The following is a 72,089-nucleotide window of genomic DNA, read 5'->3' on the forward strand; positions in this document are numbered from 1 at the left end:
GGCTCCACTCACCTTCCCTGTGACAGGGAAAGTACTGACAAGAAGTTACGGTAAATCAGTAAGGAGACCAGCTCCTTGCCACAGACTGAGCTCTGAAAGGAAAGGTGAAATTTCGTTCTCATTTACACACGTGAAACCCCACAAGCTGAAATGGACCCGTGAAACTGCACGCGGAATGCATAGCCATCTACATAACTATCATTATATGCACATGACGATGAAAGAGCTCCAAGATACAGGTATTTCTAATACATGTTACTAGAACTAGTAGATGTGGTTTAGGTAAAAAATCCCAGATTTTGCCTTTGTGCAGTGTAGTGACGTGTCTACGACACCCTCCCCGGTAAGTGCATTGCTGCATGAAGACTTCTTTTTGCAGGTCTCTTTTTAAAACCTACTGGATGCATCACTGTTTCTTCTTTGCATGTCCTTGTAATTCTAGCTTGCCTTTTTTTTTCTCCTGTGTAACCACCAAATTAAAAGTTTGATAATGCCCCTTTCTGTCTCACTTGAATAATTAGATTTTGCTTCTTATTACAGTTAAATATCTACCACATCAGATTCAATTACTTCCCCCATATTTTTTTTTTCAGACCCATTTTTTTTTTACCACACACTTCCCTCCCAAAGCCCCAATGTATTTTCTTTTTCACCTGACTCCCAGCTACATTAAGGCTAGCGTTAGTGGTACCACTGGCTTGTTTTTTAAATAGCCTCTCTTGACAAATAAGTGAAACCGCAGGTGCCCTCTCCCATCGCCACCAGGATGTGGCCCTGGAGAACATTACTTTCTAGACAAAAACACTGAAGAGAGGAAACTCAGCTTGGTTGGGTTGCAGCAAGTCAGTCAGGAAACACACAGTTCCCGAGAAACCTTCATACAGACTATATACACTTTCTAATGCCCGGGAACCAGCCTTAAATTCTTCCGTAAATAAGAACTCTGCAAACCTAAGAGAAAAAAAAAAAGTTTGTTATTATTTGATGTCGCTCTATGTCTACTTACGTGTTGTTTGAAAGCATCATTTTAATAACATTCAACGCTTAAAAAAAGTAGAATGTTCATTGTTTAACCTTATCTGCAAATTTTACACTATCCTATTTCCACATGAAACTGAGGCCCATTAGACCTAGAAGAGACAAACCTTTGCAATATGTATGTGCGTTATGCTTCTTTAAGAGCTATACATTTTTTTCTGATTTCTGTAAGACATATTAAACATACTTTTATCTTGGCTGTTATTTCATCAGGATGCAAGCAATGTTTCACATCAATGCAATAAATTCTGTAATGCTGAAATAACTACACAAATAAAATGTTCTCACTTCAAAGCAAATGGCTGAAAATAAGTCACTGTAATTACTGTACCACTTCCCCTCATTATTCTATGCTGTAAGGAAAACAGTAACAAACATTGAATACTGTCTTTTTCAACATGTACAGTAAATTACAGAAATAGAATTAAAGATAATTGCAGCACTGTGACAGAATTTTCAGTGGACCACACTTGGCTTGCATCAGGTCAAAACGGAATTAACCCCACGAGCTAAGCTGAACAGCACAATGTCAAACTGGCTAAAGCTGGGAATGATAAATTAAAAAACTAAAATAACAGCAAGGCAGGTCCTATATTAATTTTCCACTTCTAGGAGGAAGGGATAGCCTTAAATGTTCTGAAAATCAGAACAAATCACATTTTACGCTGCTCCTGGACTCGGGTATGCAGCTCAGCTGGTTTCCGACCTCATGTCAGGATGAGACCTGGATGTGCACCGCTCCTCCCCATCCACCCCGGGGCCCCTCCGAAGGAGCGCAAGCTCATGGGCAGGGAGGGAGGAAGCCCGGGAGAACCCGATGGTTCTCCTGCCGCAGGCAGCCTGAAAGCAGGACTGCAGGGCTCCGCGCAGAACGTGCCTGCCCCACAGCTTACAGGTAGGACTGCACCTGAGGCTCAAGCACTCAGGTTACATCTGAGGGTGGTGATCACAGACTCTGAGCAGCTTTATAAACGTTCCTGAAACTTTCCAGTATTACCCTGAATCCAGAATGCTAACCTCTGTGCCCTGTATATGTATTTTGAGTTTCCGGTGAGCCTGTACAGCAGGAGGAACACATAAGCACTACCAGCCACTCCATGGCATATTCCAGGTCCCTTCTTCAACAGGCCCTTCTGCCAGGTGAGCTCCCCGCAGCGGATACAAGTGTCCAGATACTGAGGCTTCTTGGAAACCAGGTAAGCTTTGGCGAACAGATATGCAATGCCTAGGAAAATAGCAGTGAGATTGTCTTCTGGAATAAGTAGGCCAAGGGTTTCATAGAACGCATAAGAAAAATACACTAAAAAACTGCAGTCTCGTGCTCTACCTGTGTCAGCGTGAAATATCTATATGCTATATATGGAGGGGAGAGTATCTGGTATGCTAAAAAGCATACAGTAAGATGCACTTATCCACTCCCTGTGACAACGCCACTTTCAGTCTTTTCAATACATTACTGAATTCCGGGGTTTAATCTAACATCTCTAAAATTTCAAGTCCTTCAGCAATTTAAAACAGTAGTCACATTTTTTTGCCTTTAAACCAGTACACTCTTAGTACTGTCTTCTACCAGTTTCAAATCCCCATTCCCCTCACCTACTCACATTTACAGAAACTCAAGGATGGGCAAGATAATTTCTTACATTGGCAACAGATACAATTTTTTACTGAATGAGAAAAGGAAACTTGCTTTCTTTTTTCAGTGGGGCCCATGCCGTTTTATTCTAGTTGTAAACAGTCATGCATACTAACTTCTGTTAAAAAAAAAAAAAAAAAAAAAAGGACAGGTATTTAGCTTATTTTTAGGGGGGATTCAAATGAATTAATCATAATCTTCAATAGAGCACTGCACAGCTCGGTTCACGGTAACTTTAAAAGAATGCATATGACACATAACCAAATCAAGGGCCTAAGGAAATGTTTAGAGTAGCTCACTTGTGGTCTGAATATAATGTACACTGAAGTAGCTGAGAAGTGTTCTTGTAAGCTACATGTGCGCTATTACCCAAGAACAGTGTCGGGATACAGGATTTTCTGGGAAAGAACAACAGCAATTAATGAATTTGCATGTCTCTAAATGTCTCCTAAAGTAACTTCTTTACAGCTTTTGGGATTTTAACGCTTTGGTCGAGTCTCACTGCATCTGTCTCCACTAACATTTAAACCCAAATCAAAGGCCACTCTCAAGATCCTGAAACAAAAAGGGCATCTTCCCTGCAGGTTTGATCACTAGGCCAGCCATGCTGTAGAAGTAACTTTTTCCTCTTAAAAATAAAAAAGGTTGGTAAGCAAAAGCTTTTTTTACTTCACTTCATTAGAGTGCGAGAGCAAGAAGCTTGTTCCTCAATCATACCAACAAAAAGGTAATGCATCAGTAGAAAGCACATTTAAGGGATGTTAATTATAATGTATTTTTTGTAATTTAAATAGAACACCTTTAAAAGCAATGCATCAATGCTCATGGACATTCTTTAATAAAAGTAAGTTTTTCTGTAACCTTCTAGGTTCATATTACCAAGCCAATGACTCGTTAGCAATAAGATTCTGCCTGGTGGTAAAAAAGCAATTTCAATATACAGCATTACTTGCCAAAATTGCTAAGGTACATGATTAGATTCTGAACTGACAGACATCAGCCTGTCAGACATCATGAACCCAAGCTAAGGATTGATTCTCTTTTTCTCTGAAAAGCAGTTTTATATGAGTGACTTTTAGAAAAAATGTCTCTTGCTAGTACAAACTCCCCTTCACATGAAAATACTTTGGACAAATTTATGCATTATCTATCCATGTAATAAGTGCAGCTTAAACTTTTATTCTGATGAGGGGGCAAAAAGCTATTATGAAGGCCTTCCGAAAATTCACACGTGTCTGTATCTGTGTTCTTTTGCATACTATTTCTCTGTCCAGCCATATGCTGTCTTTTGACTCAGCTGTACCATTCTTGAAGGTCTTGTCATGAAAGGGAGCAAGAGTGGAAAACATACAGTTCAGGATCACCAGAATTCTTTCAGCTGTGATCAGCTATCCTTTTAAGGCAGAAAATACACCTATCCTTCCAGCTACTTCAGCAATAAATAAAACACTCTCAACTGGAAGAAAAAGCCTAAAGAGTTTACCTGCATCTCACAAAACATCAAAATTGGTCTAATTTAACCTGAGATTGTATCTTCTACACGGAATCACCTAACATGGAAAAGCAATGTGACCAGCATCTGGCTATTCATAGCATCAATGGGAAAAGAACCTGGAGCTCCATGACACCAGTGTACAAGCTCATTTTCCCGCTCGATTGTCTCTCCCAGCTCAGGAGGCCAGTTGCTGTTCTGTTCTTGGTCCATAAGAAAATCAACGCTCTGCCACACAAGCTCCTGATCTGCTGGCTGCAGATACTCATAATAGGAAAGCAACATCTGAAGGATTGATGAAAGCCCATGTGCTGCACCTGAAAAGAACAGAAACAGTCAAATCAGAGCATAGGTTTAGGCCCTACCTCCACCTCACAGCAACTTTCCTTTGGGACTGATTTCCTTCTCTAGTGCATGATTGTTCCATCTTCTTTATGCATATTGCAACAGTGCTTGGAATAAAAGCTTTCTAGGTGCATGACACTATGACCTGTTACTACTTCTGTCATTTCCAGTTCCCCTAGCTATGCAAAAATATGTATGAGGTTTTTTCTGCTCTCTCTCTGATATGACCAAAACTCAGTGTGTGAAGTTAAACTGAACTTAAACTGAACACTGTTTCAAGATATTATTCTTCTTGACATCCTACTGAATCTGGACGATGATTTCGATTTCTTTGTTGAACCCAAATTGAAACTGAACCATGAATAATATTCCCAGTTACTGATTGACAGTATCAATCAGCTAAAACCTAAATTTCAGTGCAAGAATTGTCTGTACCTGCCAGGGTCTGTGGAGCAGCACCGCTCAGTGACTTCTCCCTCTGCTCCCCTGCCAGAGAACTCACTAACATCTGCAGACCAATCTCACGCTTTCTGCAGGGTGATATTGTGCCTTGAGGACCCCATTAGGGACCGGCTCGATGACCCTTACCCACTGCTTCAGACGAGCTCCGACTGCTCGTGATGGGTAGGAGCCGACCATATGCTTGAGTTGCACGGCTACGGCCAAAACTGCTCCGCAAGTCCCTGCGTGGCAACAGCAACTTACAAATAACATCCCCTGACAGTCCTCTCTGGTACCATTCTCCACACAGACATGGGCACCACACCTCTCGCTGCCTCCATCTGGCAAGGGTGGGTTTACCAGGGCAGAAAGGAGAAGAGGGAATGAGGCTGCTGCTTGCTGCTCCTCTCGTGCAGAGCAGGCAGCTCTTGCGTTCCGCAGCGCTGGGCAGCATCAGTCCTTCCCTCCAGCTCCCCAGTCCCGCTTAGCAGTTTTAGGAGGTTGGATGGTCCCAACTCAGTCAGGAGAAACCCCACACTGTAGGTTTTATATATTTTATTTCTGAAGTGTCTACTGGCTCAGCATCTGCACACAGCATCACTTGCAAAGTATTTGGTGTGTTTTGCTCACCAAGATATTCTGTTCCGTAGTAGGAATACATGAGTGGGAACGGTTTCCTCTTCTTCGCTGCATACTGCTTTCCTGATTCTAATATGGCCAGGCAAATTGATTTTATTTGTGCTGGGGTCAGCACCTAAACAGAAACATCAAAACAAACATCAAGCTATTATAATAATTTTATTTTTAAGACATTTTTCAAGGCTCTGCTTTTTTGCTGGTGCACAAGACAAAGTACTACCTTTAATCTTACGAGCATGCCATAACGTACATCATTATTTAGAGTTCCTTACATAAAACAACAAATTTACATACTCTTTCTCAAAAACGGGGTTTCATCCTGTCTCAGGAAAGCAAATGTCAAATTTTTAGCTGCACAGACGAAGTGAAAAGAGGCCCACTAAGAGCCCCTGCCTTTCCTTCCCAGAGCTCCATCAGTCTGATGGAAGCTGACAACAAGCACCAAGCAAGCGGCAGAACAACAGCCTCCAGACTGGAGGAAAAGACATTAGGAGAAGAGAAAGGAAAACAGACCCAAAGAAGAAGTAAATGTTATAGCCTTTAGTGGGACACACTAAGCTAGACAGATTTTTCTCAGACAGTATAAAAGAGGAAGCAAGGAAGGGGGTACTAAACTTTACCGAAAATCAGTACTACATATGTGGGTTCAGAAACATTTTAGTAAAAGAATCAAGCTCTTTTACTACAAAAAATGCTAAGAAAATTTAAGTGCAAGATAGGTTTCTATGAAGAGAGGCTAGCTGTGTTTATGGGATTTTATCGTCATGAACAGGTCAACACTGCCTTTCACGCAGTCCTAAGAAATGACTAATGCCTTACTCTTAGTGGGGCCAAAAGTAAGTAAGATTGACAAACCACGTATTGCATCAGACATGAACTTTTCCAAGTTACTGACCTAAAGCATTCAGTGAGGAATAGTTTTTACAAGTTTTAACTTAAGTTCTAATGCTATGCAATTCACTGCAATCACTGACCTTCTCCTCTGTGTCAGCCAAATCAGTACATTACTGACCCATACCTAGGTCATTAAAATAATTTAGTTTCAGTAGTGTTTTGGCTTTCAGGGAAAGCCTGTATGGCAGCTGTACTTTGCAAAAATATGAACTTATGAAAAGAGAACTGGAAAAGAAAAAAGGCAAAACGAGGCAGAAAAAAGAAAAAGGCTGCAGAAATAGCATAGACAAGCATAGACTAACTGGACTATCAAGATAATGTCTTTAAAATGTTTCTAAAGACAATTGGTTTTGCTATAATTTGTATTATCATAGGACTTACAATTACTTCTTCAAGGTTAAAAAATACTGTTAACATTAAGTATGGAGGTAACATCTGTTATTAACTATATACATGTAAACTATAAACATGCAAAAGATGCTATGGACAATTCATGTCACTTAGAACTTGACTGAAAACTAATGGCTGAAAAATCTTATTTGTCTATCTCGCCTTGCTCCCTGATAACAAGGCATTTTATTACAGCTGCTCCAAATGACTATGATATTCATACAACCTGGAGAACAACTTACTTCTGATCTTGGTTAGTGTTCTTTAATGTTACTGCAGCAGAAGTAAATAAGCCGTTAACATCTGGAGACTTCAATCATTTCCAGTCATTTTTAAATGAATTGTTTTAGCTTCACTGAATTTAAAGAAGCGGTTTAAATCCTAAGCAAATGAGGAGATCAGAGACATGGTGAGACACTGCATTTTCTCCAGAGCTCTCATTTTACCGTCCTGCAGTTTGGGACGTAGTTCTCCAAATCCTATACTTTGTAAAAGGATTAGTAAGGTAACCCTTTAAAAATAAATGTGAAGGATAAGATCTCCTAATTGGAATTCTGGAAGGCAAAGGCATACTGATTAGAAAAATCATATCAGTTCATTTTCTGTATGCAACGGTTCTTTACTTAATAAATGAACTGGCTTTCAATACAAACCATGTTTTGCTAAGCTTTTTATGTTCAGTGCATTTAATTTTTAAATTGAATTAATGAATATTTTACAATGCTGATTGTGTATTTTAAATGGATTTAAACTTCTACCCAAATCCAGCCTTGCACAATGCTGCGTAAAGAAGTATCAGCTAGCAAGAAATGCATTGTTCACCATTTTTTAATGTAAAGTCAGTTCAAAAAGTCAAACACTTAAGCACTATGATTACTGATTAATTGTATACATAGTATACCCTTTTGGCTGGCATAAGGAAATATCATCTCTTTTTCAGAATACTTAAAAAGCCCACGTGCAAAGCCAGATGAAAAAATTAGTTAAAATCATGATTAGCCTGGATGATAGAAATCAACCCATCCTGACCCACTTCCATCTTATCAAAGAAAGTGGAAAAGAAAATAACCTGTATGTCTTGAAAGCAACCTTCTCTCTGACCGCTTGGACTGACCTGTACGCTTAAGGCAGGTAAGAGATGTGTCCTAACTAATAGCTAAATAAGCAAATTTTTGTGCTGATTCCAAATATCTCTTACCAAGTGCCTCAATCCACAGTTGTTGTAGCGCTGCTGCCTGTTTTCCAAAACACTTAAATATGAAGGATTTGTTTCTGCTCCTTATTCTAGGAAATGGCTGGCTGGAACAGACACACTCACTTACCATCATTACTAGTGGCCTTCCAAAGGTTGAAATGATCAGAGATCACATTTAGGATCTCCATAGGCTTGCTACATTTTATTTCAACCAAATCTGTGTTAAAACCTCCTCAGACTTCTTTCACCTTGCCAAGAAATAAAGTCTGTGGCTAGTTTCTATACAGTCCCTCACATTATCTTTAATAAACCAGCTAAAAACTTAATGATCAAAACAACAATCATAGAATACATTAATCATAACCACAGACGGTGTAGCTGTGGTTCTACAAACTGCATTTTCATTTCACTGTAGTCGCAATGCCTCCTTGCCCCTGGGAATTACTGAAGCAATATGTTTAATTAGGGATGGCAAAGAAACAGAGTGATCATCCCAAAGGCTTTGAAAGGATAAATTGCATATTGATATCACGTCTTCTGGTGAAAGCTGTCAGATGCTCTGATGAAGAATAAAGCCAATATGAAAATATGCTACCCAGAAAAAAAAAAATTCATGCTTGAGATGATAGCTACGTTTTTTAAGAAACTTCTGGAATGTCATTTAATATGAGCTGGCTACACAGTAGGTAAAATTATTCTTTATTATGTCAGTGCTTATCCAAAAGACTCCTGACAGTAAGAGATATATTGCTGGTAGTTTAATATTTCAGCTAACTTTTTTATATTTTTAAAGACATCAAAACCTATCCTGTCACATTAGAAGTGTTCACTTTAGTCTCCTCACAAGACCAAAGTTTGGAATACATGTATTCCCCATTTCCCCTGCAACTTCTGTATCAATTGGTTGGTTGAGTTCTTCATTTTCTCTTTTAAATCATTGCGCAGTGATGCTGTGTGCTGTTAAATAACTGTTCCACTGGTGATAGCTGCGTTCCCATATACCTCCTACTTTAAGCACAAAGCTTAAGCAGCCCTAGAATACTTAGTATTTGTACTACTGCCTGTGCCTTGGAGCCCTACTTACAGTAAAAAGACCACTGTGATTGTTTCTAAAGTCTCTCCACTTTTCTCCTGGGCCACTGCAGAAAATACACCTTCTCCCATTAAGGCACTCCACAAATTCGTGAATTATTTAAGGCAGGTACTTTATTCAGTAAATCCCTGTAAAAAAGTCAGCAAGGAAGTGCTATGTCTACAGCAATGGCAGAACACCGTCTTTTTTTGTTGCTAGCAGTCTTTCTCAACCTAAGATTGTTTAGTTGGAAGTAAATAATTTCCCAACCCCTTTTAATCTTCTAAACCAGATTTTGTAATACATTGGTTATGACAATGCTAGGCCCTAGATATGCGTTTCAAAAACTGTAGACAGAAATCTTGACCTTGAGGATTAGGCAGAAAGAAACAGAACTAGCTCTTCTTTGCTTCTAATTACAATAACATTTTCAGCACTTCATCATTCCTCTTAATGTTTGCTACAAGCCCCATGGCTTATGATTTGCCTTTTGAAAACCACTGCTACTGTAAAACTGCATACCGTATTAAGGATATTTGAGGACTATAAGCTTTTAATTCTTTTAGAAGATCTGTATTTATTTTTTTTAGAGCCCTCTCCCATATGTAAATAACAGAAAGCATTAATGAATGCGAAGTATCACTATCTTTATAGACGCATCAGTACATTTAGGAGGTAACAGCTACACTTACATAATTGTGGAAGAGCCTTATTCTATGCATGTAAAAAAAATTTAATATGCATCTCACCACATCAAACCTCTGTCTGTCACACTTCTAAAAATCCATTTACATGAATTTGATCATATACTTTTTCTGATGCTGTAGAAAGAGTCAAAATAAGCTGAAAAAAATGGTACACTACAAATAACCCATCAGAAGCTTTGCCATGAGTCTCCTACGCTGGAAGTCCAGCAGAGGGAGCTTGTGAATTAGTTATAATGCACAAAAGTGCTATAAAAAAAGATATACCTGTCTGTGTTCAGCAGCACAGCTGGCTCAAGCAGAAAGACGCTGGAGCCAACTTGGTAATTTAATGATACCTTACTGCACTGCGTGATGTTTAAGTTCACTACTTAAGCTTGATCTTTTTCTACCAAAGGCAGGGGCTGGGATTGTTCAGGGACCTTTCTGTGCAATGTCATGGCCAGGTTTTTTTTTTTCTTTCTGATGCTGCTGACACCTGAAGCCATGGAAGAGTAGCAGGAACAAAGACAGAGGGGTCTGCCTCCCCCTGATGTTATTCCAGTTTGACTGATGTACCTCTCCTGCAGCACAGTGGGAAACCCAGCTCCAAGTGCACTGCTGTCTGCTTCCCTTACAAGGAGTGTGAAGTACACCCTTCTTTAAAAAAACAACACAAAAAAAACCCTGTCAAATCTCCTGAAAACTTTGTTCAAGGAATCAGATTAGTTCCTGAGGTACTACCGATACAGTTGCTAATGCAGTATATCTCATGCTGTAACGGCACCATGAATAGTATTTTCTAGAGAGCATACTTTCCTAAATTTCTCATATTAACCCACCTACATGACAGCATATGTAGACTCAGCACAATTACTGATATGATTGTTTCAGTTCATTGGAAAAAGGTACTTAGCTGCAATCTTGAGTAAAACAGACCACTATAGATCCCATTGGTATTGCTTGTTTTTAACATGTAAATTTGGGAGGTTTTGAGGCTCAAAGGTGTTCAAGGCCAGGCTGGATGGGACTTTGAGCAACCTGGTCTAGTGGGAGGTATCCCTGCCCATGGCAGGGGGGTTGGAACTAGATAGTCTAAGGTCCCTTCAAACTCCAACCATTCTGTGATTCTTTGCCTCAGCAGCATGGAAACAGCAATGTCAGTCCTGTTCTGTTTTACGGGTCGCTAATCATGAGTCCAATCAGAACCTGAAGGCTGCATTTATTCCTGATGAATCAGATTACTGATACAGAAGACAATACAGCACTTCTGTTATTCCTAACTGAGTACAAAATTTCCACAGGTCTCACTTGCCAGGACTGTGTAGCACTAAACCCATCAAATTCTGCTGTGAAGCCTGTCCTTCAGAAGCGGAAAAATTTCAGACATGGCTGCAAATGAAGTGTTGCAGAAAAGGATGGAGCACAACTGTTAACTGTAGCTAGGAGGCTGCCTGAGAGCAGCTGGTGCCACTACACAGTCAGTCAAACGCAATCAGCATCTCCATTGATTGTGTCTCAACTTAAACACTGGAGAGTTTCAAGGAAAAAACAAAAAACAGCTCCCCCTATCCTGGGTCAAGGAAGAGAGAGCGAAAACATGAGCTTCTCCAGTTACACTCTGTTCCTCTTTCCTACCTATCTCCCCCCCAATTAAGGTCCCAACATCTCTCATTCAGCTGCACCAGAGTCTGGCTGGATACAGCTACCTAGTTTATTAATATAGTGGCTCTCCTAGGTCTTGAGAAGGAAACAAGAGGTCCCCGTCACCCTCTTTACTAGAATAAAGTAGGGTATCACAACCCCTTGCTCTCTGCTGACGGAAAACTGAAGCACGAAGAATGTCAAGGAACAGCTCTAAGAGCAGAGCAGTTCAGATAACGAACATGATTGAGGAAGCATCGGTCTGCCGCTTGAGAGCTTAGGTGCTTTTCAGCCAAAAGTGGCTGGTCAACAGCAAAGGCAAGAGAGAATTGCTCAGGAGGCCAAGTCCCATCACAGAAGTGAGGTACCCTGGAACGCACTCCCGTGTTATGGCTTTCAAATGGCAGCTGTCTGCACCCCAGCCGTGTGTTCTCTTCTGCCTAGCAGAGGGTAGACTTACCACAGAGCACAGAGAGCCAACAACTTAATTTCAAAAATCTCTCCCTAGAATCGCACCCAAATTCAAGAGCACGAATTGAAAAGCATGTTTAAAAACAGTAAAAATATGATTTGCAAATTAACTTGGAAACAAACCCAGCATTGCTTGGAGAGGCTTGTTTCTACACTGCAGAATTCTACCCCAACTTTTTTCAACAAATGGGTAAAATTCTTCTTTTTTCCTTTATTATCATTATTCACCAGCCTCATAATGCACAGCTGAGCCATTCTCGGGGCACAGATCCTGGGAACTGGCCAAAATGGAAGTATCAGTGATCACTTTTCTGTGATCCAAATTCTTGTTTGGAGCTCCTGTGTGTCAACCACTCCTCCACCAGACATCAAAGCAGTTTATGACAGCTGAAAATGAGTCAGAGATTAGTGCTACACGGATACTGCTTTCCTTCCACCTATGGTGCCTGCACAGGTAGGAGGAAGATTATTCATGTAAAAACTTCATCAGTGGGAAGTCCTTTGACTCTGTTTAGTCTCAGTCAAAAAGTACAACAGCACATGAGTCCTGTCGTTAGCTTATGCCAAAACCGCAGTGCGGAGCTGTCATTTCCTGTTGGGAGATGTATCCTTCTGCACTCTAGATACATGTCCCTGGCAACTCTGCATTATGATGATAAACATCTTCCAAGCTGGGCACCTTGCACTCTGGTTGGAGTAACAGGCAGCCCAGTGTGTTGTAGCTGTGCTGCCCCAGGATCCCATCCCGTTTTTTACACTGGTAAGCAAGGAACATCTGCTCTGCCCGTGTATTTTGGATCAGCTTACTTCCCCTTAACAGCGGGTCTGCTGGTTCACTGGAAGTCAATCCATGCCTTCATCTGTTCCACAGACACTTCTTCTCGTAGAAAAGCTGCCCTGGTGCTTGAACTGGTTGATGCGTACAACCCATGCAGAGGCATAAAAAGTACTATCCATTCTTCCAGCTCCAGAGCAGCGGGAAACAGGATTCATGAAACAGCCTTTGCAAAAGATAAAAACTTGTAACACGGATGAGAGAGCCTCTCCAAACATTGCAGTAATGATGGCAGTGCCTTTAGTCTGAACTCAAAAATGATGCAAGTCCAGTTTAACTGGGCACCACCATTTGCTGCCAGGAACTTAGGCAGACCGCTCCTTGGAAAAATGAATTTATTAGTGCTTGTATACCTCTGCAGGTCAACATGAGATGGGCAGAACTTGACCTCGCGTCAATCAGTATTTTTCACAGGGAAGCTGACCTAGGCTTAGAGTTCTACAAATGAAAATGGCGACCATATCTAAAAACCAAAGAAAGTTGATAAGCCATCTTTTAAGATGTCCTGAAGGTCTCCAGAAAGAACTGGATACGTCCATTCCTTCATTCTTTTACTTCATCTGGAAAGAAGAGCACTCAGCATCTGACAGGGCACCGATCTAATAAAATGTAATGTGTTTATTTCTGAGGAGTACAGATGTGCTAAGAGAAATGATCATGCTAGGACCTCTTAAGATTATGAATTGTACTGCTGCCAATTTCATGAAGACATAGCTAATTTTGAAGGTGCCTCTAAATATAGAAGTAAAATCAGACACTGGAAAGCACTGTTGCAAGGGGTAAGAGGAAACCAGGACATCTCTGGTTCAACTCCAAAATTTAAGCTCTGAGAAACTTAGCCTAGTTTTCTACGGGAAACTGATAAAGTTGCTTCAAACTGATGTTTGGTTAAGAAAGGCAAAGGTACAAGAGCATTGTGTATACACCAGACTTAACAAAACCTTACTGCTGGAGAGATGTCTCCTGGTAGAGGCTATGTGCTTGGTGGCCGGCTAGCTCTTGTATTCCCCATCTGGGCTGGGAAGGGCCAGCTGGGTGCTACATTGCAAAAGGTGCCACAAGACAGAGATGGGTTGGCATCGCTGGCCCTGGGAGAGAGGGAAAGGGGGTGAAGAGAGAGGGAGGGAGATATAAAAGACTGAAAGAGCTTCTGGGCCCCATAGGCTATGTTAACTACCTGTGTCTGAAGAGAATGGTCTACATCCAAGTTCAGTATGGTACTGGCCTGGAGAAAACAGCAGTTTGCATATAGCATATTTGGATGATTAAATGCTTTTCTACAGCACCCTTTGCCGAGGCATCTCTCTGACCAAATTACTGCACAGAACCTGTATGGTGGCACAACCTTTTATCAATTTCCAGCTTATAGTTTTTCATGCTGCAATTGTATATGACATTAAAGCTTCACTAGTTTCAGCAACAGTAATTATGTTGCTCATGTGAAATCACCAAAAAACCTGAATAAAAATAAAAGATCACACTGAAAGCAGCTACATAATCGCTAAAAAGCATAGCATGGGTATAGAGAAAGATTGATTGCTAGTTCCTTGACAATATCTCTAAGGATGTTCATAGTTCAATTCATCTTAAGTAATACCGTCATCTTAATCACTCAGAGTGATGGAAAAGGAAAAGAGCCTTTTCAGTCTCATACAGTATTTAGTTTTTTCAATTTGTCAAAGTCATTTCACCCATTAGATCATTCATACTGCTTTTAATATCAAAGTCCTCATTGACCTGAACGGGTCTTGACTTGGGGGGTGTTACTCCTGGCAAGTATTCTATAAGAAACGCTGGAAGTTTTACCAGTTGGCATAATATCTAACACAGACATAAAAATGGAGTAATTTCATGACCCCCAGGAATGGAGTCCAATAATTCAGTTAGTAACTAGATCGATAAACCAGGGTTTCTATGCCATGTAATTATTCTTGTAAATTCTTGTTATTCCATGTCGTGCCAGAAACAAACACCATGGTGCTGGCTCAGTCTGTTGAGACTGACAATAATTTTGTCTGAGGTAGTAGACTTTAAAGATTGAGCCTACAGGAATATGGCTTACTTGACAGAATAAAATACTGACCTTGCTTGCAAAAGCTGAGTAGTGAAACATAACAGATACAGCTGAGCAAACATCTAACTCTTCAAGGATTGATCCTACTCTCATTTTGGTGAGTTTGGTGGGAAGTGACTAGCAGATGCATTCTCGTTCATTGCTCTACACCAATGTGGAGTACATGACTTATATACAATAAAAATATTTGGGTTTTTTCATCGCTTTGTCAAGGCTGCGTACACTCTATGCCTCTATTGAATAAAGCTGCATTTATATGCAATAGCTCCCCCTGGAACTTGTAGAAGAACTCCGCTTCATGTCAACAAATATTCTCCAGGAGATTGTTTCTTGTGACGAACTGGGCAATGTACTGTTTTCCATACCTAAATGAAAAAGGATTAAAACTTTCAGTCGAGGCATGAGTCACCACTACCCTGAAGCTAGAATTCCAAATAATGGTTTATGTTTTGTGTTGAGGCAGAGCTTTACACTCTTGCTGTAAAGCTGCTTTGCTACTGCAAATACATTGTTTGAGGAACTAAAAACCTAGCGATAAAAAGAAAGATTGCAGTTTGTACACCCAGCATCAAAATGTGCTGGACAGAAGTACCTGATCTCTCTTGATTTTCAGTTTAACAGGAATTCATTTGCCTTTCAAGCTGTTATGCTAGGTCATGGTTCACAGATGCAGCTGTGATTGTAAGACGCAGGTCAAATTTCCACTGTTTTCCAGGAGGAATATTTTTCTGCCAGGACTACAGGTTTGGGCCTGGAAGACACCTGCCAATAACATTTTATCACTTATCAACTAATCAAATATTACAATGTAAGCAATTGCACAGCCATTTACTTATAAACATGAAGTGGGTTGCTGAGTATCATAAGTTATTTGCTCCTCCTTTTTTTGGCTTCCTCAGTGTTTTGGTTAGCATTGTTCACATGGCTGCAACTCACAAAATATGCCGGATACATCTGAAACACAGGAAGACAAGAGACTTCATTCTATAGATCATTCAGCAGCCTTATGTTTTATTCCTCTGTATGTTAAAGATACAGAATTCTTCATCTTTCATCATCATCCAGTCCTCTAACTTTCCCATGCAACAATTCCCAGTCTACCTCCAATGCCTTTAGGCTTGTTTTCCAAGTGTTTAGACCTCCTCCCTCTATCCAATAAGCATACTTCATTCACAGGCTTTGCGAACTAAATAAGAAAAAAAAAGATATGACCCCTCAAAGACTCATGGCAGAAGTGTCAGAACCCCCAAAAAAATGATGGGGGAGGAGAGTGGCTGAGCAGAGAGGCCCAGGCAGAGCATCCATCTTATGCTCTTCTACCCAAACCCAAAGACCATCTATTTTGCTCATGACTCAAAACCTATTGTACCAATTGCTAATGAATTCTGCTACAGAAAGTAGCATTTGGAAAACTATCCATAAAAGACTATAGCTTGTCACGGTGCTAAACTTGCAGAGATAAACTACAGAAGCACAGAAAACCAACATATTATTCTTCATCTGTTTCAAACTAAGGTTCAAGAAAGAGAACATGGTTGCTGCCAGTATTAGAGGATCCCAACCACAACGTTTTCAGTTGTGTTTTTTTTCCCCATTTAAAACCAATAAAAGCTTGGGTTTACATACTAAGATGCCACATAGGGATGCACAGAATGCCCTGACAGTGGCTGTATTATACATGCCCAGTTGTAACAGATCAGTACCTTAGAGGATTCCTTGACCTTCTCAAAATCTTACACTCATGGAAGAGAAGGACCTAAACTATATGTGACAATTTGCATAGTGCTGCAAACAGCTCAGTGAAAATCTCTGCTTAGTGTATTGCAGCACTGCAGAAAGCAAACAAAAAGTGTTAGGATGCATGAGAATAATACTGAAATTGTCATTAAAAAGCTACTTAAGCAGTTATTGCTTTGTTCTTTCTTCTGATATTTCTCCAGGTCTGTTCTCCCATCATCAAAATAAAACAAAATAAAAAAAAATCAAGCAGAAACAAATATTTTAGAGATAAGTAAGAGATTCTCCTAAGAAGTGAAGCTAAAAAGACTGCAACCTTTATTTTCTGGACAGGAGGTAATTAATATGATAAAGAACACAAAAAGTCATTTTAGCTTGTAAGAAAAAAATGACAGCATATGAAAAGGAGCAAGTTTAAAGACAAAACATCTCTCCGCTCACCCAAGACTCAAGCAAGCTAGGGAGCTTATTTCTGCAAAATGTAGCTGAGTCCATTTGCACTGTGGAATTTTAAAAAACCAACTGAACTTCTCCATAATTAAGGTGAGAATTTTTTAAAAAGATTTTTAGGTTAACTGCCAGAAGTGTCGTACCACTCCAATGGAATTAAATTACAATTCTTCAGAGCATGTCTTGTTTAAATAAATATTTTATCACCTTTCAACTTATCAGATATTACAATGTAAGAATATATTTATTCCTGACAGATGTTGCAAGGCCAAGTCATACAATCAACTCTCAGAACTCATCCCACCAATTCTGGAAAAAGGTAAACTCTTGTGCTTCCAAGCATAAAGCCGTCCTTAAAAAGTGCTGGTTAGGCACGTTACAGACAACACATTTCAAAATTACCTTCCACAGACATCCGTGCAGCTACTCTGAGTCACCTAGTACTGGTACAAGATATTAAACCAGATGGAGCATTGGAAAGAAATCCTGAAGAATAAAGGTTTGTTTGTACACTACTGTGCTCCTCGCTGCAAGCAAGTGGAAGCGTTTAACTGTTTGGACAACGTTCATGTTGTGCTCTATGTAGCACAGCTTGAAAACTGTTACTCAAAGCTGTTCTGCAGTTAGTGTGTCTCTGCCATGCAGGAACAGTTTCTTTCCATGCTTACACTTGGACAAAGAAACAGAGTGACTTTGGAGCCTGGAGTTTGGGGTGCTTCCCCTCCAGGCCCTGCTCTGAAGAACATTTGAGTATTTTATATAAGTGATTTCAATCAGAGCTGCAATAAGAGAGACTTGCTCTAGCCATCAGCACACTGGGCTTAGAGGCATCAGCTTAAATTCTTGCACTGTGTCAGAAAAAGAAGGGATGTGAATTTGTATTACCAGGTTAGTGATGAAATCTCAAGGTTATTGCATATAAAAAGGAAGAGACTATGGCTCCTACTTGGACTGTAATTTGCTCAGAGCCCAATTTGCTTTTAAAACCTGTAAGGGTGACAAGAGGTGGACACATCCTGCTCTTGCTAGTGGGAAAAGACATGATGCTTAGTTCGCTTTTACACCACCCCTGCCTGGGGTTCTGTGGGAAAAGCACCTCCAGCAAACTGGAAGAGACTGCAACAGGGAGAGAGGAGCTAGGTGGGATGTGGTCCCCAGCTCCAGCTTTACAACCTCCTTTGGAGGAGGTAGAGAAGGGTCAGAGCAGATGAGACTGAGTGATAACTGCCACTACTGTGGGAGGGCAACTTGAAGGAGTTGCATAAATGCCATGGAGAAAAGAGGCCACTATAAATCTGCCCCAGAGCTCCACGGATTGTAAGTGATGCAGTCATTGGCTTATGAATTCCAGCGTGGCTTATGCGCCCCACAACACAGCACTCTCAGGATTTGCATGCCTATCAAAAGATGCCCAGAAGACTTCAACGCCATAAACTAGGTGCCTTGGACACTTAGGCACATCCAACCTTAGTCAGCAGCAGGGGAAAGTTTTGATTACAAAACTTTTGGGTCTTGGCATCCAGAGTGGGTTCTAAGCAATGCAAAGGCCTGAAGAATCATAGGGAGTGAATACATAATGTCTCTTTTGGGTGGTACATCTGCGTAGGCAGTCCAAAATTTCACTGACCTTCTTCATGCCATGTTGTGTTAACCTCTATGAGGACTGGTTATGACTTTTCATTTATATTAACTGTTCATTCCCATGCAGAATGAACACAAAGAAATGTAACATCAATTTACATTAAAGTAAGCATAGAACTCTCATGTGCTATCAATGTTACATCTAGATCTACAAGCAATGGGGCAGCTCACGTGCAGACAACACGCTAACACTCCTGTGAACTGACTACATGAATAACTCAAGCCCTGCCACATTCAGCTTACTTGAATCTCAGTTTCTTCCTAGCATAGAGATTTCTTCCTAGCATTAGAGATAATTCTCCCCAGATACATGTGGTTGTACTGCTAAAAATAAACCTTATTTTAGCTCATTTTTTAATCTCTTGAGCTGTTTTCATACTTTCCCTCTGCCTGTGTATGGTATTTGGCACTTGTCTCAGTTTAAAAGCCAAAGTAATTCTTATCCAGTGAGCCACCTCTTCTGGATCATTAATGAAGATAATAAATAAGGCCAGTTTCTACAGCAGTCCTTTATTAGTATTTACAATTAGCTTTGCTTGTGGTCTTTCAGCCAATTCCAAATCCACAATGCCCCCACCCAAGCCAGCATTAATTAAGTTTTCAAGGATGATTACATTTGACACTGCATCAAAAGATTTATTCAAATGTAAACAGGGTATTGGCTAGTGCTCTTTCATCAGCCAGTAATTATATAATTCTGTTATTTACAGCAAGTGATCTTGTTTGTCTCAGAAGACTTTATTCTTCTAAGTCATGCTGCTTTATATGTATTGTTCTATTATGCAGATATTTATGAGGCATGTGACTTCTGGAAGTATGTCTAAATATTTGCTGCTAAGGAACAATGTGGTTACCTGTGAAATTAGTTAAATGAGGTAAACGACAAAACAGCGTAATTCACAGGCTAACAGAAGCATAGATTAATCACTTTAAAACAGCACCAGCACTGCTTTCAAGCAAAGGTAATTCTAGAGAACTCCATGCTGGCATCATGCCACTTTCACTTTGCGTGACGATCTGCAATTTGTGCCATGCCAATAAGCCGCTGAATGAAATATCAACTTAAGCTACAAGAAGAATGCTGACAACATAATGCAGGAAAACCAGATGAAGGTGATCGAGTCCTCTGAGTCATCTGAATTTTACCCTACTCTTAGGCTATGGTAGCAGTCTGATGTACTAAAAATCCTGATGATCTGTATGTGGCTCCTAGATCCTCCCAGGCACATCGACAAAGACAGTTCTGAAGCAAAATACATTAACAAAAGAGTTTCCAGTGGCATACAGTGCATTAGCATTGCCTGGAAATATGGCCACAACTCCAAATACAATTCAAGTCATACTTCAGATACAGACAGTCACTTATAATTCAATATTGCCATATTTCAAGGGCAGAGTAGGAGTCATGGGATTAATTTGAGGAAGTGTGGGCTACTGTGCTCTTTAAAACGTAGCTTACTTGGTAAGTATTGGGATCACCATCTGTACTTCTCTCCTGGATAAAAGATTGCCATTTGGTACTGTAATAAAATTGGGAAAGTGTTATCAATCTTCCCTTTGTGCAACTTATTCTCAGTTGTGACTGTGTATAAACCAAACATGCTTTGAGAAAAAGAGACTGTTGTGCTAGAAGATGCAGTTCAGATTACTCTTTTAGAGTTCAAACCTCACCCAGAAAGGAGGAAAAGGAGTAAGAGCCATGGGACAAATCATACCACCACCAACAGTAATAAGCAAATATTCACTGCACTTACCCATTACCTTGCATTTGAAGATCTCATAGTGCTGTACAAATAACTAAGAGGAATTACTATTACCTCATGCTACAGATTACATTGAGTTGCCGCTGCCCTGGGAGCACTCAATGCCATGCTTTTCTTGCTGTCAAAATTTGTCATTTTACATGACTACTCTCTGTGGCCCTACTGAAGGAACTGTGTACAGTGAGACAGGAGGGCTTGGCCAGTTATTTCTGGACCTACAGGTGACAAAATGTGTTCAAACTACATATATTTAAAATTCTTTGCCAGATACTGATCCTACCTATTCTGTGTGCTTAATATTCTGATGCCCTTGGAGTAAAGCAGCTTCACTTCAAGGGCACAGAGACATGGAAGTCCTCTGGTGTCTGTCTTGCAAAATTTGAAAAAGATCGCATAGAAAAACATGAGAAAAGATCCCCCCCCCCCCCCCCCGCCTCCATACTTGAGGGTTGTCCTGGCTATCTGCAGATCTGCAGACACCAGGAAGAATGTTTTATCACCTCTGGCCTGTACCTCAGCTTTCAGAAAAGGTCTTGCCTTCTTTCCCTGATGCATCCTTGGCTCCTCACACATTATGTGGGACAAGGAACTCCACTCCTCCACTGGCAAACAGCAATCTCAGGTGTTTGATTAACATGGGGTCTTAGGAAATAACCTTTCCATAGCTCAGGGGGACAGGTACATTTAGAGTATTTCTTGTATTTCTTTTACTGTGGGGCATGATCCACCTTTTAGGATCGTGTAGACATTTTCACTAACAAACGTTCAGTGCTGCAGGGGTGCAAGGCACTGAAGAAGCCCTTGGGCCGCAGTAAGATTGTTTTGTTTTTTAAAAAAAAAATCTTTACACTAAAGCTCTTCAGATCCAGAACTTTCCCAATAGCCTGCAAGAGCCAGCAATAATTCTATCAACCTTAACACTTTGCTATTGGGGGAAGATTTTGCCCTTCCTTGATACAGCAAAGATGGACAAGGAGAGATGCAACTGGTGTTCAGGGCTCTGTGGCAGAGCATGGCGCAGAATGGCTCCTTTCGACCCTTCTGGACTTCAGGCTCTTCCCTGCTTGCAACAGCGGGGGACTGCACATGACTGAAAAACCTACGATCCTTTGCCCGTCCAAGGTACTAGGCAAAGTCAGAAGAGGTGGAATAGCATTGTGAACCTGGTATTGGCGAAAGAGGGAAAAGCAGGAGGAATGATTACAATTTATGGGAGTCATTTAATATTTCTGTCCCTCCATGGGTGCTTTCCATGTTATCAACTCAGCGATTATTCAGTGTGGAGAAGCAAAGGCTCAGAGGAGATTTTATCAATGTATATAAACCCCTGATGGGAGGGAACAGATAGGACGGAGCCAGGCTCTTCTCAGCAGTGCCCAGAGACAAAAAATTCTACTTAAATATAAAGAGAATGCTTTTTTACTATGAGGGTAGTCAAACACAGGAATACGTTTCCCAGGAAGGTCGTGAAATAGAGATATTCAAAACCAAGACATGGCCCTGAGAGACCTGCTCTCATGGACCCTGCTCTGAGCAGGGGTCTGGACCAGAAGATCTTCAGAGATGCCTTCCAGCCTTGGCCATGCTTTGACTCTACAACTGAGCCAAATCCAAATGTAAGTGAGTATGCTGATACACTGTTCAGCCAGATGGTATGGATTTTACTCCCCTAGAGATCTTCTGATTCAGCTCTGAGTTGGACTCAGCTTATCTGTGTAGTCTTTTAAAAAATTCACCTCGCAATATTTGTTTTACCAAAATCAGCCAGCAGTCCCACAGTGCTTAGAGAACAAAACCAAAATGGGACAAACACATTCCTACTATAACTCTGTCTACATTTTGTCTTCTGGATATGCAGCAGTTATATAAGCATTACTCCCAGGTATTTTTGCCGACATAATAAAAAATGTGTGTGTATGAAAATGGCAGCCTGGCATACAAAAGCTCATGATTGATTCAGCTCTGCAAGACCAAGAGCAAACAAATCAATATTTATTTAAAGAGCCTGAAGAAGTTTGTTTTCCTGTTGTACTACTAAAAATTTTCCCTGAGTTCATATTTGACCAACTTATGTCTGATAAAACTTAAACAGCCACGTGTGGAATGTTTATCTTGGGGTTCATTGCTATTATAACTGTAATTTTGACTAATTAATCGCTGGCTTAGCCTTAGGAAATTAAAACAATTAAGTACAATATTAGGCATTTCACAGACGGCAAGTAGAAGTATCGAGAGATCAGGAGTTAGCTTTACAAAGGGATGAAGAACCTTAGTGAAAATGGCATGCTCGAAGTCCTATGAACTGGTGGTCCCACATCACCCTATGGCATGGGTGACGCTTCCAACCCCTGCCTACAGGTATTACTTTACTACAAGACAAACTGCTTTTGTTAGGACAGTTCTAGTAAGCTAAAAAAACACATTTGGTGATGCTGGATGAAGCTATAAGAAACGTTCATAAAAATAAAAGCATAGATTTCCACTGACTCATGCTGCTCGTGAATCGAAGAATATATAAAATGGCCCTCATTGAAGATGACAGAACTAAGGAGAGAGACAACACTCAGCTTTATCTTTACATTAGCAACAGAAGTAAATCACAAGAACAGACTAAGTTTAACCTCCAGACACTTCTTCAGATGTCACTAATCCCTTGATTTCTAATGTGGACAAAATAATTGGCTTAATACAGTCCTCTCAAATATATTGTTCCAACTATACTTCCACAAAGGAACCCTATCACTTCACAGATGTCCCCTGAATATATAATGGCATATCTGGTGTTACAACATAAAATAACATATTCCCAGTTTTATCCAGGGAACAAAGTAAAGGAGATTCTCTAGTTGGCATTAATGAAACAAAGCTCCTTCAGTTGAAGAAGCTTCTCATTTTGCGTATCACAGCACAGCTTCTGCGGTTCAATGATTCCCTGGCTTTACATGACCCCTACCTACTTCACCTATTCAGTGGCTTTTACTAATGAATACCTGACCATGTAGCATCAGCCCATTAAAAGACTGCTGGATAATAGCAGGTCACGAGCTAGATGTGAGTCAGTGTCACACTGGTATGAGATACAAACACCTTACTGAGCTGTATAAATAGAAACAAGACCTGGAAGAAACACAAAGTTATCTCGCTGCTCAATTAGAAAGGCTTGTGCCAGAACTACTTGTCCAACTGCTGGCACTCTTCAAGAAAGACTGGAGGGAGCCTGATGGAGTGCAATGGGAATGATTAACAGTGTAGAAAACATGACACACATGGGAAGATTGGAAGAATGAGGATTGTTTGTTTAGGGAAGATTAAGGGTAGGAAATATAAGAGTTTTGAAATATACAAAGAGCTTTTGTAAAGAGGAACAGAATTCCTCACTATTTCTCAATGGACAGGACAAGAAATATCAGGATTAAATTACAGCAAGATTTAGATCAGTCATAAGGCTAGACTTTCTAATGGGGAAACTAACAACACAGTGTCTCAGACAGCCAAGGCAGACTGCAGATCCTCCATCGCTGGGGGGGTATGAAGAGCAGGTTAGAGAGAGGCTGCCCGGGACAACACAAGCACAGGTACACCCGCCTAGGGGCTAGATAGCAGCCTGAATGACCTCTCAAGGTCCCTACCAGTTCTCTCATTCTGCTAGGGATATCATTTGGTTGTCAGGACCGAGTAAACAAACTGCAGAACACTGCCAGTGTGGAATATGCAATACCCACCATTTTCCAATTCTACTGACCCACCAGCTGAGAGCTGCTTTGTCCTGTGCTGCTTCCAGTCCCAGGCACACGCACTGTGAAGAGCAGCTTCCCTTTCCTTGGCACTGAAACCTAAATTTGACCAGCACACCTCCGATTTATAATCCTCAATTATGTTAACATTGTACCTATGACGGAATAGCATTATTCTGTGGAGAAAAAGATTAGCCACACAAAATAACTAACTGCCTTGGACAGCTAGAAGGTGTACTTATCTGTCACTTTTCTTTTTTCACTGGGTCATTCAGTGCTATCTGACATCCATTCCACCTCGCTCATGATCCACTGCTCTTCAACAAGAGATATTAAGCCATTAAAATTAGGAATTCAGGAATTCTGATCTGCCACAAAAATAGATTTATGGTTCTGCTCTTAGACATCAAAATATACCAAGCTGAGAAACACCAAATGACTCAGCAACAGCTTGGACTGCTATTAAAATACTTCTTGATCATGTTTGCCTGAAATGAAATAGCTATTTCAATTATTTTGCCTTGCTACTCCCTAGAAAAATTAATCAGCTCACTAACTATCACTTGGAAATAATCCTACAACATAGATAAGAAATAATTGTTTTTGACAGGGTATTTTCGTTGAGCTTTGTTGTAATGAAGTGGACAGAAGGTTACGCAACATCATTCGGTGCTTAATCTCATGCTTGTCAATGGTCAAAGAACTGCATGACAGACAAAAAGGCATTTTGACAGACTGTCTTATCAAAAGTGGTTACCTGACTGCACATATTGAATTCTGATTTTCTAAAAAGGGGGTGGAATAGAGAAGTTGGCTGACAAACAAAACCCCCATTTTTAGCAAATGCCTTACACCACCCTTTGCTGGGATGCTCCTGAGGCATCAGCAGAGGAGGACCACAGGGCTTGCCCATTTTAATTGCCTGCCAGATCCTCTACAGAGCTCCTCTACTGCTTGGAGGTGAGGCTGAAGGCAGCATTTTACTGGCTGAGTAAACTGCCCCGCTGTCTTTATACAACCTGTCAATACGGTGGTGGTTGGTTTTAAGACTGTCTGGCTGAATTAACAGAGAGAATTAGGGTCTATGGATTTAATGGAGAAGAAAGAAGAGGGTGGGTTTCTGTATTAGGGCCCTGCCACTTGTGGTGCACAGCTATGCTACGAGTTACGTACAATCTAATGTTCTAACGATGTGCATTAAATGACTACAGAGAATCTTGAGGCTTAATTTTAACCCTCCATTTCAGTGCTGTAAAGTGCTGAGGATGTTATGCTTTCATTGGCATTTGTTGTTAGCCTTGTGCTCTTTTCTTCCTCTTAGGAGCAGCTCAGCCTTTCACATTTCTGCTTCTTTAGCCTGGTACCAAAGTAAGTTTTACTAACAGCATTACCATTTAGGTTACGTACTAATTTATACTAGTACATGCATGTAACACGAAAATGTCAGTGTCAGATGCATCACAGCAATTTTCATGAAAATGCCCATATTTGCTTCCAGACATCAAGTAGTTATCGCAGTTATTCCTTAGAGAAAGAAAATATGAAATATAAGACATAACATTGCGCTCTGAATTTGCAAGCACCGAATGCGACGACAGCTATTTTTGTAAGTGTATGAGCCTATGCAAAAAGAATATGGTGACAGAAGAGTGACAAACAAAAACCAGCAGACAAAAATAGTAATTTTTCTCAACAAAATGTAGTTTATTCCTCTGCCCGCTCCCTAACCTGTTTTCTCCCTGCCTCTACTCTTCTGTCGAACTTTTATCTTCTTCTAAATCAAGTACATTAGCTATCATATCTACACCAGTTTGGCAGAGAACCTGATTTTAGTTTCAAATCTCCCCTGCTCCAGGGTCTATGTTATTTCTTGCCTTTTCCCCTTCATCTTTGAATTCTGCTACCCCTCTGCAGCCTTCCATTTTTATATTTTGCCAGTAACTTATTCTTTTGCTTTTTTATCATTTTTTATTGGCTCTTTCTCTCTCCTCTCTGTTCAGTCTCTAACAAATGTCTTTTTTCCCCATGCCTGCCTGTTTCTCTGCTTTCACACACTCTACCATATATGCATGCTCTACACATGCACTCTTTCTTTCTGCTATGTCATTCAGTGTTAACTGTGAGTTAACACCATTAACTCTGGCTTTTGGTCCTTTGGGAGAACTATGCCAAAAAAAACACTATTAGCCTTTGTCACGGAGGAAAACATAAATGTCAAATATGTCTGTAGAAACACAGTATTGTAACGAAGTTCTTTGACATATGTATAAAATACAACATACAAAAATCTGAAAACCTAAGGCAACAGATTTAAGAACTTCCTGCACTGTGCTACCAACCTGACCCCAAGTAACTAATGCTGTGTTAGAACAGTAGCTTCCACCCAAGCCCTGCCCCTCTCTGCTGGAGAGATCCCCTGCTTCTCTGCCTCAAATGCTCTGACGGCTCTGGATGCTTCCAGAGACTCAGTCACCAGATACATTCCATGGGTCCAAAGAACTGCTCAGCACCTTTTCTGCAAAAACGCCCTTGTTCCAACTCCTGCGCTTTGTTCTGCAGATCTCATCTTCGAGTCACAGGCGGCACTCTCTGCTCTGCAGAGGACAAAGGCACTGCGTTCAACATCTCTGCTTCTAGCAGGCTAAGGAGCGGTACCAGCAAACTCCAAAGGGAGACCTAGAAGTTCTCCATGGTGATGATGAGGAAGATGACTGAACTGACAAAGTTTAAGAGTTAACTTCCAGTATGTGAAATGTAAAGGAGTTAGAAAAAGGATGGGAAAGTACAGATCTATTTTGGATATAGGAGATGCCTCCAGATAAATATATTTCTTTTTCATTAAAAACTGCTATTATAACATCAGTACTACTGCTTGGGCTGCTTTTTCAGCAAAAAGATGATGCTACATAGGCAAACATTCCAACAGGACAAAGCAGTACAGAGATATGACAGTGCTTTTGTACAAAACTGTCTTTTAAGAAGACGATGGCAAATTAATACCACTCTTCCGCTATAAGCAGTTGAAATCTGTATTTCTGCAACAGAATATACAACGTATGTAGCTAAACTTGTGTCAATCAAACCTCCAATCCTGGCAAGATTCACACCAAAACCTCTGTACAACAGTGTTTTTTCAACTTCAAATTTTCAACTTTATCTCTACAACTGGATATTCAGTATTGAACTGAATCCAGGCAGCCATTATCAAGGTGTCTCCATCTCAGAATTTGAAGGCTGTTTAAAATAAAAAAAAAGATTCATGTTGCCCTGCTGAAGAAAAACAGAGGAATTCTGAAATGTAGACCCAAACTATTTCAGAATGCTTTCTAAAAAATCCAGATGTAAATAATTCCCTTTGTTTCACCGTTTACTTTAGAAAATTCCTATTTTCAACTCCTAGGTTAAATTCATCAATTTAAGCAAATTAATGCAAAATCTAGCCCCTGTGTGGTTTGGGAAACCACGGCTAGAAGAATGTACATTTAAAAGAGGCAGGCTAGGATCAAAAGCTTTTCTTCTTTAGTGGTATCTCATTTTAATCCTCCGTGGCAACAAACGGCATCCTGGCTGTGTAGTGGCCTGTGTAAAATGAAATCAGTAAAGCTCCAGCTAGCACCATGATATTTGACATTTCAAACACCACATTTCAGATAAAATGGCAAATTCGTCCACAGAGAGAAAGGACTTAAATGAGCAGAGAGAAGGAATGAAATCTCACCTCAAAGGACAGCCCTTCCCTTCCAGGCATAGGTGAGATTAAAAGCCCGACATGGGAACCCTGCACTACAGCACTCGGAGGTGCATCTCTTCTGTGGGTATTCTGCAGATCTCCCTTTCTAAGATCAATCCATCGAGTGTCTTTCATAAACACGATGTTCAGCATGAATACATTTACATCCCATTTTAAAGAGCTGCAAATGATCATGTTCTAGGCAGGATTCAGAAAGCTCCTTCCTATCACACTTTCAAAATTTTTTTCTGAGAGATTGAAATAAAAACAAACCCAACAAAAAATGTGGAGCAAAGTAACCTACGATAGTCTTTAAACACTAGCTGGAGGGAAGACTCTGAGGAACAGGTAATATCATCTAGAGTTGTCTGAGGAGTTGAAAGAAAATAATTTTCACTCATTTATATCTTCTCTCCCAGAATATTATGAAATGCACTGGCTGGACCTGTCAGGTCCCGTGCACTGCACATCAGTCTGTTCCACTGCCTCTTACAGCCAGTCCTGCCTCACACCTCCCTTGCTGTGGCACCCAGACCTCACACAGCAGTGCTATTTCTGTTTTCCACATAACAGGTGAAGTTGGTTAGCTTGATTTGCAATCTTGTGAGGTCCAAGAGAAAAGAAGCTCTGGTGATAGACAGCAACCAAGGTAAGTATGTTTTTTTAGCAGGACCCAACACTCAAGAGAGTCCTACTAGAAAGACCATTGCCCTCTCTGGGCATCCCATAACAGAGTAACATCAGAATTACACCCTCTCTGTGGCAGGACAACAACCTCAGAAACACATGCCAAATCATGGTATCGTATTTGTCGGAAAAGGAAATTGAGGTGCCCCTCTGCCATAGAGACAGAAAGCTTAACCATGTAACGGCACGGAAGAGCCCAAGGTCCCTGCAGGCTCTCAAGTCTCACCCCAGTGGATCAGAGCCCAAGGGAACTGGTTTGGCTGTGTTTATGGCAGAGTGTACTGGCTCAGCTTGTCACCACTGCAGCTGCAGGCAAGGGTCTCTTACGGGGTGGTGTCCCCAATGTCTTTCAGAAGCACAGTCTCTAATGAAACCATAGCATCGGGCAGTCACGCACAGTGCTGCCCTGCCTGCTATGTGGTACACTGCTATCTGTCGCTGTCTTTTCTGCTGCAACCCAGAGCTAGTGGAAGTCAGTCAAGCCCATCAGTTCAGCCAGTTATTAAAAGAAAACCTGAGCTGTGCTAGAAGGTGGTAACATCTAAGCAGATGGCAATGCAAGAAGCCACTTGAACTTCTGTACCTTTTCCTCCGTCATCTGACAGTTACATTGCCAGAAGGAAGTGGAACTACTGAGACACACCACGCTCCATCAACCACAAAATGGGACAGAAACGTCACTGACAAAAAGTGAGAAGAGGATAAAATACCATCTGAACAGGGGGATGGGACAACCATTTTAATGGTGTCTTACTACTGTTTGCACAAGCAAATAGAGACTGAGTGAAGAGAATTAAAACCAGGACTGACAGATTTCCCCAAGAACACACAATGAACCAACCATGAGAAAAAGAAGTACCCGAAGAAGACAGGACAGACAGAAAATTTGCCCTGAATAGTGAAAACACAGCAGTTAAGGGCAGCTAAAGTACATGCACCTCATTTATATGTACCTTATGCAAATGACTTACTTTTTCTCCCAAAACAATATTTTACCCATCTCTGCCTGTGAAGCACCAACTACAATGTAATGGAAATTAAAGAAGGGATGAAAACAAACATCTTTCCTAATGCATAGCGCATCATGAAAGTCAGATCCTGTTAAGCCTTGACTGTTGAAGTAATCCTTACTCATGCAAAAACTCCCAATTAATTCATCAGGGGAAAATGCTGTATTAGCCTAAAACTCTGAAAAACAGCTGAATGTAAATGCCTTCTTCACAAGAGGTCAATGTTGTTCAACAGACTGGATCCTTCAGGACAGTCCATTAACTTTCTGAAGAACATGTGAAGCTTTAAAACACGGAGACTCTCTAGCAAGAAACTAATGCATCAGAGCACAGCAGCTGAGCTAAACTGGCGTTTACTGAAATACAACAGTCTCCTTCCTTCCCTGACTGGAAAAAAACAAAAACCAAATGCACAACATAAATTGTAAAATTTATTCAAAAAACCTTTCTTCAAGGGCAAGCAATTTCTTGTATATAGGTCACCATTTGATTTCTTCAGAGGATGAAAACAACTGTAGAGGCAGCAGCAGCTGTATTTCAGTGTAAGGAATGGATTTCACTTTGTGCTAGAAATGTTTGCACAGCGTCCTCAAAAAAATAGAACGTGGGAAACAAGAAAACATGCTGCAATGAGCCATGTGAGACTGTGCACAATCAAATTACAGGAGGTAGCATTTTCCAGTGGTTTGAATCACAAGACGTTGCTTCTATTCTGGGATGTACCTGACTTACCATTTGACCTTGGGTAATAAACGACATGCACTCCCTCTGGGCATCCCTTTCTTCATTTGTAAAAAGATGCAGGGTCTGGTCTGCCAATGTACTGATTAAAATAATTCTGTATTAGGATGGGAACATTTATCAGTGGACCCAAATTCTGCTCAAGCATGAGTACATATAGACTACCGATCATTATCATTTTCCTCATTAAGGTGCAAAATATTTTAATTAAAAGCTTTAATTTTTGTTAAAATTAAAAATTAAAGTTGGTTTTATTAATACTTAAAAGTTTAGATTATTTTGATTTATTTCTTGCACTATACATTTAAAATTACAATGTGGTGACAGAATAAATAATACTACGGAAGGATGTTAGCTTACCGATTAAAACATCAGCAAGGAGACACGGAATATGGTTTATTGTCAAAATAAACCTCTCTATGACTTTACTTAACCCACCTGCTAAATGGATTCCACAATAAGTGCATACCCTTGCTCATATGTGGGGATGTTTAACTCTTTACAGTTGCATAAAGTATAATTTTTAAGCAAGCAAGCAAGCAAAGAGGACAGCTTTCCCCTTCCTTGTACTGCCTGTCAGAGGAGATTGCACCTACTCGCCAAACTGTTCAATGATTGCTCTGAAGGACGTAAAACAAACAGATGAAGAAATTAAATGAAGCGGTAGATTCCAGGATGCTACCTCATTCAGCTGGTAAGTCACGACACCTTCATAAGCACTGACATGGGTACTAGACACACTCCCCCAGTGCAAACTGAGCTAATAGGGATGGTGTGTTCCTCTGTGAGGAGCCGTCCCCTCAGGCTGGCACTGCTGCACACTCCATGTAGGATTGTGATACGTCTACAAAACTTTCCTTGTAGAAAATGCTGTCAGAATGAAAAGTTTGGTTGTGTTACGGTTACAACTAACATAACCTTTTTTATGGTTATGATTGTCAGACAACCCTATACAAGGAAAAAGTTAGCACATATGGTATGCTACTTTAAACATTTAGTGCTGGAAGAATTTTTGTTCAAAACTATCAGAACATTCAACTGACATAACATTCTTCTAGCCGTCTCTGGATACCCTGGAGTCTCCTGAGTCCTCCATTAAATGAATTTCCTTGGACTCTGATTGCAGTGACTGGTATTGGATGGGGCAGAGCCACTTGTTTTTACATCATTTATTTACTTGTAATACTTGCCTCCTCTCCCAGGAGGAAAGAAAGCCAGAAGCATATGAACTTGCAAATCAGTGATTAACAGAGGAAACGCAGATTGGACCTGACAAGAGCACAGGAACAAAAAATCTAACAAATGCTTGCTCAGATACAGCACTGACCACTTAGTAACAAACACCACAGCAGAGTCAGTTGCATTAATTATTATGCTGTAGTCAGTGGAAGATCTGAATTTCAGCAATGACAATGACAATTTCCCAGGGTAAAGTCCTAACTACTGAAACCAACAGCACGTTGACCTATAATCACATCTCACAGAAAAAAGCAGCTCTCATTCATGAAAAGCACCGAAATACATAGCCAAATTTCCACAAGACTACCAGCTCCTGTATGCTGGGGTTAGTAGGACCAAGTGCCTCTGAAAATCTGGTTCCTTCCTTGCAAATCATCGCACAGCACCACTTATTATTGACAAGGTTCCTCACTCTGTTTCACCCAACACTATTCCTTTTCTCACCCACTTCATTTTACAGAAATACTCTTGAAAACCCCGGGGTTGCTCCTGCCCAATAATTCACCACCTGGCAACCGAGAGAGGATGCTCTTGGCGTGCCTGGGCAGCATGGTACAGTGGGGTCCATGCAGCAGGGTGCATGCATTGGGGTGCAGCGGGGTGCATGCGGCGGGATGCCCCCAGAGCCCTGTCCCTGCAGCGGGACTGCATCCCGCACGCCCTGTGCCCCCCACTCCCTCTTGCAAAAGCCGTATCTTTTATTTTCGCGGAGGAGCAGCTGCTGAGAAAGACACCCCCACACCACACCCACACCCCCACCCCCCCGAAGCTCTTCCTGCAGCGCGCCCCCAAAGTGCGAGCTTGGAAAAGGCGCTTTTTTCCCCCCCTTTTTTGAGGTGAGAGCCCCAGTACCGATGCATCCCGCTCCACCGCGGAGCAGAGACGCGGGGCGGCGGGCCGGGCTGCCAGCCCCAGGCACCGCCGCCGGCTCCCAGGCGACCCGGCGAGAGCCCCGACGGCGGGGCCCGTCCCCCTAGCGGGAGTGACCCGCCGCCCCTGGCCCTTACCTCCATGCCCAGGCGCTGCTTCAGCACCAGGGCGGCGCACAGGTACCCGGCGCGGCCGACGAAGAGCTCGTCGGAGCCGCACTCGAGGAAGGAGAGCGGGGCGCAGACCTCGCTCAGCTCCCGGAACTTGCCCAGCGGCCGGGCGAAGTCGGGCAGCCCCAAGGCGCGGTAGACCAGCGCCGCCACCGCGTACACCCCGGCGCCGCCCAGCAGGAAGGCGGCACGGGTGTCGGCGTCGGCCTCGCCGCCGCCCTCCTGGTAGCGCAGGCAGGCGTCCACGACGCGGCGGGCCGCCCGCAGGTAGGCCTCCCGCGACGGCGCGAAGAGCGGGCACTGCGCGACGTGGTAGAGCATGTAGGCCACGCCGGCCACGCCGCCGTACAGCCCGCCCGGGCAGCCGCGGGGGCCGCCCAGGGGCGGCAGCTCCCGTAGGATGCGCTCGATGGTGGCCGTCACCAGCGGCACCGCCGCCTCCTTGTCCGGCGCCGCCGCCGGGCTGCCCGGGTAGTCATCGAAGCGGTTGGCGAAGCAGCGTTGGCTCTCCATGCCCCCACCGGCGCGGCGCTCTGCGCAGCGGGGAGCGGCGAGAGGCAGCGAGCGGGAGAGGGGCGGGGGAGCGGGGAGGAGGGAGCACGGGGGAGGCGGGAGGGAGCGGGAGAGGCGGGAAAGGGGCGCTCCCACAGACGCCCGGCGGCCGTTGGGGCGGGTGGCAGTGCCCGTGAGGGACGGCGGTGCCCGTGAGGGGCGGCAGGCGAGGCGACCGCTGCCGAGCCGCCGAGAGCGGAGGTGGGGGCCAGACCGGCCGGTGGCCTCGGCCGTGCCGGGGACAGGTCTGCCACAGGGCGGCTGCCGCCTCCCCACGCCCCGGGGCGGAGCGGCCGCCGCCGCTGCAACACCCCCTCCCCCCGCCCCCCCTATTTCCTCAGCGCCCCTCGGCCGCCGCCCCACCTGCGCTCAGCGGGGAGAGGTGGCCGTAACTGACCTGGACTTCCAGAGCGCTGAGCCGAGCCGGGGGGGAGGCCGGTTCTGGCGTCCCCCTCACTCCGCCGGGCTCTTCGTCCTTCCCGCATGGACGGCCCTGCTGCTCCTTCGCCCGACCCATCTGCAGATCCTCCAGGAAAAGGGGTTTATTGGTTTTTTTTTATCCTCTCCCGCCTCCCTGCCGCTGGAAGATTTGGCTCAGGGAGGTGTGCTGGGCCTGCAGGAGAGGTCCAGGGGCGGGAAGGGTGGCCAGAGGGCTGCGGAATTATTCCTGGCTGTGGAACAGCCCCTCGGGGCTGCTGTAAGCCGGAGCAGAGGGATGCAGCCACATCCAAATGAGGGCAGCCCGAGGCCAATTCACGTGGAAAGCTAAGCAAAGTCCCCAGCAGACCAGCAATGGCACAAAGCCATCTTTGGCCCCTTTCCTTCGTGCGCGAGCCAAGCAGAGCTTATGAGGAACAGAAAATTGAGGCCACTTGAATAGATTCCCTAGTTAAAAAAAAAGGAAAAAATAAGAAGGAAAATCTTGAAGCAGATACTACGAGTAGTTCTTACATGATGCAAATACACGGTTGTCCCATCTTCCCCTGGCGATGTGAAGTGGTGCAGCATAAGTGAATTTATCATCAAAGATCCATGACTTATGGTCACCAGGTGGTACTTCCTCTGGAGATGCAGCCTCCGTAACTGAGGGCCTCCCAAAAGGAGGGTGGAAGGAGCAGCTTGCTGGAGGCTCCAGCCAGTAGCCAGCAGCTGGAACAGCAGTGGCACGAGCCAAAGCACTGTCCTTTGGATAGTGAAAGACCTTTCTAGAGAGGTGGCTGGCTTCTTTCTGCTTCGTGCTGGCTGCTTGTTTCTGCCCTCTTCCTGCCTCCTTCTCAAAGCACTTTCAACTCCATGCAGCTCCTGGCTTGCACTTTCACACTCTTTTTATTTCAACTCACCTGTCCTTTCCTTCACAGTATCACAGTATCACAGTATGCTAGGGATTGGAAGGGACCTCAAAAGATCATCTAGTCCAATCCCCCTGTCGGAGCAGGGACACCTAGATGAGGTTGCACAGGAAGGCGTCCAGGCGAGTTTTGAATGTCTCCAGAGAAGGAGACTCCACAACCTCCCTGGGCAGCCTGTTCCAGTGCTCTGTCACCCTCACTGAGAAGAAGTTTCTTCTCAGATTTAAGTGGAACCTCTTGTGTTCCAGCTTGAATCCATTACCCCTTGTCCTATCATTGGTTGCTACTGAGAAGAGCCTGGCTCCATCCTCATGACATTCCCCCTTTATATATTTATAAACGCTAATAAGATCACCCCTCAGTCTCCTCTTCTCCAAACTAAAGAGACCCAGCTCCCTCAGTCTTTCCTCATAAGGGAGATGCTCCACTCCCTTAATCATCTTAGTTGCCCTACGCTGGACTCTCTCCAGCAGCTCTCTGTCCTTCTTGAACTGAGGGGCCCAGAACTGGACACAATATTCCAGATGCGGTCTCACCAGGGCAGAGTAGAGGGGAAGGAGGACCTCTCTCGATCTGCTAACCACCCCCCTTCTAATACAGCCCAGGATGCCATTGGCCTTCTTGGCCACAAGGGCACAGTGCTGGCTCATAGTCATCCTGCTGTCCACCAGGACCCCCCGGTCCCTTTCCTCTACACTGCTCTCTAACAGGTAGCTCCCCATCCTATACTGGAACCTGGGGTTGTTTCTGCCCAGATGTAGGACCCTACACTTTCCCTTGTTGTACTTCATTAAGTTATTCCCTGCCCAAATCTCCAGCCTGTCCAAGTCTTCCTTCCTTTTTTTTAGGTTTATGAGCTGCTCAGAGATGATTGCTGCCACCCCCAGATTTTGATTTCTACACTTTCCTTCAGTGCATTTTTGCCATGTTTATGTACATTCCAGGTACCACCTATTTGTGTTTGTACAGTGTTCCTTAAAGCCGCATTTTCTTTGGCTTATTCACATATGTACTATATGGAGTTACTACTGCACAGATCATGGTGATCTAGAGCACAGAAAATGTGAAAATGCCCTGCCAACGGATAGCACATCCCATTCAGTTACTATTTTCTGTCATGAACTGTCTTCTCTTGGTCCATTGGTAGGGTTCAGTGTAGCTAAGGATTTGCCAGCATAATTTCTGTTGTAGAGAAGGGTACTCCTTAAGCTCTCTTTTAAGTGAAAATGCTGGAGTTTTATTTTTCATTCGGACACCATTTATTCCACATTTTGGGGATGCTTGCTTCATCTTTTCAGTCGTTTTGTTGTTTGTTTTTTTTTTTTTTTCTTTTTCAAATTAAAAGGGCTGATATTTTCCTGCAATCTTCTGGGGTGGGAAGTGTCTCAGACATGGTCCTGTTGATGTGAAGGTATCCTCTCACTGGAGGTGTCTGTCTCCATGTACTGGAGACAGTTGGCTTTGCAGCTAGCTCCTCTTGCTGCCTGTTTGGCCTTTGTCCTGGGAATCCACACTTCTAAACGAGTGGCTCGGGGGTTTACAGTGCCCCCTCTAGCCCTGCCCTGTAATCAGTTCGTGTGTGGTAGGCAGCTGGCTCATGGGCATTTGACAGAAGAGAATGAATTCGGGCTGTTTCACGTCCGTATTAGAAAAGAAGTACCCATATTCCCCACATGCCCTTCTACCTTCCTTGCCCTGGGTTCTTAAAGAGGGAATTATCAGGGTGCACTGCAGAGGCCATGCTAGTAGCCAAAATGAGGAGGAGTTTGACCAGGAGTCATGCAGTGGAGGCAGCCCCAAGAATTTAATAGCATTGTCATTTGGTAGCCGCATTGCCCCAGCAGTCTCTGGTTGCTCAGTATATTCTGGTTTCTTACCATAAGTATTTTTTTAATTTCTCAGGTTGGGCTATCCTGTTCTGTATGGGCTCCACTTACAAAGCTACACAAAAGCTTTTGTGTTTTTTGTTCCATGGTGATCAACTGACTGTGATATGAAGACCTGTTTTGAAAATGAAGTGCTTCTTGGCATTGCACAATGGAATCTCTTTTACTAAGTCAACCTTTTATTCTGTTACTTGTGTATAGTTGATAATAGAAACACAATTTCTGTTTGACAGAAGTTATATGAGTTTTAGTGAAGGTATTGACATTTCATCACAAGGAAAATTACACATCAGAAGACAAAGCGTGTTATTTCACAAAGATTACGTTAAATATTGTGTCAGATATTTAAATTATCCTACCTCATTTGAATTCCAATAAGTATACAATGACTGCTCTTGTGCTTTTGTGCAGCAGACCTACACTCTGAGACTTGTGTGTATTTGTTGTTAATCAAGCTGGTCCACGAGCAGTGGCTCTAATAAGGTCTGGTGTCTGACTAATTTGTTTTCTACTTTCCATTATCACCATCTTATTCCCAGGCCTGTCCTGTGTTGGCATTTCTCACCTTGGTCTCTGCATCCCAGCGACGTTCTTCCCATTTGGTGGGAAGCATGTGCTGTGGGTGGCCTAGGGGGCTTGGCAGGTGTCTGCAGCTGGTTGGTGGAGTTAAGGTACCATTGGCCCATGGTAGGGGGCTGCACTGAAGTACTTTTTGCTCCAGGGGGGCACTGAATTTCTGCCCACTGCTCAGTTTCATGAAATTTAGGAATTGAACAGGAGTTTAATTTCTTTGAGACTCTGTCTTTATGACCTAATTTGGTTGAAATTGGCCAACAAATGCAAAATTATCTGGATGATCATACAAACCTTGCTTCCTTGAGAAACAGGGCTAGAAAGATTTTGGGCTTTGGGTGTGTTGGTTTTGGGTTTTTTTGTCAGAATATACAGTGAACAACTTAAAGGTTCTGTAACAAGATACTGCAAGTGTGGGTAGAGGTACTCGCTTACAGAATTGATTCTGCTTACAAGAATAGCGCATTTTCCATTTGGAGAGGTGGGCTAATTTTGTTAAGGGTTTCAGCTTAAATAAAAACATAGCAGCTGTTATGAAGTCTCTGTTCGGAGTATTACATTTTTCAGTATCTCTTTGTAGACTTACTTGCCATGGGTGAATCGCCATTCAGCTGTTGACAAATGCCAGGGCTTTCTGCAGAGTAGGAGGCTTGAAAATCTGAGTTTTGTCTTAACTGGCAAAAATCTAACTTCAAAATAGCATTACCTTAACCCTATCCCAAGCTTTTTCCATAGGCATTGTTATTCCCAGCGTTTCTTCCCTTGGCTTGAACCTACTCAAACTAGCAGGATGGTGGAGCTCTTTCTGCAGACAGGTCTGTAACAACCCAGTTTGTGTCCAGCAGATTGTGTCCAATTGTTTATGTTGAAGGTGATTTCTAATGAACCACAAATACTCTTACATGCTTAGAAAGCAGTAGTTAATCTGCAGTTCACTGCATGGTTCTGACGTTGGCTAACAAAATAAGGAAGCAAAAAATCCCACTGTGCACTCCACTGTTAATATTAAACGAAATCATTATTTTTGTCTAATTAGTCTGTTAGTAAAACATATATTGTCAATTCTAAATTTCCTTAAGTGCATCTTTTCTACAATTGATGTCAGTGTGAGATCCAAGATTTTAACATTTTTGTCAGAGCCGGAATTTGGAAGCATTTCAAAGTACAGGAACAAAAATCAATATCTGAAATCAAGTAGTGTTTTTACCTGAAAGCAGCTAACATTTTTATCTGTCGTGTTTTATTTGAATTTTCTTCTCTGTACATTTTGCTATTGCCTTTGTGCTAGCCTATCTCAGTAATTGTTGTGATGGAAATGTTAGACTTTTATTAACGAATTGTGCTTCTATTTACCAGGGCAGGGATCTCACCCAGCGGGGCCTCATCCCACAGCACCTGCAGGTGATGAAGGGAGCTCAGGACGATGACTGGGCGCATTGCAGCCCTGGGACCAGGCACAGCTGCAGGCACTGAGTAATGATAATATGTGTTGTTGGAATTTCAGGCTATAAGACTAAGTCTGATAAGAAGATGTCCTGGGGTCTTAAATGCAACTAATGATGATAATGATAATAATGGGTTTATGTTCTTGGGGAATGATAGCACCTCCAGAAACATGTTGCCCTTTAATGATATGCTTGGAAGTTGGATGCAGGCTAATGTGGATGGAAGATTTCCAAGTTCTGAATAATCATTTGACCTTTTTAAAAATTTCCATCACGCATATTGACCAGGTCTGAGTTTCTTAGCTTGACATATTTGCGACATTCATAGTGCCAGGTGATATGCTGTGTATTACAAGGTACATACATGCATGGTCACACACACAGAAATATGATATTGTTCAGAAACAAAACCTGTTCCGGGTGGTTTGTTGGGTGGTTTGTGGTTTTTTTTTGGTCAAACTAACAAAACCATAATACAAGGCTGGGTTTACAAAAATTAGAACTTTAATATAAGAGTTTTTCTGAGAGCTTTTTATCACAGCTATTTTCAGCATAACCTAAGGAGTAAAGTAGCCTAGGTTAGGGAACATGGAGTCATACAAAATTGCACAGGTCCAGCTTTGTGCAAGTAAGAGCAGTCTGGTCTAAATGCTTTCATGAATCCACAGAAGACCGACTTCTCTCCATGGGATCCTGATGAATTATCGCTTACAACTGCAGACCTAGGAAAACATAAAATAACCTGACTTTGCATGTATAGTTTTTGTCCACTCAAAGAATGAAACAGATGGCTTAATTTAAGACATAGAAAATAAATGAGGTCGATACTCAAGAAAACCGCAGTCACCTCAGGAATTTTTTTGCTTGACGCATATTAAAGCACAATTGTCAATATATTCACAGGATGACAGAATGGCTGAGGTTGGAAGGGACCTTTGGAGGTCATCTGGTCTAACCCCCCTGCTCAGGCAGGGTAACCTACATCCAGTTGCCCAGGACCATGTTCCGAATACTTTTGAATATCTGAGCATGGAGGCTCCATAACCTCCAGGGGCAACCTGTGCCAGTGCTTAGTCACTCTCACAGTAAAAAGGTGTTTCCTCATGTTCAGACAGAACCTCCTATTTTTTAGTTTGTGCCAGTTGCCTCTGGTCCTGTCACTGGGCACCACTGAGAAGATCCTGGCTCTGTCCTCTTTGCACCCTCCCATCAGGCGTTTCTATACACTGATGAGATCCCTCCTGCAGCCTTCTCTTCTCCAGGCCGAGCAGTCCCAGTTCTCTCAGCCTTTCCTTATAAGAAAGATGCTTTCGTCCCTTTATGGTCTTAGTGACCCTTTGTTGGAGTCTCTCCAGTTGCTCCATATCTGTCTGGTACTGGGGAGCCCAGAACTAGACACAGTACTCCGGTACGATTCTTGGTGTACTAAATTTTAAGAGTCCATAAAAGTTGGTTTGTTTTTCATGTAGATGTTGCAACTGAATTGAAAAGAGGTCTCAGAAGAGAAAATAACTAAAGGAGGCCAGAGTTTTTAATTCTTAGGAATCCTGAAATGATACACAGAGCACTTCTTTTTAAATACAGTGATAATGTTTTCTTGGGAAAGTGCCAAGAACATTTCAAAATCAATTTCTGTTCACATTCATTTACAGCTCTTGCACTTAGTACACCGTCTGTCTTCATTTCATTGCTATATGTTAGTCTGATGGGATGCATAGAAGCTTTGCGAGACTGTGCTAGATGAAGATTCATCTGTAGCAGTTTATGCTATTTTGGTTGTTCGATATCCAGGAGGGAGGTAACAGAAATGTGAGATATAATATACTGTGGTGTGGGGTTTTTTTGTAGGAGCAAGCTTTATTAGTGGTTTGAAGTTATAAGTTAAAATAATATGAAGTGTTGTTATTGGACTTTGGACAAAAATATTTTGCTTTATTTTTGTACCCTCAAACATGTAAGCTATGATCCAGGAAATGTTTACACCTGGGATTTATCTTAACACGTGTGAATGGTCCCTCACTGCTCTCAGTAAATATTGTTTGCAAGCTCATGGCTCTAAGATTGTTCCAGAATGCGATTAACCATTTTTGTTTTTCTAGTCTTCAGTTTGCAAATGCCTTTTCAAAACAAGCTAGAGGATATATAAAAATAATTCACAGCTTCATGAATTATGCAGGGAGACATTCTAGTTCCCTGTTGATAGGCAAAATGTTCAGGTACTGAGATATAAATTTGGATGGGACATTACAAAATTAGGCTCTGATTCAGTAAACCATATGGGTCAGAAGTATTGCTCACAGGCTTGATATAAAGCACATGCTCGAGTGGATCAGGCCTGTACAGCTCTGGCACAGGCTATAGCATATTTGCCCTTTCCAGCTTTCTGTAAGTTGAGATTTCTCTGAAGTAGGCAGAATTAAGGCTGTTTAAAGGGCATTTTAAACCTCTTAAGACTTCACAAAGTGACACTAGTGAATGACAGAAAAAACCCCACTGCCTTTCCATACATAGTTATTACAAGTTCTCTATATAAGCCACATGACTGAAGGTCTTTAATGAAAAAGGCAGTGTATATAAAGGAAATTATACACGTATAATATTTATACACAAACTTACATTATATATATGTATGTATAGGCTTATGTTTAAAATTTGAAAATAAAACTTGCTCTGGTGAGTCTGAAAATCATTTTAAAATTGAACTATTCCTTTCTCTGATTGTTACCTTTATTGTTGCACGTCATTAGAAACAAACTAGTCCAGTTATGCCTGCTTATTTACTGCTTTGTTTGTTTTCTGGTTTCCACACTGCCATTGGTAAAGCCCGCCTTTTTAGGTTCACCTCATTGCTTTCAGCACTTGCACAAAGAAGAGGAGCCTTGACGCTACTTTTTAGAATCACAACTAATTTAAAAGAGTTTGCCCGCATTTGCTGCCTTCTCTTGCTGCTTCTCCTTCCCTGTTCCCTCCCCTCTGTCAGAGTCAAGTAATGAAACAAAGCCATCAGCTCTGTGGAATCGGGCATTTACACACAGTTTGGTGAGAAGCCTCTCCTTTGAAAAGGATGCCAGGCTCAGTCATCAGAAGTCACTGCAATAAAAACTTTTCCTTTATGCTTGGAAGTGCAGCTGCTGATGCTGGCAGGGCTGGACTGGGCTGGCTGCCTTTCTGGATGCCCCACATTTGGATGCTTGTTCTTCAATGCACAGTGACTTTCACAGATGTCAGTGCTTGTTACCTCCTCTGGAGAAATTAAACCTCTGCATGTTAGCCAATGTACAAACTGTTCCCTCTTTTTAATGTCACTTCGCCTTCCAGCAGAGGAGGGCTCAGAGGCACACACTGGGGTACTCAGTCATATTTTCCCATATCCACCTTTGGATTTCGGTATCGTTGTATTCAGGAGATAGATTTAAGTTTCAAATATTTCTTCGGATTAGAACAACCCTACCTCAGGAGGAGATCTGGCTGTTTTCAATGGGCTCGACTTCCATTTGCATTAAGGTCCTATCCTTGCATAATGTTTCCTAGAGATGCGTCTGGATCAGCCTTGGCCGTGACTCCAGTTGCTTTTCACTGCTGTTAAAAAAGATGGAAAACCAGTACATCTGACCTTGTTATACACAGGAATTTTCCACTGGCATCCTCCCCACCATTGCCACAGAGGGAGTTTCTGGGTGAGAGAGGACATGTTCCGAGCATTTTATGGCCCAGTGATGACCTCTTCCTAAAATAACACCTAAAGACCATTACTTTCTGGAGCAAGGTAATGAACTTCCTACTCTTCCACCCACATATCCCTTGCACACACGTCCTGGGGAGCGTGGGCACTCCCCGCTCACTAGCAGGCAGAAAGTGGAGTGTGAAAGGAAATCTGTGGTACGCGGGCAATGTTTTCCTGCCAACATGTTATGTCCTTGAATCCCTGTTCTTCACCTTACAGCCCACAGGCATGACTGTTAAGTATGTGAGGTTAGGAACAGAGGTTTATGTGTGTTTTCTGTAAAATTGCTAGTTAATTCATTCTAGGTCCCACTCTAGCCCTGGGTTGGCTGTGAACGAAGATTTCTGAAAAGCCATCTCTGCCTCCAGCATGCTGCAGAGAGAAGACAAGTTCTGTAGAAGGTGCCTTGCCAGGTGCAAGTTCTTCTCTCACCAAAACCTCTCTATGTCTTACTTTGTTAAAAGTTTACCCTCTTTGGTGCTTGCTTTGCAGGCCCAGAAAGCTCTGTTTTTTCCTCTCCCAAAGAGTAAGATCCCACACAGGGGGCGGGGAGGGACTCAAATCATGGGGCAGAGCAGGTGGTACAGGAGCCAGGAAGGTGTGCAGTGAAATAACGCTCCCTCCCTTAGTCTGCTTTCTCCTCCCTTAGTCTGTTTTCTCCTCCTTTGTCCTGTTTGCTGGAGGAGTAAGGAATGGCAGCTGGAGCAGCTGGCTGCTTCTGGAAGGTGGGTTTTATCTAGCAAGAAGGAGGACATGGGAAAGAATTGCAAACAAGTAAGATGTAGACATAGCCAGGGGACGTGTGAGATGAGTATTAGTGTCACTTTCAGTGTCTGGGCATTGACAAGTCTGTCATGTGTGAGGCACAAAGGTCATGTGTGTTTTTGGAGCCTGTCCCTTAGGGCAGCATAAGCAGGATTCAAGACTTGAAATTCAGTCTGTTTAGTTTGAATGAATTCAAAAGTCACTTCCTTCTTCCAGGACTTTCTCCTCTGTGTAGGTTGGGTTTTTATGATATTAGGAATTAGTAATATCACTTCCAGCATGTGGCATAACTGAGATGAATTAAGAATTCATAAATGCATTTGGAACAAACAACTCCATGTTATTCAAAATAAGATCAGCTATGTGATTAAAATGAATGCAATCAAATTTGAAGCTTCAGGCACTGCAGCTAAACAAACTGATATCTCTAATCAGCAAACGTTCATTTAAAGAACATTATAATTTAAAATGGAGAAACTACTTTAAAACTCTCTTCTCTAGTGAACAAATGACTATGCAGTAATATTTACATAGTTCTATATAACATCTTTTAAATGGAATTAATGAAGATTTTCTAATTGGACCTCACCAAAGCTTTGCACCTAAGAATTTGATACAAGGGAGACATCTGGTGAGGCATCCCCGTAATGCCATGCCTCCACTCTCAGGCGCACGGCAAGCGGAGCTGGGCTTAGCTCGCCTAGTACAGAATTCCTTCGTGGGACTCAGACATCCCTGGATATGAGACACATTGAAAATTACCACGTCCTGGCAAAAACCCGACTTCTCTGTTACAAATTGTCAGTATGACATCGGCCTCGGGGAAGGGAAGGGAAGGGAAGGGAAGGGAAGGGAAGGGAAGGGAAGGGAAGGGAAGGGAAGGGAAGGGAAGGGAAGGGAAGGGAAGGGAAGGGAAGGGAAGGGAAGGGAAGGGAAGGGAAGGGAAGGGAAGGGAAGGGAAGGGAAGGGAAGGGAAGGGAAGGGAAGGGAAGGGAAGGGAAGGGAAGGGAAAAACACAAAGAAAAAGTAAAGAATTTCTGTGTTATATTTTATGTTTCTCTGACATCTGCACACACAAGCAATTTCTTATAATTTTTAGAAGTTCCCTCTTATTCTTTCATTTGAGGTATTTTAATTAAAATGCCAATGGTGTTATAAGGTAGTGATGCTTTTCCAGAATTAAAGATGCATATTGTATTTTGTTTAAAGGCTGACATGTCAAGTGCTCTCAATTTTACATATAGACTCCAGTTGTCTTGAAATTTGCTGTGTTTAATGGGGACAGAAATGAAAATGCATTTCCTTTATTCTACCCTTATGCTTTTTTACTCTAAGTTAATGCTCATGGAATGAGGTGGAACATCCACATGCCTGGGCTAGGCTAATCCATGACTGAGAAGAGCCAGGAACATAGACTGCCTCTTAGGCCTGTCCTTTGGTGCACCCTGCTTTTGGAAAGAGTGGTCGTGAAGGTGAAATCACCGAATGTGACTCCAAAAAGTCTTGGTCCTGCTCCCTGCTCTTCTTTTCATTTGCAGAATGAACAGTGAGGTGAATTGTTCTTCTGTGGGAGAACAGCTTACCTGTTCGGTAAAGCATGGAGAAATGGTATGCCTGTTTTCAGAGCTGACACCCATGAAGGTGTCTATGAGACCATACTCAGGTCCCTCGACACAAGAGACTATAAAAGTGTAAAACTTTAATAAAGATACGAAAAGCTAATAATACTTGATTACCATGGCAGTTTAGTCCTAGAAGCATTTATTTGGAAGAGGCATTTTTACTATTGTAAAACACCTGTTTTAACAAATATTTCTGAATGCACATCATTGGTGGTATGCCTCTATACAAACACAAAGGTGGAGTGAAAAATTGAAGCCAGTCCTAGGTTTACTGTGGCATTTGTGTGAGAGACTTAGATAACTGGTTTCCCTTTTGTTGCATTTTCTACTTTTGAATTGCTGGAAACTTTTTTGGTAACCACACATAAGAAATACTGCAGGTACTATATTTTTTTGCATCCACAATTAGAAATTGAGCTACTCAATGGAAATCCATCAGAACAACTTATCCTGTGCTGCAGACATATCTGTTTTGAGACCTGATGCCCATATTCTATCATTTATCAGCAGTCCTGGATAACCGGGGAGGTCCCAGTTGATTAGAGGTTAGCAAAGGTGATGCCCATCTACAAGAAGGGCCAGAAGGAGGATGGGGGGAACTACAGGCCTGTCAGTCTGACCTCACTGTCAGGGAATATTGTGGAGCAGATCATCTTGAGTGCCATGACACAGGTACAATGCAGGTACAGGACAATCAGGTGATGAGAAACAGTCAGCGTGTGTTCATGAAAAGGCAGGTCCTGCTTGACAAACCTGATCTGCTATGACAATGCGACCCACTTAGTGAATGAGGGAAAGGCTGTGGATGTTGTTTACCTAGACTTTAGTAAAGCCTTTGACACCATTTCCCACAGCATTCTCCTGGAGAAATTGGCTGCTCATGGCTTGGATGGGTGTACTCTTCTCTGGGTAAAAAACTGGCTGGATGGCCAGGCCCAAAGAGTTGTGGTGAATGGAGTTAAATCCAATTGGTGTCTAGTCACAAGTAGTGTTCCCCAGGGCTCAGTATTGGAGCTGGTTCTCTTTAGTATCTTTACCAATGATCTGGACGAGGGAAATAAGTGCATTCTGAGTAAGTTTGCAGATGACACCAATTTGGGCAGGAGTGTTGATCTGCTTGAGGGTAGGAAGGCTCTACAGAGGGATCTGGACAGGCTGGATCTATGGGCCGAGGCCAGTGCTATGAGGTTCAACAAGACCAAGTTCCAGGTCCTGCACCTGGGTCCCAACAACCCCATGCAGCGCTACAGGCTTGGGGAAGAGTGACTGGAAAGCTGCCTGGCAGAGAAGGACCTGGGGGTGTTGGCCAGCAGCCGTCTGAATATGAGCCGGCAGTGTGCCCAGGTGACCAAGAAAGCCAACAGCATCCTGGCCTGTATCAGGAATAGTGTGGCCAGCAGGACTAGGGAAGGGATCGTCCCCACTGGTGAGGCTACACCTCAAGTACTGTGTTCACTATTGGGCCCCTTGCTACAAGAAAGACATTGAGGTGCTAGAGTGTGTCCAGAGGAGGGCAACAAAGCTGGTGAGGGGTCTGGAGCACAAGTCTTATGAGGAGCGGCTGAGGTAACTGGGGTTGTTTAGCCTGGAGAAAAGGAGGATGAGGGGAGACCTTATTGCTTTCTATAGCTACCTGAAAGGAGGTTGCAGCAAGGTGGGGGTTGGTCTCTTCTCCTGCGTAACAAGCGATAGGACAAGAGGAAATGGCCTCAAGTTGTGCCAGGGGAGGTTTAGGATGGATATTAGGAAAAATTTCTTCACTGAAAGGGTTATGAAGCACTGGAACAGTCTGCCCAGGGAAGTGGTTGAGTCACCATCCCTGGAAGTATTTAAAAGACAGGTAGATGTGGTGCTTAGGGACATGGTTTAGTGGTGGTTTTGGCAGTGTTAGGTTTACAGTTGGACTCGATGATCTTAAAGGCCTTTTCCAACCTAAATTATTCTATGATTCTACTGCAGCAGTCTAATGTAATAATTGGGCTCAAGGTGAAACCTCACTTGACGCTCATTTGACTTGTCCAGTTGTTTTCTAAATTTCTTCCTATGTATAAATCTCAAGTCAGAAAAAAAAAAAATGCTTATGGTGTCTATTTATAGTGCTGTCAGGCTCTGGCTGGGGTGACACTCAGTTCGGCTGCCCTTCCACCCACAGGATTTCAGTTCTCCCAGGCACCTGAGAAGCTGTCCAACCTTCACTTTCCTGTCCTTGGTGCCACACTGCTTGCACTGCTGCTTCACCTGACCCTTCTGCTCTTCAGACCTGTGAGCATTCATAAAGTGTAGGGACATATACTACCATAGGTCATAGGGTCATACACTAAGAATAAATTAAATTTAGGTTCCACAACGAAAGGTGCTGCTCCTGGCAGATAAGGCTGGCTGTGACATTAATACTGTGTTATCTATCAACAAAAACTTGCGAAAAATTGTCAGGCCTGCATGCATTCTTTTCATTGTGCCTGATAGCCCTTGCTGAGCAGAGCCCGCAAAGGTCTGCTAGTTAGTATTTCCTGAGTCTCATAATTGGTGTTTGAGACCATTCTCTTTAAATGTGACATCAGAAAAAGACTTTAGCTTCATACTGTAATTGAATGATTCTCCAGTCATTACTGATTTGGTTTAGACAAGGGGGAAGTGGGCACTTTTGTCTCTGCTGCATATTGGTGCTGAATGGCAACTTCTGCATGGACCCCATTTACTTCAGAAATTGTATTTCATCATCAGTTGTCCAAAGTATGGAAAGAATACTGTCAAATTCATCTCAAGGCTGTTGTATTGATCAGAAAACCAAGGAAAAATGCCATTAGAAAAAAATACGCTGCTGTGCACTGCTCTTTCATCTACCATTTTCCCCTGTATTTTTGATTTGTTTTCAGAGTGCCTAAAACAGTAGGTTTCAGACCCCTGCTTGCAGCTTCCCAGATTGTACGGCAGTACACATAATAAAGATTGAATATTTGCTACTGGAATAAGAATTACCTAATCAGGTGGCTAGGATACAGATTCACAAATCAGAGAAACTCATCTCAGTTCTTGCCTTAGCTAATGTTCTACTGTGTGCCTTCAGTGGCTGTGGCAATTTCTCAGATATAGAGTAGGGAGAGTAGGACGTATTTTTCATCATAAAGAGAAGAGCTGCTCAGGTGAAAAATATTCTGAAATCTTACTGTGATTTAGTTATATTTTAATTTCCCATGGTAAAGAACAACAATATCTCTAAATTAAAAGTGAAATATTATTGAGACATATAAAAGTGAAATTTTATTTTTAACAAGTCAAACTAGGACTTATTTGAATGCCTCTGGACTTTGGTGTTGAGCTTTTTCAAATAAGATAAATAAATCTACCTCTTTCATTTGCATATTTAGCCTTTGTAACCTCATTGAGTAATGACTGAAGCGACCAAAGAATGATTTGTCATACTTATTTGCAAAATATGTTTTTATTTGTTTATTGCAAGGAATGCAAAGATTGAGAATTGGAACTATAAATAAAACTTTATCGTGTTTGTCAAACACACACACATATGCACATTGGCCTTTTTTTTTTAATTTCTGGTGTTCTGGATAACCACAAGCAACAAATGGTTTGGAAAATCAGAAAAAGGTAAACATAAGAACCAAGATAAAATTGTAATTATCACATCTTTTATAATTATTTAACCACTATAGAATAATTGCTTTAGACATTGTTCTCTTCACATTCTCAGAAAGTGCAACACAGTTTTTCTGCTCACAGGCATAAGCCCTACCATCATTGTTCTTTTTATTTAGTATAAGGGACTAAATAAGCATATACTTATTTAAAGTATATATATATACTTTGTAAGTATAAAATATATAACATAACCCACCTGAAAAATTGAAGAGAAAATTTTTGCTATATTCCTATTCTCTTTTAATAGAAAACTAGTTGAGAGTTTCTAATCACTCATGTTTTTCAAATGATTGATTTCTCACTGAAGTGGCCAAACAGTGGAAATATTGCAAATCAACCCAACCTCCTCAGTATTTTATGCCACTGAAAAATGAAATGTGATTTGCTTTCAGACACTTTTCATAACTTGATTAAAAGAGCTCAGTCAGGTTTGGATCAATAGTTGCTCTCTCTCAAAGGACTGTGTACTCCCCTTATTTGATTGTATGACATTATGATGCAAGGGTAAGCATCATCATTGCTGCCTATTCCTGATGAAGTAAATCTATTCACCTTTATCACTGGCCAGAATTAGGGACTAAACATACCTATAGTGTGGTCATTGAAGCACTGACCTACTGACAGAACAAATGAGCTTGAGTCATTGTGTTCATTATTTTTTAAGTATTTTACATAAAATTGGCAGCTTCGGTGACAGTTTTCAAAGCCAAATATTGCAGCATACAAGGAAGCACGCACATCTACCTCCTTCAGTTCCGTTCTTACTCGCCACTAACCCTACAGCTCAAATTGAGGCCAGCTCCAAATTATCTGCCATGTGAATTGCGCCAAGTGAACCCAAACTGCCTTTTCAGTTCATAAAACATTAATTCAGTCCCAGCTGGGACTGTAAAATATGAATATTTGTTTATAATGTTGATAACATACCCTTACATACGTATTAAGGAAATAGTACAGCTATAAGGTAAACTATAGCTCTAAAAAGATTTAACTTCATCTCACTCTGCTGGAAGCCCATTTGACACTACAATCATCTGTATAATCCAAATGATTTTTAGCCATTTTTAGCCATTTTTTAGCCATTACAAAAATGTTTCAAATTTTCACCCTGCCATCAATTCCTACCCTCTCCCTTCATATCCATCTCCCATATAGGAAATTTAAGTTTGTCAATATTACCTTCTCCTGGCATTTTATTTTCTGTATTGGACAAGTATTTGTGGTAGGATCAATGGAATGCAATTCAGAGCTAAAATGCTAATGGAATGAAGGGTGTTGGCGTCTCCCAGAATGTATATCCGCTATACTGGTTTAGAGAACCAGAGAGTACTGAGACATACAACTTACAAGCTTAATGCACAGAAGAGTGTTTTAGGACATATTTGAGAAATTTAGGACATATTTGAGAAATTTTGCCTGTATTACTCTTGGGTTTTCTCTCTCCTTTTGATTTACAGGAGAGGATTAATGCAAATCTTTATAGTTACAGAGATTAAAATATTCACCTCCTGAAACACTGTTAACATACTCTGAAAAATATTTATAACTTTTCAGTAGAAAATAATATATACACATATCTATCTGTACTAGGTGTGTTTATATGCGTGTAAATTAGATAGTGTCATGACACAATGCATAGGTTTATTTGTAAGATTTGGGATGACCGACGTCTTTGCAGAGTCCAAACAACTGGGCAACTAAGATGATTAAGGGCTTGGAGGAAAGACTGAGAGAGCTGGGACTCTTTAGCCTGGAGAAGAGAAGGCTGAGGGGAGACCTTATCATGGCGTACAAGTATCTCAAGGGTGGGTTGAAGGAGGATGGAGCCAGGCTCTTTTCAATGGTTCCAAGTGACAGGACGAGGGGTAACGGGCACAAGTTAGAACACAGGAAGTTCCGTTCAAATACACGGAAAAACTTCTTTATGGTGAGGGTGACAGAGCACTGGCACAGGCTGCCCAGGGAGGTTGTGGAGTCCCCTTCTCTGGAGATTTTCAAGACCCGCCTGGATGCAGTCCTGAGTAATGTGCTCTGGGCAATCCTGCTCTGGCAGGGGAGTTGGACTAGATGATCTCTAGAGGTCCCTTCCAACTCTGAAAATTCTGTGATTCTGTGATTCTGAACTGCTGATAAAATGCTCAGAATGCCTCATGCTAAGAAGCCGTAAGAGAGAAGCGTTGGGATGAGTTTGCCGTGTAGCCCCAGTGTTGTGACATGAACAATGACACAATGACAGATGCTGCAATTTAAGTTGAAACCATGCCCATCACTTTTAAAGAGAAAGAACGCAGGGCGCTTTGTGAGGTGCTAAACTTCACTATTAAGTCTTTATTAGCATCAGATTTACACTGTTCAACAACCTGCCATTTGTGTTTAAATCAGAATAAGGTCCCACTCTAGATGAACCCAGTACTCACCACATGAGTGATGACAGGGGTACTTACATGCTACTTTAAAAATTGTGTTTTATATTCTACTAGTGTTACATTTGGATCATCTCAGATACAAGCTGCTTGCTACTGTAGTTATCTCTCTGTATTGGAGATAAAGAACTGAGGAAGGGCTGTGTCCTCTTTGAATAAAATAAAAAAAACCCAACATGCTTAACAACTAGTCTGTGTTGTGTTGCCTCTGTTGCTGATAAAGACAACGTGATATGTTAGTCACAACCAGAGAAGGATGATTTTTTTTGCATTAAGTAGGAATGAGAACCGGTTTGATTAAGAACTTTGGATATATCTGAAATGAAATGTCATGACATGGAAAAGCTTATACAAAGAGTAACAGTCATGTAGCAGTCATGAGAGTTTGAATCTATCTTTTCTATCTAAAGTGACGAGAGAGAAAAGTGAAGGCAGACACTGGACATGCTGAGTTCAAATGTGACATGAGGGTGACAGAGCACTGGAACAGGCTGCCCAGGGAGGTTGTGGAGTCTCCTTATCTGGAGACATTCAAAACTCGCCTGGACGCCTTCCTGTGCAACCTCATCTAGGTGTTCCTGCTCCGACAGGGGGATTGGACTAGATGATCTTTTGAGGTCCCTTCCAATCCCTAGCATACTGTGATACTGTGATACTGTATGGCCGGCTATCATTGCATGAGCCAAATTGAGGTCCCAGCCAGAGAGTAGATGCCTGACTGGCCGAGAAACTCTGAAGAGATGTAATGGTTGGAAAAATAAAGCAGTTCTCTATGGGAAAGGGCAAGGTGGCTATAGCTGTCAGATGCACTCTCAGAGAACTGGTGAAGAGCTCTATGTTATTAAGTTTCAGTCAGTACTGTAGGATCATGCTTAAAGAATCCCCCTATGTGTCACAGGCACGTACATATATAGTGTCGAAAAAACGAGTCCACTGGCCTTCATTCAGATCTAGTAGCCTCCTTTGTGTTCTTTATAAAGAGATTTCATCCTAGACGAGATCAGTCATGCTCTCACCCCAAGAGTCTTCCAGTGACAGTGCTGTGAGATGCAGGGACTTGGGGATTGGATGAAGCCACTCATCCCAAAATCCCTTTACTGGAAGTCTGGGACCTTCTATCTTTCCAAGTCATAAGAATATTGTTCATGGGACATCGCTGACCATAGAAAATTTTGTGAAGATACTGTCATGAACTGTTTGTGCAGGCTTGGACTCTCTGTAAGAACGGTAACTTGACCCCTAATTTGAGTGGTAGAGACTGCAGAAAACTGGTCTGAGTCGTCACACCCCAGATAGACAGGTTTGCTGTTTCTCAAAAAAAGGGAAAATTCCAGGTACTTCCTTTCTTGCTTGTAGAATTAGCATTGGCCATTATTGCCTCCATAAGAAAGGCCCGTTCCAGACAGTTCACTTCTCTAAAGCACTGACGCATAAACAAGCACTTCAGCGGACAGGAAACCCAATTTTGTAGGAGTTAACAGATCTGTACACTATATTCAAGCTTTGAGGCAACTGTTCTAGATTGCCTCAGTCAAAGTTTTGTTTTGAAAGCATAATTCCACCAGCTACCTAAAAGTTCATGCTACTACAAGAGGGAATACAGTCAGGGATTGATAATGAAGCTCAATCATGTGGGGAGAGAGAAAGACTGTATCCTTCCATATGCTTCCAAACCTATTCTATAGAATATGAAGGTACAAGACCATGGTAGGTACAAACAAATGGCCTCCTTTCTACCCCTGGAGTTATTATTGGTAGAAGACCTGCAGTGCTGGGTCCCTCTTGTTTCTCTGTAAGCCAGTGCTGAAGTTTCAGGAAATCATGTACTTCCCAGGAACATACTTTTCACTGAGGCAATATAGTTGTATAGCATATCTGCCAGAAAGGGAAATCTCTCTCCTGTAATCTGAATTCTACCGAATGTGTCTGAGGAGCCCACAGACAAACAAAAAAGTCCAATTGTTAAATGAAAGAAAGTATGGGTGAAAACAAGCTCAAGAAAGAGTAAGGTCTGTGTGAGGGCAGTACATAAAAAAGAAAAAGAAAAAGAAAAAGAAAAAGAAAAAGAAAAAGAAAAAGAAAAAGAAAAAGAAAAAGAAAAAGAAAAAGAAAAAGAAAAAGAAAAAGAAAAAGAAAAAGAAAAAGAAAAAGAAAAAGAAAAAGAAAAAGAAAAAGAAAAAGAAAAAGAGAAAAAGAAAAAGAGAAAAAGAAAAAGAAAAGAAGCCTAATTTGGCTGGTAGATAGGCAATGATGAGTGTGTTCATCTCTTAAAATTATTATGCGACTAAGCAGGAGATACATCATTATGGATGTTGTTAGGGCTAAAAATCTTGTCTTGCATGTTTGGATATCTGCACGCCACAGTTTGCATGCTCATATGGACAATCACTTGAAGAGAAAACACAATCTGCTATAATGCCTATCTGCTAGACAAAATGTGCATGATTAGTTCCATATGGCTTTTCTTTCTGAAACAGTAGAGCTCCAAAGTGAGCAAAGATTTCAAGCAGAGGTGATGATGTTTTTCAAAATCCCAGCTCAATAATGAACTTATGGGGGGAAATTGGCCTTCAGTGGGATTTAAATACACATTTGTGTGCTTCGCTGAATAGAGATGTCCTTAAACATCTGCTTACAGGCACGTACATACTAAGACGTGATCTTCTTTTGGTGGGCTTTGAATCAGCTCCCAAGGGATTTGCTGAATGATGATTCAGAGGAAGATACCTGCAATCTACAGAAAACCAGGATCTGTTTTCTAATGTAACATTTTCCTTTACTGCTGAGCTGCATTATCAAGTAGAAAAGTGCTAATGCTATTCCTCCTCACACAGTCACATTTAGGAGATACACTAAATAACGGAAGGAGGAGCCTAGTCTTATATGTGCCTAGGCTTGCAGTTCCAGGGGACAGAACCCTTCAGAGGACAAATCACAAAATCCAGAGGTTGCACTGCATTTTAACATAACTCGCTGCTGCTGAATTTAAAACAGCCCCCAACCTTTAGTTCCAGCTTTGAAAAGCTTCTGGGTGAACTTTCTTTCTCCACACACCGTACAAGGGAAATGAGGCAGGCTAGTCTCCTGATTTAGATGTCTAAATTTCTTGCCTAAATTTAAGTGCTGTTAGTAAGCAACATAATTAACCCTTTCCACACAGAATATTTTAGGGGGGGTGGGCTCTAAAATCACTCTTTGTCATAAATGCCAGAAAGAACACAAAGCTGTCTGTCCAGCATGGCTGTTTGCCTCCAACAGCCAAGAGCGCCTTAGGAGGCGTTCAGCAACAGGCTGTAGGAATTGCGATGTACAGGAGGTGGCACCTCTGTTGTACCCCTCCTGCCACTGCCATCTCAAGGGTGACATAGTGCGGTGACAGTCACTCTCCATCGAAGACAGAAAAATCAGGCATCCAAGGGGGAATGCCCAAAAGCCCAATCGCTGAGCACAGGGGAGTTTTAAGCTAGTCAATCAGAAACACAAGGTAGCTGCGAGTCTGAAACCTTGGCTTTGATGTTTCCCCAGAGAAACAGGGATTCAGAGCCCTGAAAGCACTCTCTGCTTTCTTCCATAGCCAGGGACGGGGAAATGTGCCCAGGAGGTGAGAGCTAAATCCCAGACCAGTGTCACCCTTTGAACAATGGCTCTGCATTACAGGAAAATATGCTAGCTGTCAGCTTCAGCTTCAGGGGCGTTTTGTACGCAGGTGATCTCACCCTTCTTACTGAACTCAGACTGTTTTTAGTCAAAAGCGCTGAATTTTTGAGAGCAGACAGCAAGGGTCCCCACAGGGGACTGGATCAGTAGCCTTGAGTATATGCACTTAGCTTGGGGAGGGCGCTCTGTGGTTCCTCAGGCTACTAAGAACATTGAAACATAGTGCTCATAAACCAGAGAAAATGCTTTACAGTAGGAGCCAGAGTCCTGCCCTCAGGAAACACATAGCCCACCATGCTCCAGGTGACAGCTGCTCTCTGCTGGTGCCGTGGTGTGGTCCCTCCATTCTCAGATGTGCAATGGCCCAAGAGTAATGGGAACCATCTCCACCCCTAATGATGTTTTGGGCATTTTTCTAAGCTCAGGGAGGTGGATGCTCAAACTTTCATGGGATTAGAAGTGCCTAGGATGCAGGTTGCATGTTTCCTGCAGCAGTGCTCTAGGTTATTGGTCAGAAGTAGGGCATCACGTTTTGTGATAAATTCATTTTAACTGAACTCGGGGATAGTTCAGACTTGTGAAATGAATTCAGAACAGCAGGTCAGGCCCCAAACAGCCTCACAAATTAAGCATAAACCCAGCTGGTCAGCCCAGCGAAGCCAAGGCCATGTATAGCATGCCCGTTGGCACTGCAGTAGGCTCTCAGGGAAGCTGTTCTCTGGGGATGTATGTGTCCCATGTGCATAAAACAAGGGAGGCAGCCCTTCCCTCAACTAGTCACAGCAGGGTAGGACAAGATCGTATCTTGGTTCCTTCCCCTCTGGGAACATTGCAGGCTGTGCCTCCTCTTCGACACCAACGTGATTGCTAGTAGCACAGGCTGCATGGGAAGTCCTAGCTGAAAGCAGTTTTATTTAGGAACTTCTATTTCGTATACAGAAATAAATGGCTCGTAACAAGAAGTTGAACCACTGCCACTTTTCCTCTCCCTCAGGCAGAGAAGGGAACTCCCTGTCAGCTCCCTGCATGCCAGCGGACACCTCCAGCTGCTGAATGGGGCTTTTTGCAATGTACATTTTGGATATAGACTCTTAAATTCTGCCTAAGCACCACCTTGCATGCATAAATCTCTTTTTTTTTTTGAAGCTGAGAATTAATCCGTGTGCCTCACTTTGTCATCTGCAAAATGGAGAATTTCCTTACCTGACAAAAAACCTGAGAGGATAAATATTTCAGAGACCGTGAAGTGCTCAGACAACTCTCTCAGTGCGGGTGACAAAAGTAACTTGGCTAGACAGGAAAACGCTGCTTTAAAATTCCCAGAAGAAGAGCAGAGAAGAGAGATGAGATATAACAACATGGGAGGCAATTGCAGCAATCTGTATGATAGATGGCATCGTTCACGGTAAAGCGAAATGGATCTGTGTCTAGGCTTCCACCCCTGGTATGCTGCCTTCACTTCTGACATGCGCTTCATCGGTGCGCTATGCCACGAAATAATGTTGTTCAGCCTCCTGCTTTTTAATTACCGTTCGCTACATCGAGTCCTGCAGAAAGAGAATTGGGACGTGGAGTTGTACTGTATTTGGACCGCTTATTGTTTACACTATCTTTGCAATTCCGGTAGGGACCTAGCCTGGGAGCTGTTTTCGACAGAAATGCAGGAACAGAAGATTTAGGGGGGGAAATTGGCTTATTTGACTAAATAAATACTTACCGTGCGGAGGTCTCTGACCACTTTCTCTCAGGCCGGTGAAAACCCGTGGCACGGAGGGGGGCAGTTGGTGGCTCCGGCCCCTTTAGCTGCTGCTTCCAGACTCGCCCCACGAGAGGGCAATATAGCAACATCCATTGCACATCCCTGCCTTGATAAAAAAAAAAAAATTTCAAAAAAGGATCAGGCTCCTGAACGAAGAATTTCATTCTGCAATATATGTATAGTCTTTACAGAAAGAGCATTTACTCTTGTAAAGTGTTTCTATTTTGCTTATAGCAGTAACATATAATCAGTATGCGTAAAATTTCTTTCATCTCACAGAAGCTAATACGACCCTCTGCTGCTATCCAATCTAGGACAACTAAATATCAGAAGAAAACTTTGTTTTCATGTCTCAGACACTCTGTAAGACAACTAAACTGGAGGCTCAGTGCTACAACTCCTCTGCAGGAGGTACCCCTTTCTCAGTCGTTTTAATAGGATGAACAGTATAAATACAATTCATGTCCTTACTTTCATTGACCCTTATGCAATTAAATACCTTATTTTGTGTCTTGCCCTCAGGTTTCTAACCTCCCTTGTTTGGCTGACAAATTTCTGTATCACCTCCTAACCTGGTTGATCCGAATGTGCTTTTCGAAAGTGCCACTGACAGCAAATTACCACTCCTAGTGCAGTCTATAAAAGGTTTATCTTCCAGTGGACTGGAAACTGGTAACCATATGCTAAACATTTTTGATAATGCCATCCAGAAATTGTTTTTTTCCACATATTTCATATTCTGTCTGATATTCCAAAAGGCCGTGCGTATTTTGCAGCTGTCTTATTAGATGCAGCTGAAATAATTTTCTTCCGAGTGATTCAGTTCTAGACAAGTGATTTGTCTTTGCTTTGCATTACACAGAAGTTAGGTGCCAGCTCCAGGCTCTGGTAGTGATTTGCAGTGTCACCAGCTATTAGAAAGGAGAACACAGGGTCGTCAACCAGATGTTGAGAGGTAAACAAGAGACGAACCACATCAGAAATGCTATGACTAATGCTATTGGAAGAAGGAAACGCGTTCTCACAAGCAACCGCTTAAAATGAACCGATAAGTAAGGTGAGAACAAAGGACCATGCAGGCTACGACTACAACATTCGGGGTGGTATGAGTGGCAGATGATGAGGACAGGAAGGCAGGAAGGATGTTGCAGGGATGCAGGGAGGCCATTGCAGGGATGCAGGGGAGGCCCAGCAGGACCGACTCCTCCGGAGCAAACTGGCCAGTCAGCCTGCAGCCAAGCGCGCCACCGTGGGCAGGTGGCCACAGGGTGCAGGTTGTGCCAGGCCCACACCCACAAAAAGGTCAACATTTTTAGCATGGCATAGATATTACTGTGTGTGCTGCTCCCACATATCGTTCGATTTAATTGCTGTAAACCATGGGGCAGCTCCGTGGGATGGAGGAAGTAACCAGTTAGATGAGTCACTGCTCGTGAGTTGGTTGCTCACGTAGGTGGTCCCTTGCACGCACTACACGTTGTACACATGCACTAAGCCGTCATTATTCAGGAGGGTGCGCCGCCACCGCTGCTGCCCTCCCAGGGCAGGAGTGAAGGTGGTGGACAGGAGAGAGTCGTTTATGTCACAGAGGCTGTGGCAGCATTGAGGGGGCTGCTCTCAGCTCATGAAGAATAGCCTGGAGGACACAAGTACTTCTGTATCGATGAGGGCAGGTCGGTCTCTAATGACCCTGTGCCCCGCTGTGAGAAGTGGCTCTGCTGCCATCAAGAAAAAAAAAAAATTAATTTACTGTCATTTTTGTTTTGCCTTTCCTTTGGACCCCGCTCCCTCTGCACTTCTGCTGCTCCACGGCTTTTCTGCTGGCCGCAGAGGCACCGTATGCTCACAGAGAAGCCTTATGTGGCATCTTTCCCCACAAGGTCTATTGGAAAGGGTTCTTTAATTAGTCTGTAGTTTCCAAATTTACTTCAGGAAAGACACCAGGAAGCTCTGCTCAGAAAAAGGTGGGGTGGGAGCAGTGCAGCACGAAGCTGGAGACACCCGAGGGCAGGAGACACCCGAGGGCAGGAGCCACCGAGCGGCTGCTGTTGGCCCCACACACTGAGGACACAACGCTGCCAGGGCAAAGAGAGCGAAAATATTTCTGATCAGAATGCTGAGCAGATTAAAGCACTAGTAAAAATAGTGGTGCATCAGGACTGCACCCAGGAGTGCCAAAAAAGCAAAGGGCACAGTGGGGCCTGGCTGGTCGGCTGCCATCTTCCTCTTGGCCCCGTTGCATCCCTGCGGAGTAGGGAGAAAGCAACAGGTGGCACCAAATGGAGGATCCTGCTGATTACGGGGATCAAACCATTGGCCGGGCTTGGGCCGGGGTGTCTGGGGCTCTGCAGCCCCTGCCCAGGGCTGGCTCTGGTGGGAAAACATGGTGAGGAAGTGCATTGGTGTTCTCTGTCCCGGCCTCAGCCACGGAGCTGCCCTGTACCCCCGGCCATGCCTGGCAGCCCTTGGGTCTGAGGTGGTCTCCGGTCCCCACCCCCATCCCAGCTCTGCCCTGCGATTGCCCCGCTGCCAGGACAGCCTGGAGGCCAGTATGACCCTATAGAGGTTCATTCTTTTTCATGAAAGTGATGGCCTTCTCCAGGCTATTTTTCACCAACTTTTCACTGTTCTTTAGCAATAGCAAACCGCTGGCTGGAAAATTTTCTTTGCATCAACAAGATTTGCTTAGTGTAAAAGGACGTTACTATGCGGGAAAGTTGTTTTTCCAGCCCGCAGAACCAAATGCCAGCCAGCAACAAAAAAAAAAAAAAAAGAAAAGGGAGAAAAAAAGATGGAAACTATAAAAAGCTCTATAACTTTTTAAATGTGAAGCTTTACTTGCGTTATATATTTGACCATAAATTGCAATGGGCTTTTAAACAGAAATAAACTTGAGTAGATTTTAAAGACATTCTATCTGTGAGACACATATGTAAATAGAGCTACACTTTTTTTATTAAAGCATCATAAAGAAGAAAATACTGATTTAATGTGACATGCAGTATGTAACCAATTCATAAATCTCCAGTTACATTTGTATACTGTGAGGGACATGTACCTATAGAGGTTGGATTCTGGATAATCCCCACTACTTAACTGGGGAGAAAAAAAAAAAACAACAGAAGAGTGGTGAAGCGTGAAGACTTTGTCAGCTCAGCCACTTCCAAAGTCACATCCCACCCATGCACAGTCCCCTTCTCACAGGAGAAGCTGCTGCGCAGAGCTGCTCAAACACGCTGGTCACAAAGCATGACCAAACAGGATCAGCTTCTGATATAAGAAGCTGATAAGATTAAAATGAAGCCAGCCTGAAACTTTAGCCCAAATGAAGAACTTTATAGGACAGGGCTGGCTCTGCCTTGTGGCAGGGAACAGGAGCAGATGACTTCTCCAGCCCTTTCCAGGCCTGTGCTCACAGCAGCAGTCAGTGTGGATGGTGCTATCCAACATTTGAAGCTTTCCTGCTTTTCAAAGGTTTGTTGCACCCCAGAGGGCGCAGATACGCTACTTTTAGCTGAATTATTTTAGCCTGTAGCTAAAATACACTCCTTTAAACCAGCTAGCTTTCAAGGTGCCTCTTCTCGCTACCCAGTTAAGTAAATACGTGTTCTTAATAGCTAAACATAAGCAAAGAGGTTCATGTTTTTATCTCCTATTTGATTACCAACTTTTCTACGAGATTTGCAATAAATATTCTACAGCATCCAGATGAACGGTTTGTTACAGAACTGGGGCATCAGCCGTTACTAATTACCACAGTTTCATTCTTTATATTTTGCTCTGCTCAAATAATTTAACTGGCTGAATCGGCTTAAGATTAGGGGAATTTGCAGACCATTTAGAGCTTTTTCAGTCAAGTTCACAACAATTTCCTTTCCCCACAACCGTGACTGTTTCCCTGAGTACCTGCGTACTTATTTCTTGCTTGGGATGTTTACCTATTACACAGGGAAGGTCAGTAATTTCAGCTGAGACAGATTGGCAGTGTTAAGATCAACGGGAGCCTGACCCTAGGTTCCATAACCAATAGATTAGATAATAGAAGTTTATTACTTTTCAGAAGAAATGACAAAACTAAACATTAACAGACAGATTGACTTTCCTGTGGGGTCACTGTTCATTAAATTTCCCACTGCTTTTACAATCTGAACCACTACAGTTATTTAGCTTTTAGCTCAAGTCCTTAAAGCGAGAAGATTGTTTCTTTATTACCTTATGACCATCCTTCATTTTAATGGCATTTTTCCAGCTCTCATCTTAAAACTGGCAAACACTATAAAAAAATGAAAAGTGTGCTTTCTGTGGCTTAAACACAAACAAACCCAGTTGCTCCCATCCTTCTCATTTAAAATTTGACGGGCACCTCTTTGTGCCGTGCAGGTAACTAGGTGCCTAATGGAGACAGCTGGGTAAGGATGAAAACCTCCTTCACAGAAGTTGATGCTAAACTCACAGCAATTATCTATGAAGGTCTCGCTCTGCAGAGGGGCAGGCTGTGGGAGAGGCTGTAGGAAAGTGCGTGCTCGCCATGTTTTGGCAGGCTGAGGAACCAGGACTAGGAACTGGGGATGGGTAGTTGAACTGAGGTAGACATGCCAGAGAGGGGTTTTGCCACTGGGAGTGTGCACAGATGCCCCGAGGCAATCATAGGGCTGTAGCTGGACCAGAAACTAGTGGCTTCAACAACCTTGACATCTTTTGTCTTCTCCTTTCCTCCTCCAAAAGTCTATATACAGACTTTGAGCAGATGCCATTATAGCAAGTCATCCACCTACATTACAGAGGACTGTTGTGGGAAAGGGGACACACAGAAAACAGAAAGAAACTGCGGAGAAGCTCCTTGCAAGAGATCCCACCCACCAAAGAAGAAAGATGTTTTTTATTTCTCATTAAGTAGAGTTTTTTATTTCTTATTAGGTTGATATGCCATAACATTTATAACCTGGCAAAAGAAAATAATTTTAAAAGGGAATTATTACCCATTTTAATCACATTCCATATCTACAGATTTCAATAGCTACATGGACAGTATTTTATGGGCCCTTCTTTAAGGTAAAGGATATTTAAAAATACAAGGGCCACAACATCAAATGTTTGAAGAGAGGTCAGAATAAGAGAACCCTCTTATCTTACATCACCGATTTCCCAAAGAAAACACCTTTTCTGCACATAGAACATGACTTACAGTAATCTGGTTTCCTCTGATAACACAGGGCTCAGGTCATAGATTTTACATTGTTTTGATGGAAGATTGAACAAAACTGTTTCATGCTTGCCTCCTGCTAATAGACCGTGACCCTTTAACTTTGTTTCCTACCACTGACTGATTGTGGAGCAATGCAACCTGACCGCCTTCCTTCCTGCCCACTCCAAAAATGAAAAGGTGATGAAAGCAATAGACAAGATAAGAAGAGGCAAACATCTGTTGAATCAGTGTTTTATGACTTCAGGGTGTTTTTCTGAGCCCTTAACCCAGCAGACTTTAGCAGCTAAGGATGCCTAAACCAAGAAACACTTGGGAGAACTTTGCAGCTGAGCAACAGCAGGAGAAGGAGGATGTGCAACATCTTAGGCTGTTCCTAACATTGCAAGCTCCGATTGTTTTTCTTTTCTAAATCCAGATTTGTTGTATGGGGCCGTCACCAAAATGTTCTTTTTTTTTCCACTATGAAACAGATGGCATAAATGTGCTCTGCAATTTTATTGCTATGTTACAATTTCATCGTGTCATGCTCAAACCAATAGGTTCATTCAGTCTACAATAAAACTTTCATTCTGCTGCGGTGCCTATGGATGCATTGAATAAAATGGCAGTTTAAAAAGTTTCAAGTTGCTAAATCAATATTTCATTATTTGTCTCATATTGTTTTATTAGCGACAGAAACAGAGCTCAACAACAGATAAAAGCTTGAAAGGGTTGCTTGGAAAGATGTAATGAGAGTGGACTTGTACACAACCACTGCGTTTTTAATCTTTTCATTTCTTAATCCAAGCTTAATACATCTTTTCTGACATGATGAGATTAGACAAAATTGTTCAACTCTGCTCTTTCTAAGTTTAGTCAAACTACTACCTGAAAGAATATTTTTCAAGGTTATACACAAGTGAAAGAAAAGTTCTATTATAAATTTACCTTGGCATAGGCTAGAATAAAAAAGAAAGACTAATCTGTGAAGAGGTGTTCTGAAGAGCGTTCAGTTCAAGAGGAACATGACTAAAGGGAAAATACCTGAAATACAGCAAGATTTAACTCTCCTCAGTTCTTTATCAGTGCTTTTCAACCACAGCAAGAGTCAGCCATTTGACACATTTAATCATTTAAGGTCAGAAGCAGGTACAGCAACTTGTTACTCTATCTTCACAGGTATTCTCATACCCAGGGTAGAGCAGAGTTGATATGTGAATACATAAGCATATTTAGAAATCCAACTTCAACCACTCCGTTGATTTCTTAAGGTGAAATACGGCAGGCCAAACTCTATTGTTGTTACAGACAGAGCCTTAACAAGGAAATGACAAGGAAACATGTTGATGACAGAAATTATTTTCTTCTACAAGAAAAACATTGCAAATCTCTTGGCTTTAGGGGACACTTTATCTACTTGCCCTGTAGAGATAGCCTTATACACACCACCAAAGGAGCAGAGAGGTGATTTAAAAAATCCTAAGGAATGAAAACACCTCTCCGGTTAGACAATCTCTACACGTTCACTGGGATAACCTCAGCATTCCTGCACGTCTCCCTCCCCGCTGCCTTGCTGCATGCCAATGAGATTCTGATAAGCCTTCTCTCCTGGATGACTCTTTCACGCAGATACCACGAGTGCCTGCACTGGCCGATCCAGTTTAGCAGACCAGTATCTCTGGTTGCCCTTGAGGGTGGTTTGTACTGTGTGAGTGGTCCAATATCCTCATTTTGATGATCTTCTCACTGTGGATTTGTTGGGTATCTTGATATCAGCCACAGCATGAAAGCGGGTCAATTCAAAGCAGAGAAGTCTGCATTAATTAGATCCAAATATAGACAATAAAGCTAGAAAGATATCAGATATGTGTACATGAACAAAACCAAGGGATTTGGAGGACTTCTAACACTCCTGGACTCTTACTAGTGTAATTACTTCAATTGACCTGGCCTCTTCCTTTTCTTTCTCTCTCTTCCTTTTTTTTATTAAGAAAAATACTAGACCGTTAATTAATTGTATCACTTTCTTTAGATTTGGCATTAAAAGAGACCTTTTAACATTTCTGAGTGCCCTTCCAATAATTAGACTTGCAAACCCCACCCTGTAGCATTCTATTGAAATTAATTAACTCACCTGACAGCAGTTCAAGTAACAACGTGAAGAAAACAATGTGTGTTAGGCACTGGACAGTGATGGCAAGAACATTTCAAAACCACACTTGCATAATTTCTTTATACTCCCTTCAAAGCCTTGTAAAAAAATGTAGCTTTTACAACATATCCTCAAGAAATTAAAATTAAGGCCACACCAGTCAGAAAGAGAGGCAACTCCATGGACCTGGAAAGCTTTCGATGGTCACCCAACTTCCTTTGGCTGGCTGAGACGTGTCCACTTGTAGTTGCAGGGGTATGGCACAAGGAGACAAGTGATGTCTCAAGTAGAGAGGTCCATCACAGCTCAGGGGTTTGTAAAGCAGAAACCTCAGGCCAAGGGGCAGCCAGCACAGGTCTCACAGCCCTGCAGATCCGTGTCTCACTTGTAGCTTGGGCAGTTCTTTCCACATAAGCTTTGGTCAAGCACAGTGCGTTGCAATAGGCTGGTGTTGAAGCAAAAAAGGCCTCTAACCAGTGACGACATCTGCTTCTCAGAGGCATTACCGTATGGTCAAATGCAGTCAGCAGGCCAGGCAGAGTGGCTGCTACCATAGGATGTGCACCACAGCAGCCTGTGCTCCAGGACCATGTCCCATCCATGAGCTCTCCATCAATGCTGGATGCTCTTCTTCAGGAGGCGGAAAGGACAGCATCTCTGCTGTCTCTCACCCAGGAATGCCTCGCCTCTGTCACATCTATGCTGAATGTTAGCCAGCCTTAGATCAGCATAGATAGTGGTTGTGATGGTGACATACAATGTCATCGCAGCCTGAGGAGGCTGTCTGAGAAAGGAGAGGGGACTGCCATGAGGAGAAGGGGGATAGCAGGGTAGTGTCTTGCAGCATCTCACCTGTGAAATCTTTTGGAAGAGGTGCATTTGTTCACAGCTAACAGCAGCAATATCTTTAAAGGAAAGACCACAAATATGATCAGAGGGGTGAAGCACCTCTCCTATGAGGACAGGCTGAAAGAGTTGGGGATGTTCAGCCTGGACAAGAGAAGACTCCAGGGAGACCTTATAGCAGCCTTCCAGTATCTGAAGGGGGCCTACAAGAAAGCTGGAGAGGGACTTTTTACAAGGGCATGTAGTTGTAAGACGAGGGGTAATGGCTGCAAAGTACAAGAGCATAGATTTAGATTAAACATTAGGACGAAATTTTTCACTTTGAGGGTGGTAAGGCACTGGAAGAGGTTGCCCAGAGAAGTTGTAGAGGCCCCATCCCTGGAGGTGTTTAAGGCCAGGCTGGATGTGGCCTTGGGCAACCTGGTCTAGTGGGAGGTATCCCTGCCTATGGCAGGAGGGTTGGAACTCAATGATCTTTAAGGTCCTTTCCAACCTAAACCATTCTATGATTTTATGAAATTATGTTGACTATCAGCAAACTAATCATTTGTCATCATCACCAGCACAGAGGACATACCAGATGAAAGGTCTGCAGGCTGTACCTGACTCTGAAAACCCATGTCCAACAGCAAAATGAAGTCCACAGGTCTCTCTCTATCCTTCGCAAGCCCTGGCACAGAAGAGCTGCTGGGAAAGGGCAGGCCAGAGGGAAGTGAATGTTTTGGTGATGTGGGGTAACACTACTCAGCTGCCTGGAGAGGCATTTTGCATGTCTTGCCCACAACACTGGAGTCTGAGAATGGGGCTTATACCGTTAATGTCACTCTTGGAGAAGCCTTTTCAACAGTATGGCACAAAATTTGGTGCAGGGAGTACTGGTGAAGTGAGATGGTTTCGTTAGCCTCATCAAGATAAACACATTTTTACACAGCAATCTGGAAATCTCTGGACAAACGAGCAATGTGGGATGATCCTTTTTTCAGCCAAGTTGCTAGGAGACATCACTGTAGTCAATCATATAACCATCAACTACCGCGGCTCAGGAATTTTTTTAATAAACTCTGCTATACTGAAGACTAATACAGTGAAGCTAAAATTGCTCATGGGACCATGCCAGTTTTGACAAAAACAAGCAACAAAACCTGCCCTGGCAAAGACTTCTCAGGTTCTGGATAGAAGTTGTGATCCAAAAGGTATAATGGGAAGGTTGGTGTCACCAGCACACAAAAAAACCCAAGAGGAGTAGCTCAAATCCGCACCCTGTGATATCCTTAAACGGAAAACTACTGGCCTGCTTTCCAGCAGCCCATGGGAAGATAATTAAGTACGTTAAGTCTGTAGTAAGTAGTTTAAATTCACTATACACAGAAATCTGCGTATACTATAGGAAATTTGAAGGGATGTTGAAGTTTGAAAAAGACGAGGAGTGCCAGCCAAGTCTCATGTGCAAAGCAACCTAATGCCCTGCAGTGGAGGAAACCCAAGTTCAAATCCTTGCTGTGGGTGAATGGCAAGATCAGGGCAAGAACCAACCTTCCTCACGGGCTGGGGGTTTGCTGATATTTTGGCACTGGTATCATGATTTTGTGAAGAGCCTTCAGGCTGTCAATGCTGTGCTGATGTGGGACAGTAAAGGTTGAAATCTAAAAGCATTGTGGAGGACAGAAAAACCTTTTTTAAACACTTCTCCTGCCAATGGGCAAGATGGCAGCGTTTTCATGGGACAGGCTGCCTGTGTGGAAAGGCTGAAAGGTCATGGAGGTGGCAGCACAAATAGGTAAGAAAAGGGACACGGAGCTACAAAGAACACTTTATAAGGCTGAAAAGAATTACCGAAGACAACGTAACATGAGAAATTATTTCCAAAGTGACATTTCTTCTGCCTATAGCCAGTAACAACTCTACGCGCAGCACAGCTTGGGTTGCCTTGCCAGCGCAGGCCCCACAGAGCAGCGCAGGCTGTTCCGAGGACGCAGGGAGGTTATGCCCGGCACAGCTGGCAGAGCCGGGCTGTGCCAACATGCTGTGGGCGTGGAACAGAGCCATTCCCTGGAGACCATTAGGGGCACCTAGAGGTTAAAGTCAAGGTTTTGTTCTCAGCTGTCCCCGCCCCTCAAATTTTGGTGAGCACCCGCAGGCGGAGAGTGGAACCTTACAACATCACAATACACTTATTGTGGGCAAAACCCACAGAAGGAACAACATACAATTGACTGGGTTGTGCTAATTGTCAGGATGCCGGACCTTCTCACAGCCCACGTGTCTCGCTATGCTGGCAGATGGGCTGCTGCCCGCAGAGCACAAGCGGCCGTGCCACAGATCCTCTGCCAAACCCTCTCAGCAGCAGAGTCAGTCTCAGGTTTGGGGGCAGCATTTTCTTTGCATGGAAGGCAGCTGTTTTCCTTTTAAAGCTGGTATTTGCCTTCAACTTTCCCCGCTCGTCAGGTGGTTTCACAGAGGAATTTGCTTACTGCTGCCTATGCTACTAGCAAATGAACGTGCAAATGTTCTGCCACCGCTCTTGAAGTTGTAGGTGAGTTGGAAACGATCCAAAAGGCAGTTTCACACAGCTGTTGAATGGAAGAAGTATATTTAGTGACACCAACCTAATGTTCAGAAACGCAAGCCCTTAAGACTGCAGGCAGAAAGGGGATACTGAGGTTAAGTATCACTATCCGGAGACACAGCAGACATCAGCATGGAACTTTTTGGTTTTATTTCCCCTTCCTGGGGAAGGACTTTTTACTAGGGCATGTAGTGATAGGACGAAGGGGGATGGCTTTAAACTGGAAGAGGGCAGGTTCAGGTTAAACATTAGGAAGAAGTTTTTCCCTTTGAGGGTGGTGAGGCACTGGAACAGGTTGCCCAGAGAGGTTGTTGAGGCCCCATCCCTGGAGGTGTTCAAGGCCAAGCTGGACATGGCCTTGGGCAACCTGGTCTAGTGGGAGGTGTCCCTGCCTATGGCAGGGGGGTTGGAACTCGATGATCTTCAAGGTCCTTTCCAACCTAAACCATTCTATGATTCTATGATTTAAAACTCTGGTGAGGTGGGTACATGTGAAAAATGTAGCCTGGCCAACTCTTGTGCGTGAGATTTTCTTTCAGAGGGCAGATACATTTCATCTTCGTCCACCTGTAAGGTAAAAACTACTGTTACCCTAGAACCATGAACAGAAAAGCAGGGAATACAAAAATGAAAGGAAGAAATAAAAAATAACAATTCTAATAGCAAATGGAAGTAAATGACTTGTGATAAGACAGTTTAGGGGTACCAGCTGGGGAAAATTTTTGAGCTGGTCACTTCTTCCTTGCTTTTCTCTGATAGTATCACTTTCCACAGAAAATCCTGGCAGGAAATGTTGTCTGCAGTGGTTTTAATCTTGGAAATGATCCCCATGTGGCGGCTGTGTTAAGACTGGATGTTAAAAGGCCACAGGTGGTAAGAGCCTGCACCTCACAGTGTGTCCCAGCAGACTGATGCCTGCATCTGGCCCCAAATGCACGCATTCAGCCCTTCAGCTGTGTGTGTCTGGCGCTGAAATACTGCATGGAGTGTGAGCAAGCCAGCACGGTAAGGGGACAGGGAAGAAAAGTAGGCAAGCTTGAGTTCCAGATCTTCATATATAGGGACCTCACAGTATGCAGTCATTGAGTAAACAACTTGAGTCCTTGCACATGGAAAAGAGTGGGTGCTGTGCCACTGCCAGCGGTGACAGTTAAATAAGAAAATAAAGAGAAATTAAATTGGGAGCCTCTGACCTATGGAATTGGTCCAGGGTCTGTTCTGTGGGAAAACAGAGCCTACACCACAGCCACGGAGACAGTCTGGTAGAGGTTACTCCTTATGCAGAGACTTAATTGCTGGAAGTATCAAAATATAATTTTTCTGAGTACTTGTTTCCTTCTTGCTTTAAGCTCCTCAACTAACCCCGGGAGCCACACAGGTATGTACAAAGTCTCCAACTGAAAAAGGAAATGGCAGGTCATGCTAAGAGATTTTGTTTTGATCCTTAGATTTTGTTGTTTCTAAGACAGGGGAAAACAGCACAGCAGTCAGTGTGTTTTTATTGCATGATACACTAAGACAGGAAAGGAAAGAGAACACTGGCCCTAACATTACAGCAAACACTGTTGCAGAGAGCTAAACAGTAAGCAAATACTGCATAATATATACGATCAAGAGAATATAGGCAAGGCCTTTCTTGCACTGACTTGTAACTTAGCATTCAATAACTCACTGCCAAATCAAAAATACAATTACTGAGATCTCACTGCAGAAGAAAAGTGTAGTTCAACTTTCTGGCAAAGCTCAAAGTTCAATTACCCTGTAGCAAGTCAATCAAATGTGTGTGCAGCAAGCAATGAAATAGTACAGATTGTCACCTCACTGCTTTTAGCTGAACACGTTTTTTCTTCTTTTTAAAAATCAGCAAGTAGCAGTAGGAAATATTTACAAAGTTCACATTAAGCAGAAGATAAAAAAGGAATCTATCAGTGTGATTTAGAGTGGCAGAGAACAGTGTTCAGGGCATACAAAACAATAAATAACGAATGCTCATCAGTAGTAACCTGGGGTGATGATTTTTTATCGACACCGAGATTCACGATACCAGTTTAACATTATACCTGCCAGGTTTCAATAGCTAGAAACCAGGCGTGCAGAGGCAATCATGCATTGAACCATGTGCAAACACGTCAGCCAACACTGATGGATGTACGGTCAGGATACCAAACGTGTACATGCACAGCGAATGCCATTTAACCTAATGCCGAGCATTCCATTTGGATGGCGTTGGTCTGAGCTATGCAAATAAAAGCCTACCAAAGGGAGCAAGGTGCTACATGACACATATGACAGCTTGGAAAGTCCCAGGCGGTTTGTTGCACTGTTGTTATGACCAGTACAAAACCGCACTTGTGTTCATGAAACTCTTAAGATACATACCTCCTATTGGGCTTCACTAAGATCTCCAACAGACTCCAGTCATGTGGTAAGCCTGTGAAAAGTACCAGGGACATATTATGCTGTTTACTAGCAGCTGAGTGAGAAAGGATGACACAAAGTTTGTCTTGACTGGAATGGAAATCTTTAGTTTCCAGCAGGGATTTTGTTTTGTTTTGTTTTGTTTTGTTTTTAACTTGTTCGCTATTAATGCATCATTCACAGAGCTGATCCAAATTTTGCAATCACTTTCTTTCAAATGGCTGAAGCCAACTTTGAAATTAAGTCCCCTGACTTAAACATTTTTCCTACAGTGTACTGTTTCATTTTGTTGTAATAATTTCTGCTTTCCCTCTGCCTGTCACTGTTATTTAGTTATGGCTACAACAAATGGGTTTCTTTAAAGAATGGAAATGAAACAAATTCACAAATCTGATTAAAAATGAGCCTGAATTTTGAAAGAATATAAAGTCTACCTGAAAACAGTTATATTTATATTTTATGTTATCAAAACAACTGATTCACCATCAATGATCAAGTACATAAAACAATGGAAATTAGAAAAGAAATACACTGAAATACACTCACTGCAATTGCGTAGAACTGATATTTTGAAACATGAGGCATCTTAAAAAATTTTATTTAGCATATCCGAAAACAAATGTTACAAAAAATTTTCTATAAACATAGGCAAAAATGTTTAAATAGGATAATTTAATGTAAACCAAACCCCTTTCAAATATTCAATACTGTAATCAGAGGTTATTTACATCCAGTGAAGACAGAACAACCTCCACTAATGCTAAATATCACCTAAGCAAATAATTATTTTCCGTAATTTCTTAAAACAGTGACACACATTTAAGTTAGTTTTAGTAGATAAATCATCTCAATCCTAATACAAGATGAAATTCAATGTTACATTCAGAAGTGGGAAAGGCAGTATCCTGACTGTTCATGTCATCAGCCAAGACAGTGCTGCCTTCAGATTTGCAAAACCTTTAGAGAGGTACAACTACAAATTTATAGTATTTATTGCATAACAACGCAGTTACAGGATAGGTAAAACTACTAAGTGATTTGCAAAAGAAAGCTGGATAAAACCCCAGTACAAAAGAAATTTTATTTTTCAATCAGATTAGAATAGCCAGCCACAAGACTAAGCTATTTTCCCACATTTCACAAAACAGGACAAAATATTTTGTAATTCAACATTATTACAACATGGAGAAAGCTATTCATGTCTTAGAGGAAATACATTTGGATAACAACTGTCACACATGTTTTGTTTAATTATGAAATTTATTCACCAAGGCATAAGTTTATGGCCCACAATGGCACTTATGCTCATATACACGGAAAAGGCATAGCGCAATAAATTCAACTCATAGATCATTTTAGATATTTGGTTGTGGTTTTTTTGGAAAGACGAGCATAATTTTCGCATTGCACATAAAAGTATCTACAGGATACAGCAACATATTCAACTCAGGAGCCAGAAACATAAAGCCATTAAAAGTGGTAGTGGAATATTGTGTAATTAAAAAAGAAAAAAAAAAAAAAAGAAAAAAGCATGCCAGCTCATCTCTAAACTAGACTGCCCATGTTCAGGGGATGATGACAGCTGCTGAATGACCTAATGTGAAATGGGTGATCTCTATGCATTTCCTACAGGAAAGCCTTATAGCCAAGCAAGAAAAGTTACTGCTAAAACTGCCAGCTCTGCTGGCAGGCACAGGAGATGCCAACATGGCATGGACATTGAAATACCAGCTCTTTTTGAGGTGGTTCCTGCACGTTCAGATGAGGCACTTTGTTTTGGTGATGTCTGCCTAAAGCAGTACAAAACTGTTGCTCAGTATAAAAAGAGGTTTAACTTCTACAAGTGGCAATTCACGCAAGAGCTAAAACCACTTCAAAAGAAAAGGTCAGACAGTCCAAAAGCAAGACCCAGGCCAGTCTTACTATAACTGTCCAAAACATGTTGTATTTATCTGCCCAGTATCTATTATAAATGATAAACACAAGTAAGAGTTATCTTTTTGACAACAGTTTGGCCTGGACTTCATCCCTTAACTCTTAATACAACTTGCCTTAGCAACTGAAGATCCCTCGTAGAAAACTTAGGCAACCTAGTCTTTGCCAAAAATGAGAACATAAAATTAATCATAAAATCCTTCCTTCATTTGTCAATACATTGTATCAAATTCTTCCAGAAGTCCACATATGCACACCCATGTACGACTGTACATTTCTTGTCAGCAGCTTTCTGTAAAATTCCTTCAGGAAAAGACAGGCCAAGCCCCCATGAGAAGGTAGACACCAGCACACATCTCAGACATCAACAGCAAATTCAAATGGTTGGCATTGGCATTTCATTTGGGGTCTCTGGAACAAGATGCAGTTTGGGTTTCTGCAGTAAGAAAGCCAACACATAATACAGTAGTCCTTCAGGGATAAATGTATTTCAATTGGTGCTAATTGATTAGTCCACACACAGAACAATACTAAAGCTAATGCCATGCTACCTTGGTGTGGGGACAAAGGGGAGGGAAAAGAACCGAAATGAATATTCACAAGCTAAACCGAGCAATGAACTTATAGATCAAGCTGGGAAAAAGCAATTGCCACACTACAGCTCCCACCAGCATAACTATCATCAGCATCTAAAAAAAGTGTTCTAATTTGTATCAAGTCTGACAGAAACTCAGATCTCTTCAGCCTCAAAAAGTCACTCCAGACTCATGCTTGGGGGTACACCTGCGTTGTGTTCTTGGAAATACAACTCTGTGGGTCCTCACAGTTCCGTGCTAGGTCAGGTGGACTCTACATCTCACAGCTGGAGATAGCAGAGCCAGGCTGGGCACACAACTTCTGGAGCCAGCCTGGACTAACATGCTTCCCAGCATCTCTTACTCTGATGAGCACCTA

At 42.4% G+C, this 72,089-nt stretch overlaps 1 protein-coding gene across 1 annotated transcript; it reads right to left on the reverse strand.

Annotated features, from left to right (window-relative positions):
- Nucleotides 1–791: 791 nt before the first annotated feature.
- LANCL3 (LanC like family member 3) lies at nucleotides 792–33,134 on the reverse strand (the record flags this gene model as incomplete). Its single annotated transcript, XM_082492895.1, has 5 exons — nucleotides 792–951; nucleotides 2,056–2,263; nucleotides 4,286–4,483; nucleotides 5,583–5,706; nucleotides 32,589–33,134. 5 exons carry the CDS (start codon nucleotides 33,132–33,134, stop codon nucleotides 792–794), a joined length of 1,236 nt encoding a protein of 411 aa, XP_082349021.1.
- Between the last annotated feature and the right edge of the window lie 38,955 nt (nucleotides 33,135–72,089).

This window comes from Vanellus vanellus (assembly GCF_965231255.1).
Source record: "Vanellus vanellus genome assembly, chromosome: 1".
NCBI classification, from domain to species: domain Eukaryota; kingdom Metazoa; phylum Chordata; class Aves; order Charadriiformes; family Charadriidae; genus Vanellus; species Vanellus vanellus.